The 71,480-nt window shown below is 48.7% G+C and overlaps 1 protein-coding gene across 2 annotated transcripts; it reads right to left on the minus strand.

Annotated features, from left to right (window-relative positions):
• Positions 1-17,732: 17,732 nt before the first annotated feature.
• dag1 (dystroglycan 1) lies at positions 17,733-55,342 on the minus strand. Of its 2 annotated transcripts, none has more exons than XM_012851715.3 (4): positions 54,854-55,342; positions 37,265-37,813; positions 23,681-24,145; positions 17,733-21,894 (listed from the first exon to the last, which is right to left on the minus strand). In XM_012851715.3, exons 2-4 carry the CDS (start codon positions 37,595-37,597, stop codon positions 20,083-20,085), a joined length of 2,610 nt encoding a protein of 869 aa, XP_012707169.2. In that variant the 5' UTR covers positions 37,598-37,813; positions 54,854-55,342; the 3' UTR covers positions 17,733-20,082. The 2 variants fall into 2 exon arrangements, with proteins under 2 accessions (XP_012707169.2, XP_021165808.2); XM_021310133.2 differs by lacking the exon at positions 54,854-55,342 and adding an exon at positions 54,667-54,791.
• Between the last annotated feature and the right edge of the window lie 16,138 nt (positions 55,343-71,480).

The raw sequence follows: 71,480 nt of genomic DNA on the forward strand, positions 1-71,480 counted from the left end.
CAAATTGAATATTAGAGGAAGTATTTGATAGAATGCAATACTGGGATCGTGATGCTTTGGTTTATGTCTAATGAGAAATAGTTGTCCCCGGAGGATTCTGCATCTAGTGAGGTTTGGACCTCCAAAGCATCTGCTTCCAGCACTGGGCCAGCCCAGGAGGGTGGTGCCATAAAGCTCAGTTGGGTTGGGGAATGGTCCAACCACCAGGCGCTGACCTACCAGCCTCCTCCTGACCCTTCAGCAGAACGACGTGTTTGAGGGTAACGTGGTGCTTTGATCTTGTCAGAAGGGTTACTGAATCCCACCTTTGTCTCAAATGAAATGCTTCTGGGAGGTTTTCTAAATATGGAGTTTATGATTTCTGGTATTCCACTTAAAATGTCATTACAATGATACTGCATACTTGCAAGTAGCTCTTCTTCTTTTTCATCTTCAGGAGTTAATCCTACGAAATTGTAAAGCTTTAAATTAAAATAATATGTCTTTTCTCAATGAAAATATCAAACCTGTTTTTGGGAGGTAATTGAAATCCTCAAGACAGGTTGGTGAGAAAGTTTCCTCTCTAAGGAAACCCAGCAGGTTGCATCAAGTCTCTCCAAGCAGCATTCACTCCTCCTGAAAGAGCGTAGAGCCACAGTGGACAGTCGTCTGCATTGCTGATGGCTTTGCAGCAATCCCTCATACTGAGCATGCATGAAGCGACAGTGGAGAGGAAAACTCCCCTTTAACAGGGAGGAGAACCTCCAGCAGAACCAGAACCAGGCTCAGTGTGAACGCTCATCTGCCTCCACCCACTGGGGCTTAGAGAAGACAGAGCAGAGACACAGAAAGCTCAGAAGCTCACATTGACCCAGGAGTACTTTCTATGTTAGAGAGGACAGAGCAGAGACACAGAAAGCACAGAAGCTCACATTGACCCAGGAGTACTTTCTATGGTAGAGAAGACAGAGCAGAAACACAGAAAGCACAGAAGCTCACATTGAGCCAGAAGTACTTTCTATGGTAGATTGTAATGGCAGCAGTAGCCAGGATGGTGTCACAGCTGAACCGATCAAAATGACCACCAAGCTACTTGGTGTGTTCAGTCAGATGTTTCCTGTCAGTGATTTCATCTCCTAAATTCTGTAACACGGCTGGAAAGTTGTCGTTTCTTAGCTTTGGAGCTTTGAGTTCTGCGAGCTTTAACTTCAGGGACTTTTTAAAAAGTTGAACATGTTTCCAGTTGCAGAAAATGTCATCATGCTCTCCCTGAACTTTAAAACTCAGCTGATTGAACACTGGAAATATAATCTGGCAGATCTAAAAGTATAAAAAGCCATTCATCAGTAAACACATCAGCAGGTGGGAATTTCTTTTCAACCAGGAAAGCATGAATTTCATTTACACTCAGAAGTCGTCCTTTTCAAAGCCAGATGTAGTGATATTAGCCAGGAGAGACAAAATCAGATTCTTTTTGAAATGTGAGAATCTACAGACTTCCTCCCCTTGGGAACTGCCCCCATCACAGCGGATGGCCCCACAACGAAGGTGTTCTCGCTTCCTCACGTCTTCCTCTGTGTCTGCAGGCCCTCATGGTTCACACTGAAGAGGCGAGCTACAGTGTCCAAATGCAGTTCAGAGACCCTCCACATATGCCGTCTGATCCAGCGAAGGCAGTTTACCTTTTCCACATTAGAGCATAATCAGCAGACTGCTATGAAACTGGCTGTTTGTAACCTTCATCAGCTGTTGCAGGAAAGTTGAAACCGCGCGGTCTCCTGCAGCTAGGCTGAGCAAAAGATAAAAGCTGATCTGAAGTCGCCCACTGCAACCGGTGCAGGCCCACACAGGAAACCTCAAGACAGCCTCTCCAGGAAGTGGAGGTCCCATGATCCACAGCCGGAGCGCCGACCACCAAAGCCGGGTAGAACGCATCCCAGGCCGGGATTCACGAGGAGTTTCCCCTTTGAGCTAGCTGCTTGCTTGCTGACCCGACCCAGCTTCCCCCGGGTCCAACTGCTTCCAACCGGATGCCCAAAGTGGACCGAACAGACACAGAGGCAGAGGTTTGGCTGTTAAATAAACAGGGAAAGTGTTGAACGAAAGGCTTTTTGTTAAGATAGCGCTGACATCTTAACAACTCATTAACAGCATCTATATTATTCCCTATGATGCTTTAATGATTTGCCCTTCAGTTTTAACTTGAGAATCCCTTGCTGACATTTAAGACACAGTTCCAGAGTCTGAAGATGAGAGCTGGCCATAACAAAGCAAGCTAATGGTTCTCTGTACCAGGTTCTGTTTAACAGTCAACGAAGATGTTCAGGGCTGCTTTCCACAATCATGTCAAACCTTCCCAAGGAGGGATCAGCAGGAAAAGATCAGAACACATACATGGATGCTTGTTTTACTCTGTTTTTAGATTCTTTTCCAGGTTGTAGGATTTCTGGTTCTGAAGCTGTTGTCATGTTGTTTCCTCTCATGCTATGAATGCTGGACTCTGGGTGTTTGCATGACGTGTAACAGCTGCAGACTTCATGTCCTGAGAGTCTGCAGCAGCCGGGCGTCTCTGCTGGTCAGGCTGTGTGAGCCACACTTTAAATGGTGATGTGTTATTTATTTCATCTCTGTTAAAACAGCAGGCTGAACGAGTGATGGAGGTCTACACGTCTACTGGTGTTGGCAGGGAGGCGTATTCATCTGCGTATGGTGCTGCAGCTCCGCCCTCAGTGCAACACACATTTCTCCAGCTTCAGATTATGAGGGACCCTTTGACCTGACCGAGGTCTCTGCGTCTGACAGCTGGAGGAGCGAGGCAGGGAGAGGAGGAACGTTCCTCAGCTGTTGCCTTTAAATACAATAATGCATGTTTTACCCTGAATGAACATGAATAATCTCTGACTAAAGCAAAGATGTGTGCAGTTTTCCCACCTCCTGATTTGCTTTAATGGCTGTAAAGCAGCCAGTAGGTGCTACACTGCAGCAGGACGCAGTGAAAGTGAACGAAAAATGGATTCAGATTGAATTTTTCATCAGATTTCTCCTGATTTTGTTGAGCTATTGAATGTTTGATTTATCCTCATACTTCTCCGATCCTTCGGTTCAGTATTACATTTCCCCTCGTTTTCTTATTTATGGCCTCAGTTGAGTAATTCCTAAACCACAAATCATTTAGGTTTTTCAGTCCGCCCCATGTTTCTGTCCCCTGAGCTCAGAGTTGAGCTCAAATCCACAGATTGTTGCCCCATTTTTACTGTTTTTGCAGCACGTAGCACGTTTGATTTGATCCCATGAGGACGTGTGTTTCCGTGTCTCCGCCCCGCGTCCCTCTTCACCGTCTTTCTGCAGGCCTTAATAAAATGAAAAGCATGTTGGATGATGTGAGAAGCAGCCCGGCCGTCGGTGCTGTGTGGGCACAGAAGGGTCTTAATTAAGAGAGCCATTTATAGTTCCTCATAGTGAAGTGTCAATGATGAAGCTTTGGGATGTGACACGGCTCTTTCTGCATGACTTCCTGTCTCTCTTCACATTATTCTGCAGGCTAGGACTGACCTTATGAGTGCCTGTAATGAGGAAGAGGAAGAGAGGGCCTGGGCTGAATGATGTGCTTTGGCAGAACAAGATTTAGGCGGAGATTTAAATAAGAAAGTCACAAGGCGCTGAAACTAAGTTGGATTGCTGAAAGCGTTGTGTAGGACTTTCATGCTCTGGTTGTGACTTCTCCATCCTTTTGATTCTGTCCTGATGTGTTTTTAGTTTTGCTGCCTGAGAACCTTTGTTCATGTACCAGAGCTGTTCAGGGAACCAGACTCACCTGATTAGGGGTTAGGACCAGACCAGGTAGGCTGGGTTGCAGCAGCTCTCAGAGGCTTTGACACTGTGTCTGTTGGGGCATCTGGGGTTCTGGTTCTGGTTCCCCAGCGTCTGCCTCGGTGCTTTGGGGGTCTTTGGTTTTTTCCTCTTCTGCCTGTTTCTGTGTCCCTAGAACATGGAATAGTCCCAGAATAAAATCTAATAAAGCTTCTTGCAGATATAAACCAAGTGGAGCTCTATGGAGAAAGCAGTAAGGCTCCAAAAAGTAAATACTGTTGGGCTCTTTTTGGTATTAAGACAACAATTCTTAAAGCTACACTGACAGACAGGACGAGTAAAAAAAGGATCCACTGATTCTCCCCCCAGCCGGACGAGCTTGAAGGAAAGGTGTCCAGGAAGTGTCCTGATCAGATGAACCATCTGGTCTCCATTTGATGGAGCAGCAGCAACATAATCCAGTGATAGTACTCTAATTGGGGCAGAGACGTGTCCACAATGCACACAGTCATGCTGAAAAATACCAGTTTATACACTGAGGAGCTCACTAGTCCACATTATGAACCCTTTAACTTGGTGGAGAGATCTCCAATCAACCTGGAGGCTGTGTTGGCTGGTTTTCAGCCCTGATTGAGTCTCCCTCAGGTGAGTGATCAGACTTACGTCCAGGAAGAAGACCTGAGGAAGAGCTTGTTCTCAGCCTCCTGGTGGTGATGAAGAAGCTACAGAAGGTACCTCCATGTCCTGCAGGAGAGGAGTGACGTTGAGGAATGTGTGAACCAGGGGAGACATTCTGGTTCCTGGGTGTGAGTGAATCTGACTGCATGAAGCAAAAAACTGCAGGAACAACACAGGCTTCCTTCAAAATATAACACTGGATAATCCTCTGTTGTGTCCAGCATCACATAGAAAATCTGGAAAGGAAGATGGAGCAGCATCTCACCGTCAACAGATTTTTTATTTTTGTTAAAGATTAAATGTGTCAGCAGGTCACAGGAAGCAGCAGAAGCACGTTGCATTGTTTTATTTAAGTAAATGTTTTTCAGGTCGGCGTCTCCATGGATTTAAGGAGCTGGAGGAATGCAAAATGGAAAACCGAGTCAGTCAGGCATCTCACTCCATATTGGCATCCTCATACTGTTTGCATACAATTCATCATGTGTCACGTTATGATTCATGAGATGCACAAACATCCAGATCTGCCTCAGGCGGTTCTGTGCAGCGTATGTTTTAAAGAGATCCCATAAAGTCGATCAGAAGAATGTGAATAATGCAGTTTGTTGGACATCCTCTGCTGCAGCGTATTCAAAGCTAAATGTGCTTTAGCAGTGATGGAAACAGTGACATGGATAATAAAATATTTCCATCATTGGGTTTTAATAACACGGCGTATGAAATTTAATTATGATGTTGAGATGATTTATATGAGAGCTGAGTATTTGGGAGCAGCTCTATAATATATAAAGATCAGAGCAGCACATTATGATGGTTGAAGCTCTTTTTTCTGTTACTTTGGAAACCTGGTAAATCTCCTGAAGGTCCACAGAAACCATGTCTTTAAATGAAGCTCATAAAACCAATCATCATCACATCCACATATTCACACACCATGAGTATCAGTATTCCACATTTATTTAGCGTTAGCTACCGGGAATCTGGGAAAATTAATTTTAGGAAAGACTTTCTATTCAGCAGGTTCTGGAGAGAACCGTCTGTTCGGGTTCTTGAATTCACCAAAAGAGCCGCTTTTGTCGGGACAACCAACATTATTTCTATTTACCTAGTGTGAGAACAATGAGAAAGAAAATCTGTCAGAGATCTTTTTAAACTTTCTTCAAATTCAGAAGTTTACATACAGTAAGATTTCTGTCTCCACATACGATGATGTCATAGTGTCGGGCCAAACGGGTGACATCACCTGGTCTGATCTACAGGTTTGTTCCTGTGGAAAAGGAGCTGGATCACCTGTAGCCTGGGGTTACTGGGAGCTTCTGGGGACTGGAATCAGTCTGTGTGTGGCCCCTGAGAGGCCCCTGAGAGGCCCCTAAGAGACCCCTGAGAAACCCAACTCTGTCAGTAAGACAAACCTCCTCCTGCAGAATCAGAATCAGCACCACAGACTCACTTTGTTTCACGGCCAGTTCTGTTGTTTGACAGCAAAGCCTAGTTAGACCGAGTAAATTACCCGCCCTCAAACTTCTGGAAGTGTATGTTTGTGTCCTGACGTTCACAGTTTTAGACAGACGACAATAAGACATTTTTCTCACTTGCACAATTGTTTGTCTAGCAGGCAGAAACAAAGAGGAATCCATTATATTGAGCTCCATCCTGATTGCAGTTGGACATTTGGGCTCACAGCGTCCGACCCGACCGATGAAACACTGAGAAGAGAGTGGAGGGGGTTGGGAGTCCTAGAGGTCTACTTACTGCATTTTGTGGACCATAAGGCACACTAAATATTCTTCAAGTGTGTAATATCACTCCTTCACGTCCACAGCTCTATCTGTCTCTGTCGTAGGACAGAGTAGCTGGACTACACTGCCCTGTTTCTAACATAAGACCAAAACATAGACATAAGACCCAAAAACGTAACTTTTATATTGAATTAACTTACTAGGTTTATTGTTGCTAGCGCGTACTCCATGCGAGGGCTGCCTAAAGGCTCCTACATACTCGGGCGTACTGTGTGCATACTGTGAGCTTGGCGGACTCCGCTCTGACTCTGTGTGGACGTTTTACCCGTCATAGTCCAGCGTACTGTTGCCTACATTTCTTGGGGATAATTCCTACAATTCCCAGACTTTCTGCCAGTGGGACGAAGGAGTGGAGCGGATGGTAAAATGTCTGATTAGCTAGCTGAGCACATAGCGCGGTTTCTTTTCCAGCAGCCTCCTCCTGTCAGTAAGAACAGAGAGGGACTGATGCTGCGTCCTGGAGACCGCCTGCTTGGAGCAGCTCAGTGTATCGAGCTCAGTGTCACATATAAAACAGTTTGATGTAACGACTTCTTGCCACGGAGAAGTCGTAACAATTGAGCTGTGCACGGAGCTCCACAGAGTGAAATACACCCGAGTATGTGGGGGTCTTTACATGAATGCACTTCTAGTTTTGACATTACAGTCAGGCAGTTTTGTAGACAGCTCAGGGGTCCTATCAGGTAGCGACACAGTGTACTGTAACTGTACCACATAAAATTAGTCTGTAAGGAAAACTTTAATCATATATAAAGTGCAACATCAACTTTTTAGAAAATTTAAGGATTTTAATTGTGACTTATAGTCTGAAAAATTCAACATAAAATCTGAACTAGTAGCTTAGTTTGTTGCCAAAATAAGAGACCTCCCGGTCAAAACAAGCCCAATAAACTGCAACCTGCGACTCACAAGCCAGATGTTGCTGATAATAAACAGACTTGGTAACATTGTTATTGATGCTAATGGCCTTAGACTGGGATGCCGTAAAGCTGTTCGTCTTACTGAGAACAGAGTCATAAGAATCCGGTTGTGTGTTACTGTGGGTTTGTGAACTGTGGCAGATTGCCCTCACAGCCGTAGTCATTGATAGTGATGGAACGTTATCAGGCAGTTCAGTAGCGCTCTGTTCCAGGTCACAGATGTCACAGAGCGTCTTGTTTACATAGCATCCAGGAGAAATTAAAGTTATCTGCCTTTCAAGGCCGACACGGGGAGGACAGATTCTGATAGCATCATTTGGTTTCGGCAGGCAGACTATTGTTTTTCTGTCTGCCTTAAAGTCCCACTGGTACATCTCAATGGTGATTCCAATACAGCTAAAAGTGTAGTCAATCTGCCAGAGTCCAGCTTCCAGCTTTCTCCAAGATCGTTCCCATCCTGCCAGCAAGTTCAGAAACAGCAGCTGGCCTGCAGTTCTGCTGACACAGCATTTCAGTCTGAATGCTGGTAGGAGACATATTCCTCACATAGTTCAGGCAGCCTTGACATGGGCCGAAACAGCTGCCAACGTTTTAACAATTTCTCAATACTCCAGGTAACCGCCAGCTCCAAAAAGCAGAAATACTGTTATAAATCCAAATATGAACACATTTTCAACACCCTCAACTGACTAAATGGACAGACACACAATCCTCTTCCCACCATGTGTCGAGCTGCACATGTCCTGTCGGGCACAGGGACTCTCCTTCACCCAGTCTTCTAGCTGAGAACATTTTATCAGTTGTGTTGAGAGTCCAGCTGACCAGATCCATAATTTACAATTTGGAGGATGTGTAAAAAGAGGCTTCAAAAAGATTCATAGAAGCAGAAGCAGAGCAGATACGGGGAGCAAGAGGGGAAAGAAAGGCCAAGTGGAGCCCTACTCCAGAATATCTATATTCTCTCATTAACATGTGTCACCTGGGTCTGCTTGTTAAATAACAGCCAGAATCATTTTTAGATGGTTGAACTTTGTTCATTGGTTTTAAGACCCAAACTCCAGCCTCTTCCATTCTGACCAATGAATGGAAGAAATGTTCCCGAAATGTTCCAATGTGATAAAATGATACGTTCAACAAATGCCAACTAATCTAAACCTGTATGGAGGCAAAAACTGAAATCAGTCGTGGCTTTTTGCATAGAACAAGCAACTATTACTGTAATTAGGTTGTCTGGTCTAGTATTTTTGCTCAGTGCTCCTTATTCAGCGTTTCAGTGTCTGAACAACCAAGGACCATCAACTAAACATTTAATGGGATTTTTGGTCATTTCCTGTTGAACAAATGAGTTTGCTGAAGTGTTGAGACCTAACGCTCAGTGAACATCTCCAGTGGTCGGGTCTGATTGGGACCAGACACATGGAGGGCTGCTGTCCGTCCTTTAATTAGTCAAACCAACAAATAGTCAAAGATGCTAGTCTCACAGTGAAGCCGTGTCCTTTAATAGCATCTAATTAAGGCTTTTCTGATAACAACCAGAGTTTTATTAAATCCTGTTAGTTTCCATGGAGAAGCCACTGAGTGACAGTTGTGAAGAGAACTTCTTTTTTCCAGGTTCCAGTCCTCAGCTCCTGGAACAGGGAGGGTGCTGCGAGCGGCTCCAGTGGGTCTTCTGCTTCCAGCTTCCAGCTGCTGCTGCTGAGAAGACAGTCAAGCATGTCTTAATTGACTCGGTCCTAATTGCTCTCCTAATGAAAATGCAGAAGTGCAGCGTGTTAGTGGGGGGGGGGGGGCGTGCTGTCAGGTGTGCTGGCCGCGGCCCGGGACGGAGTTGCAGCAGTTAATGAGTTCAGTGGAGCCCAGCGGAGTCTGGAAGCTCTCCCAGGCCGCTGAGCTTCCATGTGATATTCCCTGTAAACATCTCCTCATCTCAGATGACCTTTAACATCCCACCTGGGCTGAGGAACAATCTGCCAAGTTAGAATCCTCCAGCAGCCAGAATCAGGCACATTCTGCTTCATTTCCAGCACTAATTCTTGGATTAGAACAGTGAAATGAACTTTTTTTGGCTCGTTGAATTGTTAGGTGAGGCCATTATCTCTAACTTGATGCTTCTGCCGTGAGGAGCTGCAGTGACAGACGACACGTTTATCTCATGAGGCCTGTGGGACACCGATGGGTAGTCTGCAACGGTACCATCATAAACCTGACTCTATGTGCAGGAGGATGGCAGGTTTACTTCTCCAGGCTCAACCTCCCTGAACCTGGACTTGGAAACAGGGTGGAGCGCCACCTACAGGTATGTTGTGTTCCTGAGCGAAGGCAGGATGGAGCAGAAAGATCTGATCAGAGCTGAGTAATGAGAGCTTTGCTGCAGTCTGATTAGGAGAAGAAGGAGGTGAGCTGGAAGGTAAAGTTCTGGATCTACGCCGCAGCGTTCACCTACGGTCCTGAGATAGGAGTCATGACTGAAAAAGGGCTGCTGTGTCACATCACAACAACTGAAGTCAAGTTAGTCACAGGTTGTCTCCCCTAGAGGACATGTCCTCCTGGAGGAGGCCTCAGCTGAGGGACTATCATCCATCTAGCATGGGGGCACCTTAGGGTCACCTGTGATGACCTGGAAGGTGTTGCTGGGGTGAAGGACGTCCTGGTTTCCCTTCTGAACCCGTTTCTTAGTGATGGATGGATGTCCCAGAAGGACCGAATAGCTCCTCATGGTCTCTGTCTCTGGTAGAACCATCCCTGGTTCTGATCACTCTGACCAATCAGAACAACATGGGTTAAAAACACGCTGCACATGAAGAATGGACCAGAACCTTTTTAGCTTTTAGAACAGGAAGTGATTGTTCTGTGCAGGAGAAAAGCTCATCTGCAGGGTTTCTCCTTCCACCCCTGAGATGTCACTACGTTGTGGTTCAGTGTCTCTGGTTCTGGTTCTTCTGCTCCAGCTGCTGAAGATCTGGTACCAGGTGAGACTTCAGGCTCTGCAAACTTTGGACCTACTGTAGGTACTTTTCAGTGGAATGATTCATTTCTAGGTTTTAGAGGTTATGGTGCTGCAGTTTTCTGCAGCTAGCAGGTCTGAGCGAGACATCCAGCAGGCGGGTCAGCTCATCAGCTGATTGGATCAGCACCAGCATGGAGCTGGAATCTGGACCTGACTCTGTGGGAGGTGTTGAAGTCAGAATTGGGAGATCTGCTCTGCGTTCATCAGATGACGCTGTTGCAGTCCTTCCCTCAGCCTCTGGGACCAGACGGAGCAAATAAAAGCTGTAAGTCATTTTACACCAGCTGACTTCCCTGATACCTGCAACAGCGAGTGTTAAAGTGACGCACCCCCCCCCCCCCCCCCAGCCATCCGGGGAGAGCCGCAGCGACACACACTCGCAGCTCGGCTGGCTGAGCAGCGTGTTGCTTGGCATTCTGCAAATGTCAGAAGGATAGTGTTCACAAAAACAGCCGGGCACCTGGGAGATTACATTTTATCAACATACAAATGAGCGCTGCTTCACACTGAACTGGGCACCGTGACAGAATACTAAGCACTGCTGAGATGATGGGGGAATGGCTCTGACACTGAATGGTGGCGCCCCTGTGTGCAGGCGTGCACGTGCTCTGCTGCGTGAGCATGAGCAGCGTTAAAGCAGGAGGGCCGCTGTGGATGTCTGTCGCCTGCGGTGCCGCTGAGGCAGACTCTGGAAGAGGAAGACTCTGGACGAGGAAGACTCTGGACGAGGAAGACTCTGGAAGAGGAAGACTGGATTTTACACCTGCAGTCCACAGAGTTCAGCTCCGGCTGCGCTGTTTTGTGAGCAGAGGGGAGATCTGCCACCTTTGCTATGTTTCACAGCTGAAACTGATGAATATAATGAAGCTCGTTAATTATGGGAACAAAGAAAATCACAGATTTCCTTTAAGAAATCAATAAAACTGAACAAACCATAGAGTGAAGGCTGCAGAAAGAACCTCTGAGTCCTGTTCAGGCTCACAATCAGCTGAGCAGCTTGAGGAGCTGCATTCATGAACACGCCTCACTCATGGCATCTTTAACCAGATATTTCATCTCCATCTGAAAATATATCCTCCCTGAGATTCCAACAAAAAGCTAAAGTACCAGTGATGCACCAGCATGTATGTAACCTTTATTTATCCAGGTGGAGCTCACTCAGATCAAAACTCTGACCTGGTCAAGAATGGCACCATGACACAATGGCACCATGTAAATACATTACAGATACAACTTTAGCAGAATACGGTTAAAAATTAGGCAAAACATCTATAAACTGAAACCTTATTGATAAACGGGTTTAAAATGCCATAATCAGTGCGAACCTTATGGACATTTAGTTTCCAGTGCATGGTAATAAAGCTGAAACTAGTGGAATCCAAACTAGAATAAAAACTGTTGTTGCAGTTTTTCGTGTAGAAAGAGACACTCTGGATGAAGAAGGCTGCAACTTTTTAAATTTGTTGTTAAATTCAACCGACGAGAGTCAGAGACTGACTGACTGACATTTTTCTGTTAAAACTTCTGCAGAAAAATTAAGCAAAATGCCTAAAAGTCAGCTAAAAAGCACGATTAATGATCAGATCAGAGGCTAATCAGCAGTTCTCCTTGAACTGGGCAGATCTAAGGTCAAACTGATTACTCTGAAAGCGGATCTGTTCCTCTCCACCAGCAAAGAGTTGGTGCTGCAGCAGAACCGGTTTCATTTCTGAGCAACGATGGATCTCAGGGCAGCGCTGGGCCCAGCTGGGTGGAACCTCTGAAGAACGGGTTCTGGATCTGAGGTGTTCTTCCTGAGATTATGCTCGGTGTTTTTCCACAGGTGTGTGATTTATTCCTCTCTGTCACACAGTTCAAATATCTCTCTGAGAGCACGCGTTGTTTGTGTGGCCTATTTATTTTCCCATCAATATGCAAAGTATCCCAGCTGCACATTAAGCCCGGGAGTGGTTGGGCTGCAGAGAAGATCAGCAGAACCCACGGTGTGAGATGAAGGAATGCAGCAGAGACGAGTCCCACATCTTTCATCTTTAATCCCCGTTCTGTATGGATGAAGGTGTTCAGTGTGTGTATGATCACAGGACTCCATCAACACATTCACTACAGCGCTGGCTGCTGCCTTTAATGGTGGGCGGAGGAATGAAAGCAATGAGAAGATGAGACGGCAGATCAGAAGACACGAGCTCAGCTGGACCCACACTCCTTTTGTTTTACATGTTGGACGTCTCAGCGATGAGTCCGCCTGTGCTGCTGGCTTTTCATCAGTGGAGTCATGCAAACCACTGGGATGTTTTGTTAATCTGTAAAACAATTAAGCTGAAAACAACTTGAATTAGACAGAAGCAGGCCAAACGTAACTCTATCCGCAGGCATCGGCTCCAGAATACAGATTCAAAAGGAATGTGAAGAGCGGCGCAGTCTGAGGCGGGGGGGCTTGAAGAGGACTTATCAACAGCTGAAGCATTTTAAACGGAACAAAGAAGAAAGAGCGACATGAGAGCGTTTTAAAGACAAGAACTCATTATGTGGTTTACAGGAGGAATAAATGGGAGGCTGAGAGGAAGGAGAGAGGAAGAGGAGGGAGCAGGAGAGTGAGGATAGAGAGGATGCCGAGGGGGAGTCTATTCACACCCCTCAGCTGGGAGACACAAGGTCAACAACACTCAGAGTGACAAGATGAGCGATGGGAGAGGAGTGCCATTAAAAAGCCTGGGAATCAGACAAGTGTGGCGCCTTGCAGTGTCCGCCGGTGGCAGAAAGACGGACAGAACCGGATCGGTTTACACAAACGGATTCAGCCAGATAATAACGGGGAACGGACGGTTTTCACAGCGCTACGGGCTGCAGAACAGACACAAGATTTATTATATGTAATATCAGAACTTTTTATGGTTCTCTTACATTTACAGTTTAGTAAATGTCCTCATGAGGAACAGCAGGAAAACACCAGCAGGAAGTCAAAGCTTGGGGTCCTTAAGCATTCCTGCAAATTAGTTAGAAAGTGGCTTAATAACAACAAAGGCAAAGTTCTGGAGAGTTCTGGAGAAAGTACTGATCTCAGTCCAGAGCTGAAGAGGTGTGGATGAACAAGGTGGCTACTAACCAGACCCGGTTACCCTGGTTCTGACCGGAGGAATGGACCAAACTCCCTCTAATCTATGGATCTCAGAGATGCCAGTGGAGTTGGGCTCTGAACGGGTTCACTGCGGCAGAGAAGTGGGTCGTCCTCCTGAGAAACCCGGCGGGCCTCCAGCCTGTTTCCTCACAGCTTGATGCTCGATTTGGTTCCACTTTCAGGTCCTGATGGGTGAGTTTGCAGCAGAACCCGGCCAACACGCTCCACACACACCTTCTTCCCGTCTGAAACAGAAACCTGAGCACCGTTTGCTCCGTGTGTGTGTGCGCTCTGACGGCTTTAATCAGACCTGGAGGAACGAAGCTCCGGTCAGCACAGCTTTTCCTCCAACAACCGACAAACGGCCCAATCTGCTGCCTTTCATGGCTTTGTTCAATTACTGAAAAAACTGATTCAGTCAGCTGAAATTACATCTCATAAAGCCTGTCGCCACTCCAGAGAGAACTAACAATCTATCAGAGGGCTGACTCAACCGAAAATGGACTTTTTTCTCTCTCCTTCATTATGAAGCAGCTTTTAAGCGCCGCTTCAGACCTGCACCCAGGTCCATAAACTAAGAACTTAATGGAGGTTAAAACTGGGACTGGTGCTGTTGGTGCAGCGGGTCGGGTCCAAGTCCTGTTGAGAGATGAAACGGTTGATCAGCTGGCTCTCTTTTGCCCCCCCCCCCCCCCCCTTACACTTACAGCTCTGTGTCTGCTGGGGGAACCTTCATTTTTCTGGGATCCACTACATCCCAGGACCAGGAACAGAAACGGGTTTTTCCCACAAGCCATCACTCTAACGAGCAGATCACTGACTCCTGTGGAATAACCCAGAGATTCTGCCTCTGTTCTGCTGCCTGTTTATCCATTTATCAATTATTCTCTGTTTCAATGCCATTCACCTTGGGATGTTGTATAAACTGGACACCAAATCCACCTTCCTCCTGTGTTCACAGATTATAAAACTCATTTATCCCACTATTCTCTGCCCTCGTCACACTGTTTCCTATAAACATCAGTGTGATCATTAGTGGGTCCCGGTTCTGGACGGACGTCTCTACTTATAGACATTCAATCTTAAAAATAAAGCAGAGTTGCTCACTAACTCAAATATAGAACATATTATTTTGACTCAGGTTTGGCTTAATCAAAATATGTAAATAAATATGATGCATATAGTGCATTTATATTCAGCAAATGATTAAAGTATCCAACAGAATTACAGAAACATGAACTAATGTGGTAGTTTTTAATAAATGAGGTAAAAACAGATTGGCCACTAACTGGATTATCAGACCATAAAAATATATTGTGTTAAACAACTTTTTATAAAGCATTTTATTTCTAAAGCAGCGACTCTGATAAAATCGCCCACAAGTCAAAGGTTCTGCAGTATAAATGGACCTGACCGATATTGACCGGAAACATCCAAATTTATATTCTGTTATCCCATGATTGATGCCACTATGAACTTAGAACATATCCAGTAGATTTAAATTAAAACGATTGTTGTGGGTAAATAATGAAATTCAGACGCTTCATTCAGATTGACCTTAAACGTGTTATTAACATAAAACGTGATGCAAAATAATTAATAATAATTAATCTACAAATGTCTAAATATTCAAACCTTCATAATGTACAGAACTGAAAAATGCCCAAGGTAATAACTTCTATTTAACAACACAACTAATTAACAGAAGCAAATATAAAGTGTGTCTGGAAGCATTGAAATCTTTATGATGGAATAAAGCAGAATACACATTTAGTGGATTCTTGTCTAAAACAGTGAATCTGGAACATCTAAAAATATAAAGTATAAGAAGTAACTTAATGTAAGTTTGAGGCTGATTGATGACACACAGCTTAAATGTTAAAACTAGTTTCATTTTGACAGAAAGTGTACAGAAATGTTAAATTCCATCACAGGTTGTTGCATATTTCTCACTTTGGGAAATCAAAACCAAAAAAAGCCAAATCATTGGGATCACTGTCAGAATTTAAATCAGCTTTAAGAATTTGAGACGAATATTTAAACAGTTTAATTCCAGAAGCTGTTTTCCTGTAAATCCACTATGATGATAAGGGAGGAACCAGGATCATGGAAAACGTTAACATCAGACATCCAGTTCCTGCTGTCCACCACATTACCCACAGAAAACGTTTAAGATGTTACCAGATGTATTCGTCTGACAATTTACATATTTAATAAAGTAGAATATGGGTTCTAATGAGGATTAAATTTGCCTTTGTAAAATTACCTTTTAAGTGTTAAACACACTTTTCTCACATTTCTGTACTACAAATGTTTTAATTGGATTGATGAAATATTCAAATTAGATTTCATTATATGTAAGAAAAAAACAATTGACATAATTAATGGCGTTAAGAGTCTGTAATTAATCTATTAATTTATCTAGTCAATTGGATTAATGAAACAAATTTACGTTTCGATATTCTAATTTAATGAATAGGACTACGCATACATGTTAGGATAGAACACGGTTCTTGCTGCATGAGTCGAGAACAGGTTGAGACGCAGCGCCACAGATCCTCCACCGGGCAAATCAACCGTTTGACCCACTTCCACCAGGGAAACCATTCAGAAAGTTTAAATAAAGAAATAACAGACTTAAAATCAGCTTCTTTCCCAGAGCTGTGAGGACTATCGCCCCCTGCTGGAAACGCTACAAACCCACGACTGATGCTGCCTGTTTGCACACCAGTTATTCCTGTAAATTAAATGTTATGATCACTGCAGAGATTTTGCTGCGGGCATGAAAGCACCATCCTGGGAACGTTGAGGCAATAATTCATGCAACACAGTAAATCACGTCGTTCACATAGGGACTGATAGCAGACCTTTTGGACTCTGGTACGGGTCTAATCAGAACCTAAAGACTATTTGCACGCTGTGACCCGCTTTACATCCTGACTAAAAAAATTTTAAAAAAATCAGCGGTAACACATGGTGACAATAAAGATTCTTATATCACGTTTTATTCTAGAATGTATTTCTATGTGGTTGTACATGTGAATATTGTGTAGATTATGGAAAAAAAAACTTTGTAGTGGCATTCCATGTATGGGAATATATGACATTGTTCCTATAAAAATGAAACTATCCAGTTGTTGACTGAACAGCTGCTTTTCTCTGCGCTCCAAACACACAGAGGGAGAAAATCTGCAGGAAATCCATCGCCCACTCAGACGTAAAGACGCACTGCTGGTTGATTCCTAGCAGAATTACTTCTTAGCTTCATGCACTGATAAAAACATCCTGACAAAACATTTATCTATTACTGTATTTGTTGCTTTGATCACAGCTTAGCCCCGAGATGGAGATCTAAACTAAAACTGTAGGGCGCTGTGCTTTTATGTCTTGTAAGATAGAATCACCTTAAAAGGCCTTGGATTACATGCCGTAATGGACCATTTGAAGGCAGATGGTAGAACGGGCTCCTCTGGTGCATTCTGAGGAAGAACCAGCGCTTTTACCGTCTGAACCCGTTCACATTTCCTGACATAGTTCATGCTGAAACTCTCCGACTTTCATTCTGAGGAAAGCAGCTGATATTCACACGTCTGTGGTTTTTAAAGACCTAAATCTGTCCATCATGGCGGGTCGTACAGAGAGCCGCTGTTTTGTGAACCCGTCAGGCTGCAGGAGGATGAACGCCTCCTGGAACAAGTCATTTATCTCTGTGGTAGACAGAACATGTAGAAAAATGTAGGCTCCGTCCCTTAGAGCACAGTGAAACAGTTTTAATGCTCTCTGCTTGAATTGGAGCTAATTTACGGGTGATTGTAGCCAGAGAGGCTCTGATTGACCCAACATCACCAGTTAAGCATGTCGCTGATTCATGCCGACAGCTGAGAGTCACCTGGCACTTCGCCTCCATCCAACCCGCATCAATCCTTCATCAATCTCCATCATCCCTGAGGTCCGCTTCTCCAGCCCGGTATCTGGAGACGTCTCAGGAATTCATCCATCATGGCTTCTCCAGCCTCCAAATTAAACTCTGTCATCAAGCATCACCGACTGTTCACATCCAACCAATCTGATCAATATCCCTGTAACTCCCGTTCATTCGGTTTGAGAGGCGGATTTTGTTGGGATCTCAGAGTTAATTGTTTAACCAGACAAAGGCCTCTGAACAAGATGGACACCAGCGTCTCGCCTCCAGACAGCATGAAGCTCGTCCAGGTGGGAAAACCTCCGGAGGATTCAGAACAGGACAGTTCATCAATCCAAGGATAAGTGGGCGGAGTGGGCGGAGAACGAGACAGAAACGTTTCGGCGCAGACATCCGTCAGGTTTGGTGGAGCAACATGACGAGACATCTTCACGGTCAGGCAGCTCCCAGCAGACCCTGCAAGGACGAGGTGACCCAGAAACAATAAAGACAAGCAGGCCAGCGCTGTGATTAAGGTACCAGTTGGTTTTATTATTACAATGCACACTCCATAAGCAAAAAAGTCTTGGCATCCTGCAATAACCAACGTCATGACAGCATGAGTCGGTGGCGTGAGGCTGCATGGAGCAGTCGCTGCACAACGCCCAACGCCATTATTGCAAAGGGTCACTTTCAAATGGACCTCAGACAGAAGGATGGAGAACTGAAACAAACCACACGGCTCCTTCCATCGCTGTGTTAGGGGTACATTAGAGATGCAAACACAGCAAAACAATCCGACAGGAAATGTGACCCATGACAAGAAAAAAAAGTGTAAATAACTGAATCATGAACTAAGCTAAAAGAAATCAAAGAAGACTAATCATTAATTGTGATCATTTTAATAAACTATTTGAGGCTGTATCAAAAAGTAATTAAAAAAATGTTTCATTGCTTTTTCTTGGAGGAACTGGCTGGAAACTCAATGTTTTTTTCTTTTCCTGAATCTCAGCAACAATTATCTCCGTTGCGTCCGGAAACAAATCTGAAATAAATGCTTCAGTTCTGGGAGAGTCCCAATGGCACGTAGAAAAATAACTATCCCTGGTTTACAGTACATTTCTGGGCTGTAGTCCCGCCGTACCGCAGAGGAAAGGCCAACCTGCGCCGACGCTAAGCCGTGAACACCCGTTAAAACCCGGATGGGTTTAACACTGACCGGGTCCATGCAGTCCACTGATGGACCGGACCCAGAGGAACCGACGGGTCCACAACCAACACCAGCGGGCATCAGAGGTGGACGGATGAATGGAGCAGTAGGGCTGCAGGCGGTCACCAGAACCTTACAGGATGGAGGCCTACCAGGGTCACATTGAGCTGGTCCAGTGATCTGGAACATCAGAACCAGAACCACGCAGACACCGGGCTCTGCTTTGTAACAGGGGTACCCAGCCCACTGCTCAACATGACCCTCCAGAACTTCATCAGGTTCTGCCCTCAGTGTGAATCACTGTGGGGCGCTGCAGTCACTGCCTGTAACGCCGTCACATCTCAACTTTTACGTAACGCAGACCGAATTCTGGACCGACTGGATTATTCTTTCTGGGCCGGGGAGTGTGTTACAGATCAGATTCACTCATTTAGAGACGGAACAAGGAAGCGTTTCAGGATTAGATACCTGTTAACGGCCCACATAACAGAACCGCTTTTCTATCATTTAAAACCATCCTCAGCGGCTGAGATACCACCAGAACCCAATCGGATGTTTCTAACTCTGAAAACTGTCTCCTCTCCAACGGTTAGATCGGGACCCTGGTTATTTATTAGTTAGTAAACCTCATAGTTTATGAAACCAAAAGTACAGATTGTGCCAAGACCGGCTTTATCTCACGTATTAGAGCAAACTGCCGTCCTGATCAGCGATGGTCGGATCAGAGATGACTAAGGCATTATTCCAGGATTTCATGGTTGCTATGTTGTTCTGCCCGCTGAGCCCCCCCCCCCCCCCCCCACCCAGTTCTTCTCATCTGTCGTTTCAGAATCAGCTGAAGGGACAAAATGTTGTGGCTGATTTGTCTTGTAGAAATACGGGAATAAAAAAATTCACCCCCAAGGATTCAGGAAGATAATCCTGTCTCGATTCTTTCCACCCAAAATAAAACCGTCTTCCATAAATGCAGTGAACTTAAAAACAGAACAAATGGTTACTCATCTCTACGGCGTTTTAGGCTACCTTGTTATTCTCAGCTTTGCTAGAAATTGTGAATAAGGATAGAAACAGATAAATAGAGTTAAAAGGCAAACCGCTATGAATCCGAATCAACACACACACTCGTTCACACGCGCACATCTGGGCCTCCGCTTGGTCTGCGTCGCCTGCGGTGGCGAGTTGAGATCCTCAGACCTGGAGGAGAATCTGACGCCAGCAGAGGTGCGCTGACACGTTATTCTGCTCTGGTGTCGTTTAAAAGCGGGACACAACAAAGGCTGTTAGGCAACACTTCAGTCCAGTGAGAAAGAAAACCAGTTCCTGGGAAAAAGAAGAACGTAAAATAGAATCCAGTATTCAAATCTAAGAAAATAAAATCAGACGCTGAGGAGGGAGAGTGGCTCTCCCAGGTGTTTCTTCTGAGCAGCTGGGTGGAACCATAAGCCCACTGGGATGAGACTTGTCCAGGCCATCGCAGGACCTGGGCTACCACAGAACCAGTAGTCCCTCAAAGCAGGTCCGACATCCCAAACCCACCCAGACCATAGTCTCCTGTTGTTTTGGAACTTTAGCACCTCTTGACATCTCTTCCTGTAAAAGTCCAGACAGAAACCAGCACAGTTCCTGGAGCTTCCCTCCACCCTCTCAGGGGAGGGGCCAACAAGTCTTAGGGGGGCACGTAGGGGGGTGGGGATCTGTAGGGAGTCATGTTCTTTGGACGAGAGCCCTTGCCCTCCATGGGAGCGGTGAAGGGAGGTGGGGGCTGGTAAGGGGGAGCGTTGGGGTCCTCGTCTCGCAGAGCCGTGTACTCCCCCAGCAGCTCCTGGTTGAGGGGAGTGGTCTCCGGACTGGCCATGTTGGGGTATTCAGGGGGGGGCAGAGGGGGCTTCTCTTCCTGGAGGATCAGGGGCATACTGGAGGAGGGAGGAGGCTTGGAGTCATCCAGCTCATCTGCGAAGATGATAGGCACCCCCTTTTTGATGAAGGTGGCCTGATCCTCAATGGTGAGCTTGCCCCGCCGCTTCTTCCTGTAGCAGATCATCGCAAAGATTCCTGCGATCAGCAAGATGGCCGCCACCACCACAGCAGGGATGACTGTGTGAAGGTAGACATCATCTGTGCTGTGCCGGCTCGATCCCAGACCTGGAGTAACCGCTGAAGGTTCTGGGATCTCGATCTCTGCGGGCGGGATGAAGGAGTATGTCCGGCAGCTTGCTTTGCCCCGCACCTTCACCTCCAACGGACTGAACTCAGGCCCCATATAGTTCCTGAACCTCTGTGAGGGTCTTCCATCTGCATCTCCAAGCGTCCTGCTCATATTTCTGAGTTGTTCTTTTGGACATGGGTGCTGGGGGAGGCTGGTGTTTGTCCATTCTACCACAATCGACCCTTTGCTGATGTTCCTTAAACTCACTGTGCTGCTGTTGCGGTCCCCCAGTACGTACGCCAGCTTCTTGACCAGCAGGATCTTCTTGTGGATGTCGTTAGTGACCGACCGGGGGTCTCCTTCAAAGCGGGCTGTGAACAGGACCGGAGTTTTGTCGTTGGCAGGCCAGCGGTTCACTCTCACTTCAAAGGCGTCGATGGCATCCAGTCCACCTTTGTCGGTCGCCTGCATGAAGTACTCGTGTTTCCCAATGTGGCGGACGTCAGGCAGGCCGTACAGCAGCTGGCTGGTGGTGTTGAACTGGATCCAGGATTCGTCTCCAACCCCTTCATTGTACTTCTGTTTCAGGGTGAGACGCAGCTTGTCCGTTGGTCCGTCCTCTTTATCAAAGAACGTATCAGAAGGGATTTTAACCTCGAAATAGGTGCCCACCAGTGCGTTGACCTGGTCAATGGGGTTCCTCAGGATGGGCGCTTCATTGGATGGATCATGGATGACACCAGGTGATGGGGAACTGACCGTGGGCGCGCTGGATGTGGAGGTCATTGGAGTGGTGATGGGCTTCCTAGGTTTCTTGGAGGGCTTTTTGGGTGGAATGGGCGGTATGGCGGTGGGTACCACATAGGTGGGCCTGGCCACGGTTGGCTGAATGGAAATGGTGCTGGTGGTCTCAATTACTCTTGTTGGTTGAGGTGGCCCCAGGGTTGGGGTGTGGGCAATGGGGTCACGGATTCTGATTGTGGGCTTTCCTGGAAGGGGCACGGGTCCTCGTACAGGAGGGGCAGAACTTTCTGTAGGTGCAGCAATAGAAGGAGAGGAGAGGGTTGGGACGATCCTCACTGGAGGTTCCACTGCTGTCGTCGGAGGAAGCACAGCCAGAATGGGCGTCGGAGTGTTGTTCAGCTGTCTTCTCACACGCTTTGGGACGTGCGGCTTCTTGTTAGCAATGTGCCATCCCACCACAGGGTACCCCAGCTTGGCAGACATTGCACCTTCTTTAGCTGGACCCTGGACACTGTCGATATCTGGAACAGTGGTCTGGTCCAATGAGCAGCCGAGCTTCCAGGACAGAAGAGCCCCGTTCTCCACCACCTGAAAAAACAAACACTAGTGATGAAGTCATTGGGTTTCAGAGAGGGGCAAAAAAGCTGAATATGCTGCAACGGTACAACTTATTCATTTTCTTAAAGAGCGTAGGAACCTTTCATCGCTCTGACAGCTGATTGGGAGAGTTTATTTTTCTGAATAAATTGCTGCAGAACCTGTATCAGGTTAGGAAGCTCCTAAAACCTTTCAAAGGCTCAACAACTGCATAAAATATCATGCTGGGTTTAAGACCTGCTGAGGGCTACAGGTCTTTTATGGCCAGAAAGGTAAATCTTTAAACTGAAGAGGTTTTACTCACTTTTCCCTGACTGTACACTCAGTAAAATATTGTGTTTTGCAGATATAGCAGCTTTTGTCTTTGTGGTGACAAATCACATTTGGCATCATCATGTGGAGAGAACAGATGGATATAAATTATTTACAAAGATGTTCAGAAAGTAAAGAAGCAGTGATCAGCACTGGTGAAGCTGTGAAAGAGTCTGGCTGAAACAGCCCATCAGTGCAATCTATGCAGCAGAAAGACGGCTGTGAAACAGAAGCTGATGTGCTGAAGTCATTGTGTTCCCCTGTCAGCATCTCCTCTTAGCATCCCCTGTTAGCCTCCATTGTTAGCATCGCCCGTTGGCATCGCCCATTGGCATCTCCTTATATAGCAGCCCCTATTAAAATCCCCTGTTAGCATCTCCTCTTAGCCTCCCTTTCAGCATCAGCATCCCCTGTTAGCATCAACTGTTAGCATCTCCTCTTAGCATCCACTGTTAGCCTCCATTGTTACCATCTCCTGTTAGCATCGACTACTAGCATTGCCCGTTAGCATCGCCGTAACGTCGCCTGTTAGCCTCCCCTGTTAGCATCGCCTGCAAGCATCCCCTGTTAGCATCGCCCGTTAGCATCAGCCGTTAGCATCGCCGTTAACGTCGCCTGTTAGCCTCCCTTGTTAGCATCGCCCGTTAGCATCAGCCGTTAGCATCGCCTGTTAGCATCAACTGTTAGCCTCCCCTGTTAGCATCGCCTGCTAGCATCTCATGCTGAGAATTTTGCATCTGAAAGAAGAGTTTTCCAGATGGTCTGGACCTTTAAGTTGAGAGGTCAATCTGCAGAGAAGGCCAGTAATCAAACATGTTGCCGCCAGGGCAGAGCTTGCCCAGCATCGGCACCAGATGGGCCTGACTGCATCTCCTTGCAAAGTGAGATGAAGATTCCTGGACATGAAAGGCAGCAAGGGAGCAAAGAAAACCCTCAATTACAGATCGAATCTGTGCAGAAGTACCAGGATGGACAGAAGATGACTGTCAGAGGGCTGTTTTATCTTCTGATTGCTGGGAACATCTGGAGTAGAAAGGCTGAGAGCTACCAGTAGTCCTGTGTGGTGCAACCATCAAGTATCCCTATCTGATGAGTGGCTGCTCCTCCCGTTCCTGTCCAAGAACTCTGCCTTATATAAAGAACAGGATCAAAATGTCCTCCAAGACCAGCGGACAGTTTGGAGAGGATCTGTGGTTTAATCTGTGGGGACAGATCAGAACCCCACCAGCAAACTGGGATCAGTTCCCAGCATTAAGGAAGAGAACGGATCGATGTCGGTCAGGATTTGGTCCAGCAACCAGAGCATCAAGAGAAGTTCAGAAGTTAAGAATAACCAGTAAGAATATTTATCTTCTATAGAAATCAGAAGAAATGATTAAAGCTTTTAAATTAGTGACAGTTAGCCCAGAAAGCTGGAAAAAAAAAACTAACAGTGTTGAAACTGGAAACGTGTTGATCCACCGACCTTTTTGGCGTTGCCTGGACCTGCCATGAACGCAGACATGTCAAACAGCCTGTTGTTGACCACGGGCAGCATCTTCATGAACTGCAGCTCCACTCCAGAGAAGCTCCTCATGTTGTCCAGGAGCTCCACCCTCTGCTCCGAGCTCATCTTTGTTAGATCAGCGTCCAGAATCACCGTCAGGACCGTGACGGGCTCCTCGTCGCTGCACATGAACGGCTGCAGGTGAGCCTCGACGGCTGCCTGGTTGGACAGCGGCGGAGACGAGTCTGCGTCAAAGTGGTCCTCAGGGTGCACCTCGATGGAGAACACCTCTGAGGAGGAGGAGGGGGGCTTGGTGTGGTTGGAGATGGTCACAGAGATGTAGTGGACTCCTTTATCCTCCTCCAGAGGGAGCCCCCGCAGGATTCGGCTGCTGACATCCCAGTGCAGCCAGGCGGGCAGGGACTCCTTCCCCACCTCGGTCACCTGGAAGACAAACCAGACGCAGGGAATAAACAGACGTTCCAAAACACAAAGGCTTTTACAGGAGATACATTTGGGAATCACTGCTTGGGACTGACGTTGGGCACCTAGAAAACAGAGAAGAAACCTTCTAGGATGAGTTTTAGTGGACAGGCCGTCACCTCTAAGAGACCCCAGACACGTTTCTGTGACGCAGAGAGAGGCTGGCTTTCCTCAGCGCCACCTTAACCAGGAGGCAGCAGTAAATCACAGTATCCGTTCCAGGTACCTGCCGTAGCCAGACAATAAATCCACATCAACCCCCCCCACCCTACACCACCACACATGCAAACACAAGTGGAGCTCTGAATTGTGATTTAAGCCAGGCTAAAATTAAAATAAGTCTTCCAATTACGAGGCTGGTAGGGGGCTGATGGGGAGAAATGGATCACGGGGGAGTGACAATGCAGCCACACAAATAAATTCAAAAACAAGAGTGGAAGCCCCCCACCCCTTCAACAAATTAATTCTGCGGCTAATAAATCCTGGTTAATAAATTATGCAGGGACGCTGCTCCCAGGATGCATCATTACGGCTCTAACCAGCTCAGGAGCAGCAAACACAAGCAGACGGAGCTCAACGTTTGGTTTCAGTCAGGTGTTCTCATCTTTTACAGTCTGTCCTGGAGACGGATCGTCCCCGGACCCCTGATAAGACAGCGGTTAGGCCTCCTCATCAGAGAACAGACACAGGACCAGACGATCAGCCTCGCCTCCTCTCCTTCCCTTTGAAGCCAGGCTGAGGTTTTCTAAAAGAGGTTCCACACCTTTCTGGGAGATAAAAGCCAACAAATCCCATTCTGAGGGAGAACCAGAGCTGATGAGGAGCTTCCATCACAGCTTCTACAGACAGAGGGGACCAAAGCAGTGATATCTGACCATGATGCACAGAGCCATGGATGGAGAAAACCAAACAGCATCAGCCCAGAGGCTATGAAGCACATCATCTCCTGCCAGGCTGGAGTCAGCAGGGATGATGGTGTGGTCTGATGTGCAGCTGCAGAAGCTGGACGCCCTGCAGTCACTGAACGTACCCGGTTCACCAGAATGTTCTGGTGTCAAACAAGAGTCCGTCTGTCCTACAGCTGAAGCTTGGTTCATCAACAGGGGCGGGTCGGGAGGATTCCCCACCGGCTGGTCTGTTTCAGGCTGGACCGGCTGGTGGTCGTAATAAAATATAAAACATGAAGAGCGGGCAGCATGGCTGCAGCAGGTCACCAAACACTTCCTACACGGCCCTCTCCTGACCTGAAACACAGCCAGGTAGGTAACAGGTGTTTGCACTAAATTAGATTAAACCTCTTCAGAGCCGAGGACGTTTTGGCATCTTAGAAGCTAGACCTGAAATGAACCAGGTCGCTATAAGTCAGGATATAGCTTTAAAGGTATACTATGCAACCGGGGTTGATTTTCCAGCGAGGCTCCCCCAAGAGGGCGAAAGTAAAAGTGCACTGTCATAAAGATGCTCAGCTGTTCTGGTTTCTCCATCAAGCCAGGCGCGGTTGTTTTGAGCTTAGCAGACAGGCGAACGCAACGAAAAGTAAAAAAAACGGCAGTACAAACAATGACTAACACAGTGAAGGTATGAACATCAAGCTTCTTGCAGCGCTATCTTGGCGAGGCGACCGCCGCCGCCTCGCCAGTTTTATTATTATTATTATTTTTTTTTTTTTTATGTTGGCGAGACGCTACCGCCACTGCCTCTCCAAGCCGCAGCCGCCGCGGTAGCGTCTCGCCAACATAAAAAAAGATTATTATAATAATAATAATAATAATAATAATAATAATAATAATAATAATAATAAAACTCGATATGCTTGCATGTTTATTTGACCGGCTGAGCGGAGCGGGGGGGGGGGGGAGACAAACTTTGCACCGCTGACCGGCTGAGCGGAGCGGCGCGCATATCGAGTTAGTTTTATTTTTTTGTTATTATTTTTTTGGAATGTCGGCGAGGCGGTAGCGTGAGGGAAACTCTACAATGTTACTAACAATCGCATCAGCAGAAACGCGAGGTCCGCGTCAGCCTTGCAGCCTTCTATGTTCACCCGTGTACGACTCCTCTCTCTGTCCAGAGCCCTTTTCCTCTTTCTTGCCTGCTCCAACATGGGCTTTCGCTGTTTTCTCGCTGGTTCCGCCATGATAACTGCACAAATATCGCCACTGCGCTACCAACGAGCACGCCGTTCACTGCGGGCGTGTAGCAGTTCTCTCCGTAAAGCAAGACCGACTCTCGTGATGCACACGAGACTACTGAGCCTGTGTGTGCGGGCCGACTGCTCCTGCAATTGCAAGTGCGGTATTTCCCCCACAGACCACCAGGGCAGCCGAGAAAACCTTAGTTCAACCTGAAATGACTCATTTAATCATCCAAAACGGTATGGAACATATTAATTAACTGAAAAATGTTGCATAGTATGCCTTTAAGCTTTTAGTACATTTTTATAAACTGAAAATTGTTTTTATTTCTATCATTAAATTAAATAGGTTAAAAATGTGTTTTTATACTGCAAATAAAGTATTCCTCTCAAAATTATGGTTCCACTATCATCCATAGTGCCATCGGATGAATTTACACCCCAGAAGGAAAAAGGTTCCCATCCTTAAACCTGCCTTTGTGTAAATATCAGGATATCAGAAAAAAAATAAAAATAAAAATACTTTATGCAAAAGAGAAGAACCTGAAATTAGTACCAGGTACCACTGATTAGTAAACAGCTAATCAGTGACAAACAGGCGGTCACAAGTAAACGTGTAACTAGTAGTAAACAGGTAACCAGTGGTAAACAGGTAACCGATAGTAACCAGGTAACCAATAGTAACCAGGTAACCAGTAGTAAATGGGTAACCAGTAGTAACCAGGTAACTAGTAATAAACAGGTAACCAGTGGTAAACAGGTAACCAGTGGTAAACAGGTAACTAGTAGTAACCAGGTAACCAGTAGTAAATGGGTAACCAGAAGTAACCAGGTAACTAGTAGTAAACAGGCAACCAGGAGTAAACAGGTAACTAGTAATAAACAGGTAGCCAGTGGTAAACGGGTAACTAGTAATAAACAGGTAACCAGTGGTAAACGGGTAACTAGTAGTAACCAGGTAACCAGTGGTAAACAGGTAACCAATAGTAACCAGGTAACCAGTGGTAAACAGGTAACCAGTAGTAAATGGGTAACCAGTAGTAACCAGGTAACTAGTAGTAAACAGGTAACCAGTGCTAAACAGGTAACCAATAGTAACCAGGTAACCGGGTAACCAGTAGTGAAAAGGTAACTATTAATAAACAGGTAACCAGTGGTAAACAGGTAACTAGTAATAAACAGGTAACCAGTGGTAAACAGGTAACCAGTAGTAACCAGGTAACCAGTAGTAAATGGGTAACCAGTAGTAAATGGGTAACCAGTAGTAAACAGGTAACCAGTGCTAAACAGGTAACCAATAGTAACCAGGTAACCGGGTAACCAGTAGTAACCGGGTAACCAGTAGTGAAAAGGTAACTAGTAATAAACAGGTAACCAGTGGTAAACGGGTAACTAGTAATAAACAGGTAACCAGTGGTAAACAGGTAACCAATAGTAACCAGGTAACCGGGTAACCAGTAGTAACCGGGTAACCAGTAGTGAAAAGGTAACTAGTAATAAACAGGTAACCAGTGGTAAACGGGTAACTAGTAATAAACAGGTAACCAGTGGTAAACAGGTAACCGGGTAACCAGTATTAACCAGTAGTCACCGGGTAACCTGTAGTAAATGGGTAACCAGTAATAAACAGGTAACCAGTGGTAACCAGGTAACCAATAGTAACCAGTAGTAACCAGTAGTAACAGTCCAGACTCGGGGATCAAATTAACAGAACTCCCTCCTCGTGTTTCCCTTCCAGCCATCATGACTCAATGTTTATGGAAATGAGTGAAAGCTGCAGATCTGGTAAACCAGGAGTGAAACTATTGCTGAAATCAGCAATACCCCTCAGTAACCCAGCAGACTCTCTCTGCTTTCATTCCTGAACATTGATGAACAGAATTCATCAATGTTCTACAGAGTTTCTCAGCACAAAGCTGGTCGTCCTGCAGCCGAGGCCTGAGCCTGCGCCTGAGCCTGCGCCTGCGCCGGCTCCAGGACGGGAGGAAACCCTGCAGGACGTAGCAGGACGTAGCAGGACCAAACGGGACAGAACTACTTTGTAGAAGCCGTTAAGGTGGCGGCAAGGACAGCTAAGGACGGAGACGATCAGGAGAGAAGCAACAAGCAGAGTTAATTTATTCCGAGCAGAGCGATAACCTCTGAGAGCTGCAGTTAAACGCCTCGTTCAGGAACTTCACTGCAGGGAAACCACTCCAACTGCCGGCTCTGAGCAGGAAGAGGTTTTCAGCATAATAGATGTTAATGTTGAGTCTGAAGAATGAACGGCAGCCTGAGTGCCGCAGCGAGCCACATCTGTTTGGCCCCGACTTAAGAAGACTAATTAAAAGGAAACGAGTTCTAATCTCATCAGAGCCGGAGCTTCTTTCATCAGCTTCTCCTCAGCGCGTCAGCCGCAGAGCCACCATGACTATCGGCTCAGAAAGCTGCGCCGCCAGCCGCCGCCGTGCCACAACCGCCGCTCAGAACGCACGTGATGCGTCTGTGAGTGACAGGCGTGAAACACTGGCAGACATTATCACACATCAGTGGCATCAGCCGCATCGCGCTCTGCATGGCTGCTCCCACCCCCGCTGCCTCCTCAGCTGCTCTGTTCAGGCCGCGGCGGGGGGGTGGGGGGGGGGGGTGGGGCGCAGCAGGTCCGGTTGGCAGGGGGGGACCCGGTGGTGCTGATGGGCCGGGGTTAGAAGGGAGAGCTACTGCAGCGGTGGCAGAACTTAACCTGGAGGTTTATATGAAGGTATAAATCATCAGAGGGTCTGTGAGGAACGCTCTGATGGGACGTCAGCATCACCACATCCTGCACGCTTTAGTTTCTGACTAAACGCTCCGTCCTGTCAGCCAGGGACAGAAACCAGTGCTGACCGGCCATCACCTGGTTAAACCCTGAGAATTAAGCAGGTGATGGTTTTTCTGAAGAATCAACGTGTTTACTGCGGGGGTGGGGTGGGTGGGTTGCTGATGTCTCCACCCAGTGGCGGGTTCTGATACTGGCAACTTGTGCTGGGCAGAATTTGAAGGTGGGTGCATGAGTACCAAAACAAACTGAAGAGTTTTCAGTTGTTCCCTGGATGAGTTCGGTATGAGGGATTGCTGCAAAGCCATCAGCAATGCAGACGACTGTCCACTGTGGCTCTGCTCTGTGTTCTCTAACATAGAAAGTACTCCTGGGTCAATGTGAGCTTCTGAGCTTTCTGTGTCTCTGCTCTGTCTTCTCTAACATAGAAAGTACTCCTGGGTCAATGTGAGCTTCTGAGCTTTCTGTGTCTCTGCTCTGTCTTCTCTAACATAGAAAGTACTCCTGGGTCAATGTGAGCTTCTGTGCTTTCTGTGTCTCTGCTCTGTCTTCTCTAACATAGAAAGTACTCCTGGGTCAATGTGAGCTTCTGTGCTTTCTGTGTCTCTGCTCTGTCTTCTCTAACATAGAAAGTACTCCTGGGTCAATGTGAGCTTCTGTGCTTTCTGTGTCTCTGCTCTGTCTTCTCTAACATAGAAAGTACTCCTGGGTCAATGTGAGCTTCTGTGCTTTCTGTGTCTCTGCTCTGTCTTCTCTAACATAGAAAGTACTCCTGGGTCAATGTGAGCTTCTGTGCTTTCTGTGTCTCTGCTCTGTCTTCTCTAACATAGAAAGTACTCCTGGGTCAATGTGAGCTTCTGTGCTTTCTGTGTCTCTGCTCTGTCTTCTCTAACATAGAAAGTACTCCTGGGTCAATGTGAGCTTCTGAGCTTTCTGTGTCTCTGCTCTGTCTTCTCTAACATAGAAAGTACTCCTGGGTCAATGTGAGCTTCTGTGCTTTCTGTGTCTCTGCTCTGTCTTCTCTAAGCCCCAGTGGGTGGAGGCAGATGAGCGTTCACACTGAGCCTGGTTCTGGTTCTGCTGGAGGTTCTCCTCCCTGTTAAAGGGGAGTTTTCCTCTCCACTGTCGCTTCATGCATGCTCAGTATGAGGGATTGCTGCAAAGCCATCAACAATGCAGACGACTGTCCACTGTGGCTCTACGCTCTTTCAGGAGGAGTGAATGCTGCTTGGAGAGACTTGATGCAACCTGCTGGGTTTCCTTAGAGAGGAAACTTTCTCACCAACCTGGAGGATCTGATGGAGTCTGACTTTGGAAAGAGCCTTGAGATGAGATGACGTGTTTCATGAATTGGTGCTATATGAACAAAACTGAATTGAATAAATCCAGACTATGCTTCTACACAGGTTCTGGTGCGAGTCGTCATGCTTTACTGCAGGAAGTGTGGTCCTGGCAGAGACCGTCTATGTTCTGGTTGACCTTTTATCGGGTCTTCATGCAGGATGAAGAGGTCCACAGAGAGGACCTTCTCTCTGTGGACATATCAGCCGCTCACTGGAGCGTTCCTGCTACCACCAGAAACTCTGAGACACACAGCCTCCATTTTTCTGCCCTCAAAGCTTCATGTTGGCTGGAAGGAAAACAGCCATCTCTGCTGGTTCTGATGGACCGAGTCCAGATGGGCCCGGACGCTGAAGATGCTTCTAGCCGTCTCCTCTGTAGAGCCCAGCGTCTTCCTGGTCCTCCTGGTCATTTTAGCTCCGCTCGTTCTCTCCTCACAGCAGGGGACTTCATGTTTGTTTGCAGACCCAAACATTGGCTGTTTGGATGTGAGCAGCGCAGCTGGAACCGGCTTCTGTTGGCGCTGACCCGCTGCCTGCTGAACGGGCCGGCTGTGGACGCGCTGCAGGCTGCGGGTCTGATTTCCAGCGCTGGGCGCGCTCCATCGTCACATTTTAATGGCAGAGCAACGTTTAGAATAACACACATGTGCAGATGCTTATTTAGAGACATCAAGGTTCTGATCCGCAGCCGTAATGTCTTCCTCATGTACCGCCGCTCCTAAAATAGAACCATTAATAGTAACGGTGCATTTTTCCTGGAACCTGCTGCGGCTCTGGGAATCCACTTTCCCAGCCGGCTCCAGAATATTTCAACCCAAACACAGCAGCTCAGGCAGCGCCGCTCTTTGGCTGCTTGGACCCAGACGTCCTACAGCCATAAGTTCTGGTTCTGTTTTCTGACCTTTAACACTTTATTATGTTTATCTGCTCAGTGTCAGTCAAACTGAAATGATGGCAGGTTGCCTGGTTTCTGTCTGAACAGAACCGAGCTGTTTGTGAACTAAAGCCACAGCTGTGCCCTGATTGGCCCGTTTAGGTGGTTATTCCCTAAATAAAGTCCATCTTCTCCTGCTAACCGGGGACTTTAAGTTCTCCGCGCCTCGTATCGTCCTGTTCCTGGACGGAGTGGAGAAACCAGACGTTTCCTCTGGTAAACACCCAGCTGGCTTCAGCCCACCGGTGGTTCTTCAGCTCCTCCACCTATCCATCCATACCTTCCCTTTACTCACATTTTCCACTGGACTTTCCTCTTTATTCCCAATCCCCTCTCTCCATTCCAGCCCTGCTCCTCTTCATCCTCCTCGTCCTTCCTCCTAAATATGAGGCTTATCTGCTGAGCCGGTCCTGCCGACAATGGCCTCCTTTCTTCATGCTCTCCTCTCGCTCCTCCAACAATGAGCTGCTTTCTTCCTCCGCCGGCAGCCTCCACGCCTCCTCGTAATATCTCTTCAGGAGATATCGTTCTCATTTTCCTCCTCCTTCTTCGTGCTTCTCTTCTCCTTCTCCTCTCCGTCCCTCGCTCTCCCCCACAGTGGCTACGCCTCAGCTTTCCACTCAGATACAGTCGTGCGTTTGGACTGTGGACGGCGGTCAGAGAACATCAAACCAGGATTTGAACCCAAGACCTTAAAGCTGCGGGGCAACGGCGCCACCAACAGAATCACCATTCAGCCGTTTCAGGTCATCAAATGAGTTTCACTGATTGGTTGTCTTGTCTGATCTGGAGTCTCCACCTCCATGAGGATAAAGCCGTTACCGTCTACGGGAACTATTAGGCAAACTTTTTAAAAACTGTAGACTTCCTCTGGAGAGAAATCAGTTTTCAGGGTCAAGTTTAGAAATTTTCCTGAGCGTGTCGGAGGAGGAGAGATGATCCAGAAAGAGAACAATGAGCAGCAGAAACCCTGCAGACAGTAAATCTGCTGCAGTGCTTTGGTAACTCCTTCACCTGGATGCTGCGCCAAACTTAACGATGTTCTGAGCAGCGACTAGACGCCATGGAGTCAGAACAAAGAACGCTGATTAATGCTGACTCAGCATTAAAGACGGCGATCCGGGTCAACTCAGAACAACCGCAGTAACGTAACCAGAGAGAAATCAGTCCCCATCATCTCTGCTGAGACTCAAAGGCTCAGCTCCTCGTCTTCTCCCTCAGCGTTGCCTTGCAGGCTCCAGCAGGACCCTCGGCTGTTGTCATGTGAATAAAACATCAGCTATCTTTATGCAGCTAACGAGCTACAACAACGACACACACCATTAAATCTTCAACACGCTGATGGGACATGATGAGAGACATGATGCTGAAGATGCCGTCAGCCGGAGGACGAGGCCAGGACGCTGATTTGTCTTCAGGATCAGAGCAGACGGTCTCGCTCGGCTCCACTCTGAGCTCAGCTGCTTTCTGTCACTGCAAAGCTCCACCGCAGAGGCTGCTCCGATTAAAGTTCAGAACCGAACAGAACCAAGGAAGGAGAAGGGTTCCCCGACAAGCACGGCGGTGGAAGGCTGATGGTCTGGGCCCCTAACCATCACTGAGAGGACCCTGGTGTCCAGTAGTCCAACATGAGGCCATCTTGGGCCGACCCGGTTCATTAAAACAACAATAATCTCAAGCACAGCGGCTGATCTACACCAGAACGGCTGCAGGAGGGGAGAATCAAGGTTCTGCAGCGGCCTAGTCAAAGTCCAGTCCTTCTTCGGTTGGCTGAGAGAGCTGAGCAGAACCTAGAGAACTGAAGATGGTTGGATCCACTGCAGGTCCATGTTTTCTCCTGTTCTGGTTGTGGGGATTAAAATATTCCCTGAATGCAGCTGATGTGCGTATCGTTTGTCGGTGCCTGGTGGTCCGGCTTCTATAAATAAACCAGTGGAAGCACCAAACATGGTTCTCTGCGCTCTCTGGGCTCTCTGGGCCGTGGAACCGATGACAGCAGCTCTGGGCCCGCGGCGCCGCCTCCCCTCTGGAGAAGAACCAAACATGCAGGAGCATCCCTGCCCTCTAACGCTGTGGTTCCAGACGGAGACGCCCACCCCCCCCTGGGCCGGATCAGAACCAACGGTTGCTGCGAGGACGACGTGCGCTCAACGTTAACCCTGCAGTGCTGCCACAAACCCGCCAGAGACCAGGAAGAGAATCCACACCTCCAGCTGAAGGAGGGAATAATCTGTGGAAGCGTCTAATCTGGAACACATGACGCTCTGCCTGCTGGACTTTTAATCACATAGCAACACGGCCGCCGTCGCTGCGGTGCCAGGAACCTCATCGCAGCGCCCGGCTCGGCTGACTCATATGTTCTGCTGGGTTTTTATCTGCGGGCCGCCTCCTCCCTCCTCTGCTCCCTTTATACCAGTTTTCCACTGCCGTCCTGCCAGCTAGCGGCTCCTGGTCCGCTGTGGAAAAACACGGCAGCTTAAGATGCAGAGCAGCAGAGGGAGCGGAGCGGATGATTAAAGAGGGCGGCCCGGAGGGGGGGGGGGGGGGGGCGCTTCTGAAGGCTGAGGGGCCAGGAGGACGGTGGGAAGCAGCAGGAACATCAGCTCAAGGAGAAATGTTTGGCTCAAAGGTGGAAGTCAGATGTTTCTACTGAATAAAACTGTTAATGTTGGAAAGAGAAAAAGAAAAATGGGGATGAAGTGAAGAAGAAACAGGCGGATGTGGAGATCCTGAGCTTTGGACCACTGGACCTCAGGCCTGTTTCAGACGCTCCTCTGCTCCAGCACACCTTCACATGATGGCCTGACAGCTTTAAATTCAGCCTCCTACTGGGCCTGGACAGCTCAGATCAATGACACCCCGCCCCCCACCTGTTTCTGACGTTCAGCAGCTGCCAGAAACAGGTGGGGGGGGGGGCACCAGGAGAGTGTCGCCAGCTTTTTAAAAGGTGACATTACATTAAAACCACGACTACAAGCTGCAGAGTTATTCTGCGGGTAAAATAAACCTTCCTTCAGGACAGATGAGCAGAAAGTCAGACTTCTTAAAATAAATGTTAAATTAAGACCTAATCAATGTGTCAGCTGAACTCTCCTAAAACATGTGATATAAAACACTAACATGGAACCGCCAGCGCTGGTCGTCCCTGATCCAACGTCAGCAGAACCCCAGATTACAGCATAGCTGAGGCAGGAGCATCTTAGCAGCAGCAGAAGTGTGTGATTTATTTCTCTTTTCACTAAACTCCGTCAGACTCTGCTCAGGACAGCAGGTTATGTTTGCAGTCAGAATGACGCAGCAGCCCGTTCTAAACGCTCCACATGGACCCAGCGTAGAACCCTGACCCTGAAGAAGGCTGCCTGGACCTGGAGGTACGCCGGCACCGGTTAGCGCTGCTGGGCTCAGCGGCAGCTTTGGTGCCTTAAACTCAACAGAAGTTGTTCTACAGCTGGACGATAATTCAATAACGATTTACATCCATCAATATATAAGGGTCAATAAAAAGATCAACAGAATAACAGTTTTCTTTCCTTATGCATTCTAGCATGTAGGTTAATATTACATCATTACATCCTCCCAACCAATCACAACGCAGACCCAGGAACCAAGCTCCGCCCCCTTCAGAGAGTTCAATGAGCACGCGTTATTTTTCATTTTTTAAAAGCATGTAGTTTTGGTAAAAAGTTGGTTCAATAAAGGTTTGAGTTTGAATTCAATTCTTTGTGTTCTGTATCTAAATATCGGTTGCTGAGCAACAGCATAAAATGGCCAGGGCTTAAAATCTATGTTTTGAATTTGTTGATAATTATCAATATTGATCAATATAATTTATATTTTATCAATATGTTTTTTTTTCTACATCGTCCAGCCCTAAGTTGATCTTCAGAGGTCAGCAAAGCGCCAGAATCTGAACATCCGAAGAACGATAAAGTTCTGATGGAGCTTTGACATGAACGGCTCTCTGGGATCTCTGTGGCAGTTTTCAATTCAATTCAATTAAATTTCATTTATATAGCATCACTTCACATAACAACATCATCAAGTCTCTTTCCAAAGTCAGACTCCATCAGATCCTCCAGGTTGGTGAGAAAGTTTCCTCTCTAAGGAAACCCAGCAGGTTGCATCAAGTCTCTCCAAGCAGCATTCACTCCTCCTGAAAGAGCGTAGAGCCACAGTGGACAGTCGTCTGCATTGTTGATGGCTTTGCAGCAATCCCTCATACTGAGCATGCATGAAGCGACAGTGGAGAGGAAAACTCCCCTTTAACAGGGAGGAGAACCTCCAGCAGAACCAGAACCAGGCTCAGTGTGAACGCTCATCTGCCTCCACCCACTGGGGCTTAGAGAAGACAGAGCAGAGACACAGAAAGCTCAGAAGCTCACATTGACCTAGGAGTACTTTCTATGTTAGAGAAGACAGAGCAGAGACACAGAAAGCTCAGAAGCTCACATTGACCCAGGAGTACTTTCTATGGTAGAGAAGACAGAGCAGAGACACAGTGGACAGTCGTCTGCACTGCTGGTGGCTTTGCAGCAATTCCTCATTTTCTGCAGACACAATCAGAGCCTGATGAACGGAACCAGGAGGCAAAGAATGATTGAGAGAGGCTGCCCATCAGCCAATCAGCTAATTAGTCTGTAATGAGTCTGTGAAGAGCTCTCATCTCATCTGTTGGCCCACATCAGCAGACTTCCAGCAGAGGACGATGCGACCCGCTCCCTGCAGCAGAACCGGACCGCCTGCTTCAGAGATCCTGCACTGTAGGTGTGTTCTACCTGCAGGCTGAGCTCCACGCTGCATGAATGGATAGGGGGGGGGGGGAGGGAGGGGGGGGGCAGAGACGCTCCAACAGCAGCAGATTTTCATAAGAAAGGACGGTCAGTGTGAGCGGAGAAATTGATTTGGCCTTTTGCTCTGAAACCTTCAGCAGCGCCGACCTTCCACAATAAAAGGGGGGGGGGGCACATGTGGAAGGACGGAGATGCATGGGACAGCGTGCAGATTTATAATAGAGGAGGAGGAGGAGGAGCAGCAGGAGGAGGAGGAGGAGGAGGTGAAAGGAGAAAATGAAGAGCAAGCTAATCCCAGCTCTCTTGAACAGGATGGGGAATCTAACCTGCGACCTTTCATTAGACAACAGAACCACACAGACCCTCCTGGGCTCCTAAAGCACCTCCACCCCCCCCCCCCCCCCCCCACAACCACCAGAACGAAGGATGAGTGGCAGGATAACAAAGCGCTGAGAAGAAAGGAGGCAGAAAACTGAGAGTCCTGCAGCTCCTGATGTAACGTTTGTGTCTGCTGGGACAAAACAGTTTCCCTGTGTGTGTGTGTGTGTGTGTGTGTGTGTGTGTGTGTGTTACTGTGTGTGTGTGTGTGTGTGTGTGTGTGTGTGTGTGTGTGTGTGTGTGTGTGTGTGTTACTGTGTGTGTGTGTGTGTGTGCTGAGCTTGGTTAGAGCAGTTAGAGGACGAGCTGCTGCTCATCGGGGGGGAAACATGGCGGTGATCTGATGGATGTGATGGAGATGGTGGAGGTGGATCCAGAAAGCTCTCCTCAAACCACCTCCACCATCTGAAGCATTTGTCCAACGGGCCGTGAACTCATCATCTCATTAAATCTTTCATTTAACATCATTTTAATTTGTAAACTTCTAAGCTCCGCCCCCACAGACACCTGGTCCAGGCAGCCATGGAGGCGGACCTACAGGCTGAGGAGGTGAAGGTCAGATCAGCTCCAGCCTCAGAGCAGCGCTGAGGACCAAGCTGTCCGCCGCACTGCAGGAACATTTAGAGACGTGAAGCTGGAGATCTTCTCCCTCCTTCACGTTCAGCTGCAGCTTTAATCTCAGTAAAAACGTGGCACCAACTCACCTTGACCACGTCGCCCAGGTCACCGTCCTCCATCTTGTTGGGCACCTTGATCTGGAAAACGCGGCCCACCACCGCCGAGGAGTCTGGGAAGGCCGTGGGCGCCGCCGTCTCCTGGAGGCTCTCCGTCGCCTCCTGGAAGTCACGAAGCAGCGCCGAGTGCATGGAGGCCTCCAGCTCTCCCTCCGCCTCCAGCAGCACCGTCCCCCCCGCCACGTCCACCTCCACCTGGGCGCGGGCCGGCGGCGCCATCAGACCCACGGCGGCCAACGCCAGAGCCAGCAGCCAGGCTGTAGTCCTGGTCCCGCTCTGCCCCACACTCCTTTCAGCGCACATTCTCGGCCTTTGTCTGCGTGTCAGTGATCCAGAAACCAGCAAAAAGGAGGATGTTCAGTGGAGGGGGTGGGGGGGGGGTGGACCCCCAAATCCCTCCTTTCAAAGCCCCTCTCTCCTGCCTGGCGCCTACGTCGCCCCGCCTCCTCCCTGCTTCAGTCCTCGGCTCCTGAGCGTCCCTCAGAGCGAGGGAGTCCCTCTGGGCCGGGCCGTGCCGATCTGTTAGGAGACAAACGAGAGGAAGACAGAGGTGAGAAGAGGAAGATGTGCAGATGAAGAACCTGGCGCTCCATCATCACTGCTGATCAAACTCCACCCTAACGGCAGCGCTGAGGCAGGAACCTGCTTAGCTCTGGTCCCGGCTCACCTCTGCTCCGGTTTGGGCCAGAAAAGCAAAAGGAGGGGGGGGGGTGGTGTGGGGGGGGGGGAGTGCAGCAACAATGGCTCAGCAGCCAGGCCTTTCTGGCATTCCTAATGAATGCATGCCTTCTCCTTTGTGGGAGAGGTCAGGCTGAGTGTGGAGGTGTGATTCGGGCCAGAACCCAGATCCCCTCCCGGCTCAAAGCGCCTCGGAACAAAAGGCCTCAGAAAGGCGGTGAAAGGAGGCGAGGAAAGGAGGCGAGCCCCGCTGAGAACCCACTCTGCCCCGTCAGGGAAAGCAGAATCTCTGCAGGAGTCTCCAGCGACAACAACGCCGCCTCCCAGGTAGCTTTGGGCCGAGCCTGCTGGACCCAGCGCCGCTGATCTGCTGCAGAACCGGCCTGACTCCCTCTGACGTTCTTTAACATCCAGCCTGCTCTCTTCTCCTCATTCCTCCACAGCTTCTCTCCTACGTTCCTCACTTCCTCCAGAGGCTTCAGCTCCTCCCTGTCGGATCCACGAAGCCTCCGAGGCCGTTTCAGTTTCCTCCCTCCGCTCCTCCAGCCGCCAGGAACTCAGCTGGTGGCCGGGGAGCACGGCTCAGCTCAGAGGCAGGCGGACAGGTAGCAGGAGGCCACAGGTGGAGTAACGGTCAGTTCAGACAGCTGCTCAGTGAGAAAGCAGCTCTATAGGTCAGAGGTCAGCCCGGGTCACACAGGGAACCCGGGAAAAGTCCGATACTTCAGCACCAGCCGCCTCCGTAGAGACGGCGGCCGTCAGGAGGCGTTCACACCTGGAGATTAACTAACGCTGCTGCTGGAACCAAAGCAGCTTCAGATCGGAGGTTAGCATGCTAACACCTGCTGGGCCGGGTTCTGCAGACGCACCGCCTCTGTGCGTGGACACATTAATCAGCCAGAGTTAGTTTTAGTGCTAAAGAGTGGAGAGATGACCTTAGAGGTGGTCGCTCCGGGCCTCTGCTGCTGGGCGGTACTCAGACAGAAGCAACGGGCCGGGGGGGGGGGGGGGGGGGGGGCGGGTCGGCTCCAGAACACTATGTGAAAACTGCTCAGTGGGTCTAAAGATAGAAAGCTGCATGCATTTCCTTTCTGGTGTGAATAGCAGGGCAGCTGCAGCGCGGCGCCGGATCAAAGACAAACCCAGAGCGGTTCTATGCAAACCGACACCAGCATGAAAGCAACAAAATATTATTGCTGCATGACGGCGTTGGTCATCATTTCTGTCATCACAGCTCCGCCATTTAAACCCCCGCTGCTAAAAGCTCAGGGAGCTGGTTTAGCTCCAAAAACGTCTCCTTTCCCCTAAGTTTGGGTTTAAAGCTCCATGAGCCCATGAGCAAGGTGCACCGCTTAGAACAGCAGCAGACTTCTTAGGCTTAAATCATTCAAAGATCATAGTTCAGCGGCCTGAATATAAAAGACCTGGACAGAAAATGCGCTGATGTCAAAGAGTGAAAGAACTTCAGGAGGTCTGCAGGTGTTCTGCTTGGGATCTGGAGCATCGTTAAGTTAAAACTGATGAACCCGTCTGTCACTAGCTGCCTCAGCCCTAACCTGAAGAGCTGAGAGCCTCCCAGCTGAGGAACGGGGACTCCCACCGACCCATACCCGGTGATGGGGTTGGTCCCAGGACCGCACCCCCCCCTCAGTCGGTCCAAGGACCAAAGCAGATCAGTGTCAGGGGACAAAGGCGAGGCCACTCCTTCAATTGTTTCACCCAAGCAGGAAAAAGAGAAAACACGTTCCTGCTCTGTGAGCTGGAATCATCAAAAGGACAAGAAATATAATATAATGTCCCAGTCTATAAAAGTAGAATGGGAGGTAGATCCTTTAGCAACTCCCAGTTAAGTCTGTGAGGCAGACACCCCGTCTACTTTTAAGACTAAACTTAAAGCTTCTAGTTACCCTGAGCTACCTCTGTAGTTATGCTGCTGTAGGCCTGAAACATTTCAGCCTGTCTGTAATCAGTCAGTAATATATGACCCCCCCCCCCACCCCACTGCTCACACATCTCAGCATATCAGAGCATAACCTTGAAGCTAGCTTTAGCCCTGACGCTTCTGGTTCTGACGCAGTCATCTCTGACATGCAAGGTCGCATTCACAGCTCTGGGAGTTTGCCTGGAGATGTTTGAGCAATACTTCAACATGACAACCCGGCCTGGATCCAGGGTCCAGTAGCTGAACGGTTCTGTCTGGACCTGGAACACCACCCTGCTGCTGAAGCCTCCCTCAGCAGCCAATCAGGAGCAGCGGAACGTCACTCAGGGGCCAATTATAGTGGCGGCATTCCCGCACGGATCGAATCAGCCAGACGGGCTCCTCACCAACACCAGAGCCGTGAAGTTCTGCCGGGTCAGCCCCCCCCCCCCCACCAACAGGTCATGGCAGCTGACGCGTCTATTATTGGCAGGCAGAGGAGACGTTTCTGCAGGCGCTGACCTTCCCGGACAGCCGGGCGCCTCGCAGCGCTGCTTAGCCGAGGCGTTCCCTCTGCCGCCGCCATGGGGAGCAGGATTACACCGTGTTTACCTTTACAATAAGATTTAGATGTTTAGCACAGAGATTAGACACATTTGAGGTATTTAGCCGGCTCTCTCTCTCTCGCAGGCAGCTTTACTGTAAACAGATTATTCCTTCGGCTGCAGCACAGAAGTCCTCATTGTTCTGTCGCTGCATCGGGAAGGAGTCGGCATCTACGGCTCCTTCCGACCTCATTATCGGCTGCTTATGGACGAATTTCCAAAGCCCTGACCTCTGCCAGTTTACAATCTGTGCTACCTCCAGAAATCTTTCACAGCCATTCAGATTAATCTGCATTCCCGCTCTTAATTACTCCTGTAATTAGCTGGGCTGCGGGATGATCCCGGCCCAGAGAAGCAATCAATCACGGTGCAAATCCAGCGTCCAGTCTGCGGCGGCACGCGGCTAGCTGCTGCTACGGCGAGCTAACGGGCCATATGTGTGAGCATAAGGCGGCGGGCGGCGCCAGCGCCATGCCGGCGCTGAAACGCTTCCAGTGAATTAGAAAGCGTGTTCAGAGAGGAGGAGGGAAACCAACTGGGCTGTTTTCATAGCAGCCAACCGTTTGTTTCCTAAACCCAAAGACAGGATTACTGGATAAACTTAACTCCGTGGCGCAGGTCCGTTTAAACCCGGTTTCAGACACATTTAAGCACAAATGAGTCATGGCGGGTTCTGAGAACCAAAGTGGGTCAAACATGGAGACACTACTGGACTTCAGGAACAACTCAGGAGTTTACATGCCAGAAAAAAATATGCAGGAAAAACAACTGAGAAACAAAATCTGTCACAGAACCGAACAGAACCAAACGGGTCCAGAACCCATCAGAACGGATAATGGTCTTCAGCTGAGAAACATACTAACACAGAGACATCATGGTCTATGTTTACATGATGACAAAGAATACAGCAGAACCAGGTCAGCAGAACCAGGCGTGCAGAACCAGGCCTGCAGAACCAGGCCAGCAGAACCAGGCCTGCAGAACCAGGCCTGCAGAACCAGGCCTGCAGAACCAGGCCTGTAGAACCAGGCCAGCAGAACCAGGCCAGCAGAACCAGGCCTGCAGAACCAGGCCAGCAGAACCAGGCTTGTAGACAGTTCATCATCCCCTCTCAGGGTGCGATGGAAAAAGTCTAAAAAGCTTTTTGTTCTCATGACCAAAGTGAGGGGAATGGCAATATTTATAGTATTTAACACGTATTCAGAAGTATTTAGCAGTAATTTAGCAGTATTTAGCAGTATTTATAGTATTTAACACATATTCAGAAGTATTTAGCAGTATTTAGCAGTATTTAGCAATATTTATAGCATTTAACACATATTCAGAAGTATTTAGCAGTATTTGCAGTATTTGCAGTATTTAGCAGTATTTAGCAGTATTTATAGTATTTAACACATATTCAGAAGTATTTAGCAGTATTTGCAGTATTTGCAGTATTTAGCAGTATTTATAGTATTTAACACATATTCAGAAGTATTTAGCAGTATTTGCAGTATTTGCAGTATTTAGCAGTATTTATAGTATTTAACACATATTCAGAAGTATTTAGCAGTATTTGCAGTATTTGCAGTATTTAGCAGTATTTAGCAGTATTTATAGTATTTAACACTTATTCAGAAGTATTTAGCAGTATTTGCAGCATTTAGCAGTAACAGGGACTTACAGTATTTTGTTGTATTTATGGTGATGTTGGAAAAAGTCTAAAAATTAAATCCTGTGAAAAATATTTGTTTTCCATAATTTTTTTTGCTACATCATAAACATTTAAGGCTCCAAATGTGAAGGAGCCGTTAAACGGGTCGCTTCATCGGGTGCATCAGGCAGTGCTGCTCAACGGCACGCCGTAAATGTGTTAATTATTTTAGATGTTTTTACTGATTGATGCTCTGATGGAATTGAGGTAAAAACTGTTTAAACCAGCGTCCTGTCAGTAAGCTCGGTTCACTTGAACCCTAACTCTGATCCAAACGATAACCAAACGATAAATTAGCAGAGAAACGTTTCTGTGCGGTGGGCGGTTCCCTTATGGTGCCGCTTCCATCAGAACCCTGGGAGAAGCTCACTTCCACCCCAGCGATGGAAACATCAGAGAAAAGTGACTTTAGAGCAACATCTGCTGCCTTGAAGACCGTCTGAGGATGCTTCACCAACCTGACTGAGGAAGAGGAGCGGACGGCTACTGGACCGGCCCACAGTCCTGAAACAATGTTAATGTAGAATACTGGAGAACGTAGGAACCAGAACCTGGAGGAACACCTGAGTGTTTGCAGTGAGAATGAGACCAAAGACCTGAAGCTGTGATGCAGGGACTTCTTCCCCGACCGTCGTGGACGACTGGACTGACAGCAGGTCTGGTTCTGAAGAACAAAGGAACTAAACATTGGACCTCTAGGCGGTTCCATTTTTCCTCGTGTCAGGAAGGAACCCATGATTTAATCCACCGGGTCTGATTTAAACAGAGAAACTACAAACTGAACCAAATCTTTACGCGTTTGGTTCTCAGACGAGAGCCGGGCCGAGCGGAGGCGGTCCGTTATCAGAACCGTCACCAGAACCCTGTGAAAAACAAGAGCTGCAGCTCCAGCTGACAGGAAAACATGTGTAGGCGGGCGTTTCCGGGCCGCTCCTCAGCCACAGGGTTCTGGACCTGGTGATGGTCGGCTGGAGGCCGATGTGGACCGGGCCCAGAAAACAAAGGTTCTGGGAGCGCCAGGAGGAGGTGGTGGAAGGTCAGCCTGACCCCCCCCCCCCTCACACTGACTCTGAGCCTTAGATGTCCAGAAGCCCGGGGGGGGGGGGGGGGGTCTGGACCTTCAGAGGAACCAGCGTCCCGTTCCTGGAGCCGCTACCATCAGACGGCCGTGGAAGCTGAGATCAGCAGGCAGAGAGGCGACACGCTGCAGAACCAGCAGCTTCTCAGGAACACTGAGCAGAGATTAGAGATCCGGGGTTACACAAGCAGACACCCTGCAGCGTCCAGAACGTCGTTTATTATCTCCATAAAGAAAGATAAACAAGATCTTTATCAGACCAATAATCCTTCCCTGGAAAACAGGATCCACCCCCCCCCCAGACACCGAGGCTCTGCCGCTCCACCTGGGCTTCAGAGTCAACGTCCAGTCCAAGTGTGACCTTCAGCGGCCCACATCCTGCACCCCCCCCCCCCCCACCACCCAGAGAGCTTCTCCTAAACGAGGGTTTAAAATGAGGCGAGGCCTGAACAAATAAAGAGCAGTTAGGCTGAAAGCAGCAGGGAGGAATCATGGGAATCAGTTGTTCTGTAAAGGCAGACAAACATGCGTCCACTTTCATCAGTGTGGGGGGGGGGGGGGGGTTAAAGCACTGCATCCGCTGCAGAAATGACACACAGAGTCCTGCAGGGCGGCGGTAGAGAGCGCCCTGACGGTGGAGAACATAAATACTGCTGGTTAGATTCCTCAGGTTCTCCTGCTGTTGATCTGCTGAGGAGCTCAGCAATGTCTCCTTTTCCCCTGATGTTCACCTGGTTACTGCGTCTTTAAAACAACCCCCCCCCCCTTCTTCAGTCTGCAGACAGGTCTGCTCACCTGGTCCCTGCTCAGAAACCCCCCCCCCCCCCCCCAACGCTCCTAAACCGTGTTCAGCCGAGTCCGGCTTGGATCTGCAGGTTCTGGTTGGTTTTAAGGTCCTCAGACCTGAGGCTCTGGGAGCAAAGACTGAAGATTATCTCATTTAAAATCAGTTTTAGTCATTTATTTTTGTTTATATCTGCCTTTTTAATGGTATTTTTTATCCATTATTGTAAGTTCTCCTTTTTTCTAACGGCCTATGAATTAATTAAATGTTGAAGTTCATTCAGACATTCAGAGCAGATCCTCCAGACGTCGTTCCTCAGGTTAAATTTCCCTCAAAGCAGATCCCAGAGGGGATTGGTTTATCCTGCCCCGCCCCAACCTGTTGCTGCGAGCCGTTAGACCAGCACTTTCTCCAGATGGAGAAAATTAAAAGATCACGGCCTGAGGCCACTTCAACGCAGAAGGTGGAGGAAAGCTGCTCTGTCATTAACTCTGAGGTGGAAAACAAAGAGCCGACTGGCAGCTCCAACCGGAACCAGAACCAGAACCAGAACCAGAACCAGAACCAGTACAGCAGGAGGATGACCCGCTTTAAATTCATGAGGGTTTCTGGCTACTGTTTGAATCACAGCTTCGTCTTTAATGAATCCTGCTAAAGAGCAGATTATTTTTGCATTAAATCTCTGTACCTGACACTTTCTGAAGCCGTTTAGTTTGCAGTAAAGCTGTGAAAGGGCAGGATTTTAGCTCCACACCATCAGAACGAGCGTCCTGCTCTTCCCTGACCTCCAGTCCATTCGTCCCTGCAGATGTTCCAGGTGTGCCGGCCATGAGGCGACATGAAGCCTCAGATGAAGCCCTGCAGCTTTTAAATAAAGTTCTGGTGAAAGCAGGCGGACAGCAGGATGTAACGCTGGTGATGTCTGTGGAGGAAGACCTTCTAACCAAGCCTCACAGTAACTGGTGTTTGAGCAGCTGATGGTAAACGGGAATGAAAAGAGGCGTTTTTAAGGCGATTAGAGCGTTCGCCACATTTAACTGGATGGAAGTTATGAATATTCAGAAACTTCTCACAGCATCAATAATTCAGACGTTTGCCTTGAAGACAAACAAGCCAGTGGTTGGCAGTAATGAGCCGCTGTGATTTCCTCTGAGCTGCTAAATAAACGGGTCTATCACCTGAGGAGGAGCCGCTCAGGTGTTCTAAAGCTGCCGTTACATTTAAACCGGTTTGGGTCTTTATAAGAGTTAAAGTTCCTTCAGCGAAAGGCAAACCCTGCAGGTTCTCCAGCGTGTGTGTGGTCCAACTGGACCACCAGCTGAGACGTGACCGACGCCGACAGCTGGTGCCGACAGCCCCCCCCCCAGTTTGAGCTGGGCCTGCTCAGACCTGCTGCCGGCTTTCATTTCATCACTTTAACCCAACCCGGGTCGTACGGTTCTGCCGTCCTCAGACAGAACCGGACCTTTAAAGCGGCGCTGGACTCTGGCGTGACGGTACCAGCAGCTCGGCTGACGCACAACCAGCCGGTTACGTCGCTGCGTTTCATAACGCTGCCTCTGTTTGCATCAGCGTGGCGTCTGTTCGATCGCTCGGCGGGCGCAGGGCTTATTTTTACCCATGAGTCACTGGGAGGGAGGAGGTGTGAGGGAGGCTGTTTACAACCGGCCGTCCCGTTTTAGACTCACAGCTTTGACTCCGTGGCACAGATTCCTCTGCAGAGGCGTTGATGTGCAGCTGTAACCCAGAACCGCCACAGCCACCGTCCTCTTTACGGGACGCTGTGACGGCGCCGCAGAGAGGCGGCAGAATCTGCCCTGGTTCCCAGGACCCAACCTGCCTGAGAACCAGCAGCTGAGCGCCGCCGGGTCCGACTCCTCATCCAGCCGGCAGGACGGGTCCGCCTGGGTCGCTGTGAGGCCAACAGACCTGGAGCGGCGTGGAGTCCTGTCCGTTTCCTGATGCAGGTCATCCATCGTCAGTCCGTCCTCCCTCTGCAGGCAGGAAGCTCAGCGCAGCAGGAAAGCTGCAGACGGCCTCCACAGGGATCCGCTGTCGTTTTCCAGCAGCGCATCAAGCCGTTAATCCCCCCCCCCCATCGTTAACGCTCGTCTCTGACCGAAACATCAGGTTTTTAACTGGGTCCCTGATCTGCAACCAGACACTAGTCCACTGGTAGAACCGAGCCATTGAGCAGTTTATGGAACATTATACTGGATCCTGCAGCAAACTCTCCTCTCGTCTCTTCGCTCAGAGTCAAACGGCGTCCCTCAGCCAGGCGCTCAGACTTTCCCTGCGCTGATGATTCATGGCGGACAGCCGGTCGCACCCTTCCTCCTCCTGCTGCTCGCCACAGAAGCCCCGGCTCCAAGGCTCCATCCTTTATCGGGGGGGTAATGGCGGCCCTCGGCCTTCCACGCTGAGCGCAGTGACCTCCAAACACTCCGCAGGTCCGACGCTCTCACCGAGCCTCTGCTGGATTTATCGGAGCTAAACGGGCCGAACGATGCTCGTCTGTAGAGATGTGACCCGGAACACATCCCGACGGCTGGAGATCCACACAGGTTGAAAATATGAGGGCTGTAGAGACAGAACCTTACAGGAGGTAATACATATTACATAGTTCTGATCGGCCTGCATCTGGTCTAACTTCCACTGAGGACGGCCTGATCAAGATCCACAGATTCCTCTTTAAGGGCCGATGACCCAAGCCCACCTCCATGGGAGACGGCAGCTCAGCTGTCATTCACAACAAATGAGCAAATATTTGTTGCAAGAGTCCATAAATAAAAGCAGAAGATAAACATCATGACTATGAGGATCTGTAGCTGGGTTTTAGTCAGGAGCTTAAAAGCTTCCTGCCAATTCTGTTATTCTCCAACAAGAGGATTTTCTAATGTTCTGCTTCATCAGGTGTTCCATGCAGCTTCAGCCTGAACAGGTTCTGGTCCAGGAGGATCGGCTGGTTTACCAGACTCAGCTGGATCGGTAGAAGAACCACAGCAGAACCCTAACCATCTCTGAGGAGCAACGCGCTGACAGCAGGAGGAAGCTGAGGGGATCTGGACCATCAGGATGCTTCCTGCAGGACTCGTTACGGACGATGGAAGCCAGCGAGCCGGACATCAGACCTGTCGGGTCAGAACACCTGGTCCACGGCACCGGCTAGGAGAGCGTCTGGGTAGAGGTGGGGTTGGAAGTGAGGATGGATGGACGCCAACCAACAAGACTCAGCGGGTTAGGAGCGTTCCTGCGTCCACGGAACAAGGAACCAGCCGTCCCAGCAGCTAACGCGCTCTGCACCATGTCACCTGTACAGGTAAATGATGTCACCTGTACAGGTAAATGATGTCACCTGTACAGGTAAATGATGTCACCTGTACAGGTAAATGATGTCACCTGTACAGGTAAATGATGTATGCGTGAAACCCCACCTGGACAGAGTTAGAGATGCCTGGTTTAGATGTGAGGGTTGAGTTTCCTGCACTGGAACGTTTGACCTTTAACCCTTCAGTGAATATCTGTAGATCAGTGATCCGTTCTCTGTATGATCTGCAGCTCATGACTCCAGCTGGGCTGAAACATTCCAGCCGTTATGAAAGTCACTGAGGAATCCTCCCTCATGCCAGGAATAGACCTGAAAGCCATTTTTCTCCAGCCTTCTGGCTCTCTGCTGCCTGCAGATGATGATGATGATGATGATGATGCTGCAGGCTTTCTAAACAACGGACTCATTTCCTGAGTGTTAAGCTGTGGAAACATGCAGCTGCAGAGATGTGGATGTGCTCTTTGAAGGCGCTGTGTTGCTAACAGCGGGGATCTGGGTGTGGGATCTGCTCGCCCTTCAGCTCTCCGCCTTATCAAAGTCTAATGCTGTGCGCCGTGTAAACAGCTCCCACACCCTCTCCTCTGAGGTCACCCTGAGCGCAGCCAGGACGGTCAGCAGCAACAGACCTCCTCATCCTGCAGTCTTCTTCTCACCCACGTGTCCCACAGCACCCCCCCATCCCTCATTTCCTCCACCCATCTCACTCCCTGGCTTTCTATTAACCCCGTTTTCTCCCAGCCTGAGCACCTCTGCAGCCTGCGGCCCACTAAATCAGCCCGTCACATCCCCGTAGCTGTCATCAGGCCCAGAGCCCGCCGCGTACGCTCCGTCTGCGGCGCTGAATCGTGGCTGCACGCCGCCACACGGCTGCCCGTCATGAAAGGCTGACTGACGGATGAAAGGAGGGCTGAATGGACGACTTGATGAACGAGTGGATGGATGGGTTAGAGGGGGAACGAGGGGCTGAATGCACGACTCACGACTTCCTGATCCGTTACACAAATCTGCAAATAGGACTGGAGAGGAGCGTCGGTGCCGGGTGTTTACTTCCTGAGGCATTAGCGGCGCTCTGAAGTGGCTCTTCAGCCCAGAGCAGGAAGTTTCAGGATTATTTTGCCACGCCCCGAGAACCGGGGTGTGCAGTCAGAAAACACTCAGAGGTACTGGAACAACCACGGCGGGTCAGAAATGATCATCGGTTAACGGCGGTTCTGGAAATCCATGGATCTGCAGGAGAATCAGCAGCTGGAGCAAACAGACCAACATCTGCATCCAGCATCAACAGATGTGACGCTGGTTTGTTGCTAAGCGATACAGACGCACACAGAAACTCCACTTCCACGTCCTGGAAGGAAAACTCTCTGATGGAGAAGCCGGGTTCTGTTCTGGGACGATGAAGGACAACCCTGAGCCTCGTCTTCATCAGACGGCCGTACAACAACAGAGCGTCTTCAGTCAGAGGTTCTCCAGAACCTCCTCAGCAGAACCTTCCTGCCTGCAGCCGTCTACAGCAACTCAGCAAGAACTCCACTTACAGCGTTTCATTAATAAAGTATTTCTGAGTTAAATTATGGAAAATAAATCTCTGGAAATGTGCTTTAAACTGTAATTACATTTTATTCTGTTCTAACACATTTAAAGGCATTTAGGTTTGTAATAAAATGATCAGATCTGCACCGATCCGACTGGAACCGGGCCGATATTTACAACCTGCATCTCCACATTGGTGCCGTTTTATTATTAATTTCTATTGTTTTTATGGTTAGTATAAACTTGCTGTCATTGTGTGTTTTTTGTTTTCATGGATTGTGACAGCCATAATTAGTATGATTACATCACTATGGAGAAAGAATGAAAAATAACAACAAACGTATCAAAAGGTCAGGAAATATAATTTATATAAATAGATATCGATGGTCGACCGTAACAGCAATATTAATATTACTATCCATATCAGGCCAAACATTCATATCGTTGAACCTCTGGACATCACAACAATGGATAAAAAATAAATGTTATCTGCTCTGAAGCTGTGAAATGATCTGCAGCTGATCGTTGAAGTTAAACAGTTATTCTAATTTTTATGGAGATCCTCCAGACTGAAATATCCACCGTCTAATCTGCAGATGTCCCAGCTTGGCTCTTTTAATCTTTAATTTCTCTCTGATGACAATATTAGTTCAGGTTTCAGGTTATGGTGCAATTATTGCAGCTATGCTCAGTCATAGGTTTATTATAAAAGGCCTGATTGAATATGATTTAGTGAACTAGTTAAGACGTTATGAATGGACTGAACTCAGGAGGGGAACCTGAGAAAATAGATAAACTACATTAACAGTAACTAAGGCGGACCCCAAGGATCCATCGGAGGCCCCGTTTCATTTTCTAGTGTTATGAATGAGCTGATGCAGGAATTAAATACATTTATCTGCTTGTTGGGCTGCAGGATGTTATCTGTGATCGTTTTGATAAATACCACAGTAACAATGGGATGATGTGTGTTTGTCTTTCTTTGTCGGGTTTGTAGAAAAATAAACCAGCTAAAGAGTTGTTAATACAGCTGCTGGAAAATAAAACAGCTGGATGTTTCCAGCAGGTTTGATAGAACGACGCGTTTCTCTGAAGGTTTTAATGACTTTTTCACCTCTTTACCTTCCAACACGTCTCTGCTGCATTGAACAACTCGTGTCTCCACTGATGTCACTGAGCACCTGAACGCATCACGGGTCCAGCAGATAAATAAAGTACATAAAGGCAGCAGGATAAAGCAGCATGCAGTAAGAGTGGACACTTCAGGTGTTTCAGGATTCTCTGCCTCTCTCTGGGACTTCCTGCCGTCAGCAAACACACAGAGGGCACCGCTGACCCTGGATCTGTGACACGCTGTTGCTATTTTAGAAAGCTGCTGACTTGTTCACACCTGCAGCGTTGGAGCAACCTGAGGCTTTTCTCCCGTCGCTGTTGTTGGCAGCGCACACACAGCTGGGCCGGCGTGAAGCGGTCCGGCTGTTGTTTGACTGTCAGATTTAACATGTCGGCTCCTCTCAGCTCTCATTTCCTGCGCCAGCTGTGTTGGTCTCCCGCTGACGGCTCCATGTTTGTCCCAGTCATCACACACACACACACACACACACACACACACACACACACACACACACACACTTTAAAATGGCTGCATACCGAGCGCTGCAGGTTCCCGATAACAACCACCGGGTCAGAGGTCAGCTGACAACCAGAGGTTTTAGGAAATGAGTCGACCGATAAGATCAATTAACGTTGGATTAATTGATAGCTGACATCCCTCATAATAACACTTTTTATTAGAGTTATCTACTGTTTCACCTAACAGAGACACTTAATTGTTCCATGTTGCTGGTTCTGCTCACATTAAGTAAGTTAAGTTTAGGGTTAGTTTGTCTTGATCCATGTTTTTGCTCTTAACCAGGAAGAACTCTGTGCCTTTTAGAAAACGCAGCAGCATCCAGAACAGTATGGAGCATTTTACTTTGTCTCTGTGTGGAGTTTTCATTTTATTAACAGGACGACCTGACTCAGGTAAACGCAGCGATGAGTGGACCAGACAGCTGGACTCTGGCTGGATTCTGTTTTATTTTGGCTTTTTAGGTTAAATTCCTGGTTTCCTGCATCTCTGCAGCTTCTTTAACAGGAGCTGCAGGTTTGAGGAACCATCTCAGTTCTCTGGGTTTCCAACAGGACGCCCAACCATCCAGTCTGGCATTGCAGGCAGGTCTCCTAGGTTACCCCCCCCCCCCCCCCCCCCGCCTGTTGAGGTTAATGGTGAAGACAAATTCCTTCACAGCAAACCAAGCAACCCTCCTCCACATGTGGCTCCGTCTCCACAAACAGAACAGGCCCGGTTCTGGAGCCGCTGTGGGTTCTGTGCTGCCTTTCTGCGTCTTTAATCAGCGGAAGCAGCTGGAGGTCCTGCTGATGAAGAGCGTAAATCTTCCTGCTGCAGAGAAGGCGTCACAACGAGCAAACATCCTGCGTGTGTGACTGAACGGCCCGGTTCTCGGGTCAGAACCAACACGGGTCCCGGTGAGAACCTCCCGTCCTGCTGGGGTCACATGGGGTCCGGTGCGGCCCATTAGAGGCCGGCGGCCCAGAGAGGGGATGCCTTCATGGCTGACCAGGTAAGCGTTTGGCTCCGCGTCCCAGAAGCTAACCAGCCAGAGCCGACCGGCTAATAAAAGCGCTTAATGTCCCAGAACTAATCACCCCCCCCCCCCCCCCACCGGCCCGTTTGTCCTGACTCAGGCGACGACACTCCCACACAATCGGATCGGCTCTGAGGCCCGGACAGCGCAGGCAGGAGAAACGTGTCTCACTGAGGTTCAAACACTGAAAAGTCTGATTTTTTTACAGCACACTGAATGCATCACGCCTGAAAACTCCTGTTTCCAGCCTGAAAGATTTCGTTTTTAATGAGGACGGCTCACCGTCACCCAGCACCAGGATGAGGCTTCCAGACACGCCGGCAGGACGTGAGGAAAGCGGACCTGCAGAACCGGAGCTGAGCGTCCCGGTTCTGATGGAGGTAAACGACTGCAGAGCCGTACCGTCAGACAGCGAGCAGCGATCCAGCCACTGCCTCGTTTTATCTGTAAACGAGCTGAAAGTTATTCAGAGAACGTTGTTTTTCCACCGGCTGTCCAATCAGAGCCCGGTTCCACCATCAGCACCAGAACCGGCCGGATCTCCTGTCCTGAACCAGCAGACCCTTCCTGCCTGTAGGGCCTCATGTCCTCTGCAGGCCGAGGAGCACCGAGCCAGAGACCCGACTCAGCGCCCCGGAGCCACCAAGCTGCGGTACCGACCCGACCCAGTCCTGTTCTGGAGGAATCTGGGTCCTGACACGACGAGCAGCCTGGACCGAAGAGACGAAGGAGAGGAGGAGAAGTGAAGAAGAGGAACGCCATCGACTCCAATCTGCCTTTTAAGATTAAATCCTGTTTAAAACGGACCAGAACCAAAGCTGCTGTCACACATCCAGAACATGATTTGGTCCAGAAATGAAGCCTGATTCAGAGACTGGACTTCCTGATTTATCAGCTGATGGTGGGAGGGAAAACGGTCCAAATGAAGTGACATGAGTGTAAAGAACCTGCACAGGTTACTGTCAGAACCAGCAGGAGGAGGAGCAGACGTAGCTCCACCCTGCAGCAGCAAACGTCCCACCTGGTCCACCATCAGGGACAGGTCTGCGTTTAGGACGCCTCTGATTGGAGCATTTCTCCCTCAGGAACCGCAGCATCTCCCCAAGCTGCAGCTAAAACCTTTAGAACCTTCTTTGGCCTGAAAACAGAACCAGAATGAAAGGAGAAAGGAATTTATTTATTCAGTGGTCCAAACCTGGAGTTCTAAATGCATCAGTGGAACCAGGTCAGATGATCAGAACTGAAAAGAGAACAGCAGAACCGAAGGTCTGAGTGGGTTCTTTAAACCGTGGTGACTCAACTGGGCTTCCTCCAGGTTCTGGAGTCAGGTTCTGGTACACAGAGCTTTGGGTTCTACAGAACTCAGCCCAACTAGCTTCATGTCCAAGGTTCTGGCTTCATAGACCAAACTGTGGAAACTGTGGAAGTTAAAACTGAAAACTGCTCTGATGTGTCTACAGGAGAACGCTGAGATTTCCAAGCATCATAGGTGTCATTGAAAGCACCAACAGGTCCATTGCTCTCAGTAACGGTTGGTTCTGGTCAAACGGACCCAGGATTACGGGTTTAACTGTGTTTCTGACTGTGGGACAAAGGCTAGCAGCAGAAAACCACTACCTGGCTCCGCCTACAGGGGGCGCTGCACACAAAGACGGCTCAACTTCAGGGAAAGTTTATTCCAGCAGGAGAAGAAGAAGATTTCTGCAACCAAATCTTCCAGAGTTCAGTGATTATTGCTGAGTCATTGTTTTATTAATACTATTGGTGCCAGAGCAGAACCCGGTTTACCGATACAGAGAAAAATGTTTGGTACCAAACACTGAACGTTCTCACTGTGGCCCACGTTGTTCTGAAACACGTCTCTAATTGGGTTTTTGCAGTGGGGGTTCTAGACCAAATTTAGCGGGGGGGGGGGGGGGGGGGGGGGGGGCAGGGTGGGGCCAGTGTTTTTTCACAGGGGCACAGAACAAAAGATGGAGGGGTGGGGAGACTTAACAGGTCAACATTTTATCTGTTATATTAAGTAAGCCAAAGAGCCAATTGTGGCTCTGGAACTGCAGATTTCTCAATACAGCGGGAGCTTAATGTGAAATAGCTTAATTATTGTTATTTTTTATTTTTTTATTATTTTGTTATTTTATTATTGGGTAAAAACATAAACGAAAAAAATACAACTGATCAAAATGACCAGTCAATCACGGTATCTTTGTCAGCATTTATCATCCTAAGAAATGTAATATCATGTTTTTAGTACAGGGGCCATAACAGGGGCCAGGAACAGTTCTACAGGGGCACAGGCCCCTGTTGGCCCCTGTCTAGAACCACCCCTGGGTTTTTGGTTCCATGCAATAAATATAAAGTACAAAATACCAACATCCGCCCAACTGGACCCAGCAGGAACCAACCATCTGGAACCGACTGGACCCAGCAGTTGGGTCGGTCCTGTAATCACAAACTTTTCCCACACCATGTAAACCCAAACAGAGTGCAAAACAAACAGAGCAGCTGAACAGAACCAGAACCACTGGAAGCTGCTGCTGTCCTCCAGGAACCACACACACACAGCTGCGGGTCAGGGATCTAGAACAGAACCACCGTGATGTACTGAGGAGTCCTGAGGGAGGGGGCAGCAGACGGGCGGCCCTTATGGGTCCCTGGAGCCTCCATGCTGCTCTCTGCACACCCTGATTAATTATTTAAGCCTTTCAGGCCCGACCCAAAGGTCAGCAGCTAAAAACAACACCAGAACCGGCTCCAGTAAAACCTGAGAGGCCCATAAACCGGCCAAGGACACATTCAGGTCCCCTGGGCCAGAGCAGACTGACACCAGAACCTGTTACCGGACCAGAACCCCGTTTGGACCTCCGGGTGTCTGGAACCATTCCCGGGCCCCCTGGCCCCAGCAGCCGGACCGCTCCTGTCTGACGTCTCCATGGCCAAGGCACCGTGAGGGGAACCAGGGGCGGCCCGTTAACCCCGGTACCGGCCGGGGTTCGGCTGAGGATCAGTGAGGTCACCGAGCTCTGCTGCCTTCAGGAACCCAAAAATAACTCCGTAAATCACAGCCCAGGAGGCCCAGCGCGGCCGCTCCCGCATTTTTCACGCACCTGTTCGGCGAGCAAGCGCGCGAGCGGTCCGAGCGCGTGACAGCGGGGGTAGCACCGCAGCCAGAGTCCCGGTAAACCCACCGGAACCGGAGCGCGGCGCCGCGGCGCGCCTGGCTGGCCGCTCTCCAGGCTCGGCGGGCTGAGCGCGGAGAGGCGACCGCTGACCGGAGGAAGGAGGGACACTGACCGTGAGGAGCCTCCGGGAAACGCTGCCCTCCCCGCGGCGGCGGTCCGTCCGTCTGCCCGCTGCCCGCAGCGCTCCGGCGGACAGACGTGGCTCTGTGCTCGGCGGCGGATCCGCGGCTCCTCCCGCTGCTGACGGGCTGCTCCAAACTTAGCAGCAGCAGCAGCAGCGCGTCTCAATCAATCCAGGAGTCCCATAGAACCAGAACCGGGACCGGAACGCCGACAAAGCAGCAGAATCTTTCAGCGGAACCGGAAGGCGGCGGTCTGCTGCGTGTGGCAGAATCTGAGGAGAAGGAAAGAAAAGGAGGGTTTTTATCCGGCGATCAGCGCCGATGTGGAGCTCAGCAGCTCCGCGGCAGCAGGAGTCCCGAACCCCGGCGGTGCTCCACGCAAATGTCCGCTCCGGAGCCCGGAGACGCGTTTCCACCCGGAGGAGGAGCGCAGAGGAGGCAGAGCCAGCGTTCTCCCCGTTACTCCTCCCACCGCCTGCTCCTCCTCCTCTTTCTCCTCCTCTTCCTCCTGCTCCTCCTCCTCCTCCTCCTCTTCCTCCTCCTCCTCCTCAGCGCTTCTGTTCGGGCCCAGATTCTCCTCTGACACTCAGGGCGATTCCGGTCCACTGTGGCCTGTTTCGGAACCAGCTCCTCCTCTCCCTGCAGGTTCTGGCTATTCTGGGACTTTGGTTCCCATAGTTAGAAGCTGGGTTCTGCTGAGGAACCTTTAGCGGACCGGTACCGTCCTCACTGCAGAACCTGCTGTAGTTTAACGCCTCTTTAGTTTTAGCAGCGCTCCAAATGAAGCTTAATTAGATATAAAAGCTCATATAAAACCTAAAGAGTTCATAAAATCTGTCTTTATGAGCTGCGTCAGCACCAAGCACTGGACTGTCACCAGAACCGCACGTTCAGCTCTACGGGCTCATAGAACCTTGGACCGGGTCAGAGAACCACCTCTGCTAGGAGGTGAGGGAGAACGCCTTTCATCTCTAGAAGGTTCTGGTTCTGGTTCTGGTCCGTTAGCTGCATCTGGATGAAGAAGCCTTCTGTTTGATGCTCTGCAGCATGTTTGGAGAAAAAAACCCAAACGGTGCTTCAGAACCAGAACCTCCACTGCTAAGCACGGTGGTGGAGGGGGCATGATTGGGTTTGATTGACCCGGAACGTTTCCGTTTAACCAAAGCATTAAAGGTAAATGTGAGTAACTCTGTCCAGCACCGGTCCAAACGGGTTCTTCAACAGGCCCGTCATCCTAAACCCAGCAGCAGGTCTACAGCAGGGAGATGCAGAACCTCAGGAACCCTTCAAGAACCAAAGTCCCTCCATATGAGTTCTGACTCTGTCCTGATGGTCCATTCATCCGGACCAGTTTGGTTCTGTTCAGCTAACAGACAACAGTTATGTTTCCATGCTCAACATTTTACTAACAAATTAAAATGTGTTTGAATTAAAAAATAATCAGATTGTAGCGTTTATATCATGATGAATTAATGTGTGTTTCTATCTGCCTGGTTTTATTCAGAATAGAACCTCTCTGACATGCGCTGTTATCACATGTCCCTAAAAAACCACAGAAGAAGAACTTCCATCTCTGCTGAACAATAAAATGTAAACTCAGCAGTTTTCTAGCAGTTTGTCTTCCCAGGCTGGACTTGAAGCTTCTTGATTTGTTTGGATGACGATACGATATTTAATGATATTAAATGTCTGTTAGCATTTCCTATTGATATGATGCGACATCATCTGACACTATTATTTACATCAACTAACATAAAACAACAAATATGACCATTTGATTTCTTAGCCCTTACAGGTATTTAAATAAAAAAGCATTCTTTTACTTTTATAATAATATAAATAATAATAGATCCCCAGTTCACTTTAGTCTCAAGCCTAAATTTCAAAATAAAGGCGTATCTTTAAATAACAATATTGCTTAATGTATTCATTTTGCATCAACTGGATCATTAATCATTGGATCGATGAGGATCAATGAGTTCTTACCTAATGAAAACAGGCGTATAAGTGCTGCGAGCTTTCTGTGCAATATTCATGGCAGAAATCTGGAATTTGAACAGTGAGAACCGGACTGATCCGGTCGGCAGCAGATCCTCAGAGGAACAATGTTTCCATGCTGGGAGGTGAGGAGGAGAAGGGACCCTGACTGGACTCCAGGTGTGCTGCAGGTGTTTCCAGCCTCTCAGCCTCTCAGCGTTAGAATCAGGCCCTAAATGGAGCCGGCGCTGCTGGAAACATCTGCAGGCTGCTGCTCCCCTCGCCTCCAGCAGGATGATGGACGTGTCCTGAAGGGGAAGGTCACAAAAGGTTCTCAATTCTTTAACTGAAACAAATGAAGCGCTCTGAGTCCTTTTCCTCATTCCCTGACAGAATGTCACCAAACTAAGACTTTTCAGAATCTCTGGCTGGATGCCGGTCCGCTTCACGCCTCGACCACCAGGTGTGTTCAGCTGGTCCTGATGGAAAGTCTCCACCTGCTGCTGATGGGAGGAGCTTCTGAAGGATGAGGAGGGTGGACCCTCCACAGCCCGCAGCATGATGCTACCCCCGCCGAGCTGGACAGGAAAGTTACTCGTTTCCTGTCGTCTGAGCTGCAGACGGGTCAAACTTGGACGTAGCTGGTTTTTGCAGCAGATAATGATTCCAGTTGGACACAGAAGGCCAACGTTGAGCCTCTGGAGGCTCTGACCTCCACCCTGATTAAAATGTCCCCAGGAGACGCGTTAATTATAATGAAGCCGGCCAGGAAGGCTTCAGGGAATCTGTGATCCCCAGTTTGTCCCAGGAGACAGTGGAACACAGGATATTAAAAACAACGAGTTATTTAGGTGGTCAGAAGTTCAGGTGCTACATGCTAACATTTATCTAAACATTAGTGGGGGAGTATGAATATATCTGAGCCTGTTTGTGAAACTTTGTGTTAATTAGGAAAGAAAATGTACGTGGTGAAAAGCTAAAGGAGTGTGGTGCAGATAAAGCTGCAGTGAGAGAAGCAGGCAGCAGGAGAGCCCAGCAGGGACTGAAGTCAGTGTTGCATTAAACTAACAGATGCAGACAAACACAGATGCGCTGGGGGACAACCCCCCCCCCCATGCAGGGAATGCACCAGGCCAGCCTCGTCCAGGCCACCGCATCTAATGCAAAGTGGCAGCTCCTCTCCAGCAGAGCCCCCCCCCCCCCCCCTCTAATGAGGACTCCCTCATTGTTGAGAGCATGCTGCTAATGCGGCCTTATTGCACTGGAAGCATGTTAATTACCCTGAGGAGCGGGCAAAGACGCGGCAGAAAGGGCTCCTAGGCGTGTGATAACCTGGTAAACTGTGAGTTTGGGGGGAACGTGTGGGCGCGGCGGCGCAGGAAGGCTGTGACAGAGTCATTTAGGAGATAGCAGGTAAATTGATTATTGAAAGGCAGGTATTCAGAGCGTGGCGGATTATCTGATGAGCGTGTGATGGAAAAACTTCACACTGTACTCCATCAATCCAGCACCAAGATAAACGGCCGGCTCGCCGTCTTCACCAGTCGATGAAGTGAAATAGCTTCCATGGAGACGTGTCGGGCGGCGTGCCGTGCATCAGGGCCTCTGATTGGCTCTGAGGTAACAGCAGACGCTGCTGCTCTAGTTTTCCTCTCTGCGCTGCTGAGGATGAGTGGCAGCAGCGATCCAAACCCACGTCCACAGACTCTCTGCTGCTGAGGCAGAGCGTCGAGGAGCTGAGGACTACTGTATGTGGGTTAGGGTGTCGCCCCCCCCCCCCGTTAATATTTCATCTCAGCCCTGGCAGAAAGAAATGGGGCAGAGGACCACACAAGGCTGAACATGACACACACACCATCACGTGCTTCCTGGTTTTTCCTCAGGCTCCATCCTTCATCTCCATGGATGGCAGACCCTGGGGACCCGCCGGTAGGGCTGCCTCCCTGGCTGCCTCCCTGGCTGCCTCCCTGGCTGCCTCCCTGCTGCCTCCCTGGCTGCCTCCCTGCTGCCTCCCTGGCTGCCTCCCTGCTGCCTCCCTGCTGCCTCCCTGCTGCCTCCCTGCTGCCTCCCTGCTGCCTCCCTGCTGCCTCCCTGGCTGCCTACCTGGCTGCCTCCCTGGCTGCCTACCTGGCTGCCCCCCTGGCTGCCCCCCTGGCTGCCTCCCTGGCTGCCTCCCTGGCTGCCTACCTGGCTGCCTACCTGGCTGCCCCCCTGGCTGCCCCCCTGGCTGCCCCCCTGGCTGCCCCCCTGGCTGCCTCCCTGGCTGCCTCCCTGGCTGCCTACCTGGCTGCCTCCCTGGCTGCCTACCTGGCTGCCCCCCTGGCTGCCTCCCTGGCTGCCTACCTGGCTGCCTCCCTGCTGCCCCCCTGGCTGCCTCCCTGGCTGCCTACCTGGCTGCCTCCCTGGCTGCCCCCCTGGCTGCCTCCCTGGCTGCCTCCCTGGCTGCCTACCTGGCTGCCTACCTGGCTGCCTCCCTGGCTGCCCCCCTGGCTGCCTCCCTGGCTGCCTCCCTGGCTGCCTACCTGGCTGCCTACCTGGCTGCCTCCCTGGCTGCCTACCTGGCTGCCTACCTGGCTGCCTACCTGGCTGCCTCCCTGGCTGCCTACCTGGCTGCCTACCTGGCTGCCTCCCTGCTGCCTCCCTGGCTGCCTACCTGGCTGCCTACCTGGCTCTGTGTGCAGGAGCTGCAGCCGGGGATTCTGTCACCGTTAATGTTTGCCTCGTCTGGGCTTCAGTGGTCAGCAGGTAAGGACCCCCACTGTGGCCTTCAGGACCCAACGTCCTCCATGATTCAGGCGTCTCCCTGCTGCCTTAAGGTTCTCTGGCCTCCACCAACCTGAGGAGGATATGCAGTCAGGTCCATCAGCTGCTGGAGCGGGACGGACCTGCAGCCCACCGGGCCTGAGCGCCACAGTCTGAGCCCAGAACCGGGTCTATGAAACCATTCTGGGAAGACGGAACCACAATGTGAACTCGTTCAATCAGGAGCCTCCTCCTAATAACACCAAAGAGAAACAAGCTGAATGGGATTAATGACAGAATTATTCTGTAAAACAAGTTTAAACCGTTAAAAGCTTCCATAAGCTCAGCGCCTTCTCAGGACCCGATGCGTTTTTTAGGAAAATGGTCTGGATTTGTCGTTCCAAAGGGAGAACAGCAGGAGAACTGTGAGGTTCTCCATGCAGACGGGACACAGAGGTCCGTTTGTCTCCAGCCACTCATCAGGGGTCCGGTAGGATTTCTGTCACTACACTGAGCTGCGTGATAAACCCTGTTAGCAGCTTGGTTTACAGCCACTGCAGGTAGAAGTTATGTTCCAGTCCAGTTCCAGTCCCAGCTTGTCCAGCTGCTGCTGGTAGAACCTGCCGAGGCTTTAAGGAAAGATCAGCCAACCTAGGTACTTCTGGGGTCCAGTGGGATGATATTCTGGGTAAAAACTGGAACAAAAATAAACCTGGATTTACTGCAGCTTATCTGCCACTGAGGAGAGGAACCATGGAGACAGTGACCAAACCCAAAGCAGCTGGGTCAGGCGCCAGCAGGAAGCAGAACCCGGAACAAACAGAAGAAAAACCTTTCAAAATAAAAGAGGGAAAACAAGCCCAAGAAAACCAAGAAGTATCGAAGAACCACCCAAAGCCAGAGCCCCACGTTAAAGGACTAAATCTAACCTGCTAGTCCCAAAATGCAGCAGAAAAGTGATTAAATGTAAAAAAAAAAGATGCAGTTTAATGATTTTAGGGTTGCAGGGGAGACGTTCCTGTTAAAGCAGGAGAACAAAGAAGAAAAGGTTTTTACATGTCAGAACCCAAAGCAGGGACGTTGACACAGAACCTTCTGTTGCTGCTGCAGGCGTCACATCTGGCCTCAGAACTTTATTTACAAACGGACGGCGAACAGCCGACAGAGAAGCTGCCGTTTGTACCACAGCTTAGCTAAAGCTAATTCACGTCTGCGGTTCTCAGTAGAACGTTTGGATTTGGATCTGACTCTGTTCCTCATACCTGAACCCCCCACCCCCACCTGTAGCTGGTGCCGTTTGCTACGGTCAGAGCAAACATGGCTACAGCATCGTCTCCAGCAGGCCAGAGGATGAAGGGCCTCTGCTGACAGGCCACTGTGACCAGGAGCAGAGCGTCCCGCTAAATGACTGAGCTCTGAGGATTATCCAGCTCTTTAAAGTGAAATATGGGGAATTAAGCTGCAGATAAGAGCATTTCAGAGCCAGCAGAAGAAGAGATATGAGCGAGGAGTTCAGATTCAGAGCGGGGGAGGCGACAGGGACACTACTGGCAGAGATGAGCGCTCAGCCTCTGGCAGAAGATAACGGTGATGTTCAGAGGAGCCCCAGGGCTCTGATGTGCATCTCCCAATGCCAGCTAAGAACCAGAACCAACGGGACATTATCCTGGAGGTTAAACCTGGAAGTTAAACCTGGAAGTTAAACCTGGAGGTTAAACTTCCAGGTTTAACTTCCAGGTTTAAACCCTGGAGGTTAAACTCAGGCCTTGTGTTTTTCCCTTCATCCCCACTGACTGACGCTAGGTGACAAAGTTCAGTCGTCCTGCAGCCATCCAGACAGACCTGATCCAGATCTCTGGATCATCGGTGAAGGTTGGAACATTGATGGAGTCAGAGGCTCCAGAGACCAGAAAACTCAGATATTGAGCAGAGATTTAGTTTTTGAAGAAAACAAAATGAGGAAACTCAGAAAATCATAAAGTATAACCAGAGCTGGAGCGGACCAACACATTAACTAGATGTTAAAATGATATAAACAGAGGAGTCAGCAGAAAAATACCCATAATGCTCCGAGTGAAACCCACATGGTGCTTTTTTAACATAAAGATAAAATCTTCTTTTTTCTACAGTAAAACAACACGGACCTCCATGAAGGTGTCCTCCAGTTAAAACAGCCCCACTCTGAGTCTGCAGACCACCGCTCGACCTGAAGAAGACATGAAGAAGGCCTGAAGAAGGCCTGAAGAAGACCTGAAGAAGGCCTGAAGAAAACCTGAAGAAGACCTGAAGAAGGCCTGAAGAAGACCTGAAGAAGACCTGAAGAAGACCTGAAGAAGAATTCAAGAAGACCTGAAGAAGACCTGAAGAAGGCCTGAAGAAGACCTGAAGAAGACCTGAAGAAGACCTGAAGAAGGCCTGAAGAAGACCTGAAGAAGACCTGAAGAAGGCCTGAAGAAGACCTGAAGAAGACCTGAAGAAGAATTCAAGAAGACCTGAAGAAGACCTGAAGAAGGCCTGAAGAAGACCTGAAGAAGACCTGAAGAAGACCTGAAGAAGGCCTGAAGAAGACATGAAGAAGACCTGAAGAAGGCCTGAAGAAGACCTGAAGAAGGCCTGAAGAAGACCTGAAGAAGAATTCAAGAAGGCCTGAAGAAGACCTGAAGAAGACCTGAAGAAGACCTGAAGAAGACCTGAAGAAGGCCTGAAGAAGACCTGAAGAAGACCTGAAGAAGGCCTGAAGAAGACCTGAAGAAGGCCTGAAGAAGACCTGAAGAAGGCCTGAAGAAGGCCTGAAGAAGACCTGAAGAAGGCCTGAAGAAGACCTGAAGAAGACCTGAAGAAGGCCCGAAGAAGACCTGAAGAAGGCCTGAAGAAGGCCTGAAGAAGACCTGAAGGAGGCCTGAAGAAGACCTGAAGAAGAATTCAAGAAGAATTCAAGAAGACCTGAAAAAGACCTGAAGAAGGCCTGAAGAAGGCCTGAAGAAGACCTGAATAAGACCTGAAGAAGACCTGAAGAAGGCCTGAAGAAGACCTGAAGAAGACCTGAAGAAGGCCTGAAGAAGACCTGAAGAAGACCTGAAGAAGGCCTGAAGAAGACCTGATGAAGAATTCAAGAAGACCTGAAGAAGAATTCAAGAAGACCTGAAGAAGACCTGAAGAAGACCTGAAGAAGACCTGAAGAAGACCTGAAGAAGGCCTGAAGAAGACCTGAAGAAGACCTGAAGAAGACCTGAAGAAGACCTGAAGAAGGCCTGAAGAAGACCTGAAGAAGACCTGAAGAAGGCCTGAAGAAGGCCTGAAGAAGGCCTGAAGAAGACCTAAAGAAGACCTGAAGAAGGCCTGAAGAAGACCTGAAGAAGACATGAAGAAGACCTGAAGAAGACCTGAAGAAGGCCTGAAGAAGACCTGAAGAAGGCCTGAAGAAGACCTAAAGAAGACCTGAAGAAGGCCTGAAGAAGACCTGAAGAAGACATGAAGAAGACCTGAAGAAGACCTGAAGAAGGCCCGCTGGGCGTGTAGCACAGCATCCAGTTAGAGGATTATGTTGTGAACAGGATCAGGGTCTGGATGTGGGCTTTGGAAACCAACAGGGGTCTCACAGACTCAGAGATCCGCCGTGTTTGATGACCGTCTGATCCTCCTACAGTATCACTGAAGATCAGGCAGCAATACCTGAGGGAATGTTCAGAAAAGAGTTTTTTACAGTTTCTGCATCAGGATGTGGTTTCTTTGAGTCCCAAAAGCTGCAGGTGGACAAAGGTAGGTGTGATTCAGATTATTTGATCGTTTAGCAGAACTCTGCTTCTGTCATTTCTGTAAAGCTGTCTGAAGGTCCCACCGCCTCCTTTGAACCAGGCTAAGGTCTGGACTTTGACTGGACCATTGCATCAGCTAATAGAAAGTGACCTGGCAGGTGTTTCAGCTCAGGTGTGGTCCAACCTCTCTGCTCTGGTCTCCTCTGAGGACATTGTCCCAGAGGTCTTGTCCTTCATGCAGATGCAGCTTTGTGAAGGTCCTGCTTTCATCTTGTTTTCAGGGGAAAGAGGCTTTCTCCTTCCACCCCCGGGCAGTCCTTCTGTAATTGTCTTGTTAGGACCTTTAACCTTCGACCTGCTGACTGAGGCTGCAGAGGTGGAGCTCCTGCTGGTGGTGAGTGCTGCTGCTGTTTGCTGTAGATCGGTGGATTTAATAACGCGTTCTTGTTTCCTCCTGCAGAGACGTCTCTGAGCACACAGCAGCAAAGCGAAGCTTCACGGAGTCGGCGTCGCTGCGGCGTGTTCACAGCGAGGTAAACAGGAGGGTTTCTCCTGGCAGCGATGCACTCACCTCTTCAGCAACTGTTGCATGATCAATAACCATTTGGAGATGCAGGAGGCTCCCAGATCCCCAATCTAATTACACAGAGCGCTCTGCTCTCTTCTTGGTGTGTCTGTTTACACCCTCCTTACCTCCGTGTTTGTGTAGTTCTGTTTTCAGGGTACGAGTGGAGACACGCGTAATCAAAGCGCTGCAGCAGCTCTCTGCCTTTTGTCTCCTCGTTCTGTCCTCAGGCCACAGAAGCAGGTCACTAAAGTATTCAGTGCACCGCTGAGCAACATGTGGAGCCACGCCATTGATCCTGTGGTCCTGGAGAGCAGGGCCCGATCTGAAATCCCCCCCCCCAGGCTGCAGGAATGTGAAAACAGAGGAGGTCTGCATTGTTCCCTCCGGGCCCACATTGTTCACTCAGAGCGGCGGTTCTGTGGGAAAACAACACTCACATAATTGATCTTAACTCGCTGTGTGCCATTAAGTGTTGCCGTTATTGAGGTGGGCTTCTGGATGGGGTGTGGCGGTCCCTGAGAGGGAACCATCCCTCCCCGCATTCCTCCAGGTCAACCTTTCAGCTCTGATTTTGTCCGCGTTTAGAAGCACTTTGATTTTCTCCTCTGGTGGTGAAGAGAGAAGAAAAGTGTGAACACAAAATAATTTACTACTCCTGAAAATACAGTCAGTAACTAAAATCACTGCAGTTTAATGCATGGAATAAAACCAACTGGATCTCTCTCCATATATATGACCTCTAAAAAGGCTGCAGAGACACAATTTACCTGATCTCTACTCTTTTTGCAGGTAAGAGTAAAGGACACCTTGATTTAACTGATTCATGTCCAACTTCTGCAGAGCATCATCTACAGAAGGTCCGTCCATCCGTCCCTTTGTCCATCCCTCTTTCACAGCTGCTTTTCTGATTACCTGATGTTGGGCTGTAAAGGAAATCCAGACATTTCTCCCCAAAGTGGAGAAATAAGCGAAAGTGTATTTAATGTATCAGACTGCATCAGTTGGACAGAGCGTCTCCTTTGGATGTTTCCAGTTTCCAGAATGCAGCGGTCAGGAAGAGAGCCTAGCTATGTGTTGTTTCAGAGCTGACCTGCCTTCAGGTTAAAGCTACGGTGCGTTGTAGTGACGGCGTTGCAGGCTCTTACCGTAGCTACATCCAATGACCTGCTGATTGTGGCTGATCCAAAGTTCTGTTCAGGGCCAAAAAGGACAAAGTAAACTCTATCAGGACGAACGTTCGGCGTAGATTGTTTACTTTGGCGATTAATTTTTTAGCTTTCTTTTTATAATCAAAACGTGACGAGGCTCCTTTAAGTTAAAGCTCATATATTTATTTTTTTGGTGGTAGAAAGACAGAGGATGGATTTTCCCGCACAGGGGGTCCTGGTGGCCCCACGGTGCTGCGCTTTAACGTTGAAAACATAAACTCGGGCCCCTGTTTATGTGAATTTCTCCAATGTGAGATCAATAAAGCCTATCTTATCTTATCTTATCTTATCTTATCTGTTTGTCACAGCCTAGACATTGCTGCTCTGATAGGAGACATTTTTCATGTAGATATCTCCTGAGCCATGAAAATACAGCTGCCTTGATTCAATGACATGTTCTCTTGTCTTTCCTGTTTGGAAGAGCGTTCAACAGAACTTGGTCTCCTTTCATATCTGTTCCCCAGAAAAAAGGAATGGATCACACTGAATTACTTTGGTATTTTGTTGGCCGTTTTGGCTTTTTATGCTTTTTATTTTCATCTTGGGTGCATTTTGAATCATGCATGTGACGACTAGAGGGAGAAAAATGAGTGTGGGACAGCAGATTCTGAAATCTGCCTGAGTGTCTTGGTGCAGTTTAAAGCAGAGGTTTCATGTAGAAACTAATAACTGGTGACCCGGATACAATGAAGACAGACAATAATAAAGTCTGCTGGGAAACGCTGCGCTGCAGGCGCAAAAGGACTTGTGGTAAAGTTAGATAAGAATAACCTGTGACAGCAGAGAGAGGGGGGGGTGATTTTTATCATTCAGTAAACTCAGTCCAGCTTTAATAAATACTTACGACGAACATTTAATATTAAAGCATTCAGTCACCTGTTGTCAGGGAGTCTGACAGCAGAAAGCCTTTTTTGGGGAGGAACAAATCTCCGGAGCGTTTCCGGCTGAAGCAGAAGCTGAATAACGAGTCTCTGCTGTCTCCCAGCATTAATGTAATTACTGTTTGCATTAAACACACTGGCATCGCAGCCCAAGAACAGCACTTTAATGACTAAAAACTATTCAATTTAATGCACCACAGAACTGAACGCAGGAGAAGATCATTTGCAGAGGAGCTGTGAGTGTGTCCTGCGCTCCATCAGGGACTTTCCTGCAGCTGCAGCAGGGAGGGAGCCAAAGCATCCGCTCTTTCCCACGGGAAGTAAGCGGGAGTGTCTTCATGATACAACCTGTCCTAACCTGGGCTGAACGTGGAACTCACACGCAACCTGCAGATGCCTTTACCTTTACGTAAACTGGTCGTTATGAAGGAAGAATGCACAGTGGACATGGGGGGGGACTGACAATTTCACAAAGAAAGACCAGAATGGGTGATTAGATTTTTGTTTGGTCACAAACAAACCAGCCCTGCAGGGTGAATCACATGCACACAACTCCACGGCTGTAATTTTACCGGCCGTGCTGTGACATGCTTGAAGCAACACGCTCAGAGACGCTGGACCTGACAGGAAGTCAGACTCAGGAACAGGACAGGAAATAAAGACAATTTCCCCTGGGCTGAATCATTCTCATGTAAACATGAGGAGTTTTCACAGGCTGGGCTGATTTCCTGAGTTTTTAATGAAATTAGAAATGTTTTAATGAAAGTCTAACAGCTCTCGGTGGAGGACTTCCTGTTTAGCTGCGTTCAGCGGGTTGCTCTGTGGCCGTGTGCGTCTCCACCGGCCTCAGGTTTCCTGTTCAGCTGACCCACGGTCCAGACCTCCATCCCAACACCATCAGCTCTGAGAATGCTTGTTGCTTACAGGACTGCTGGAGCTCTGGGAGGAAATCCCCTGGATGATGATGTACGCAGATGACACTGTGAATTCAGGGATAAGGAGGGAACCAGAGGAACTCAGGTGGAGGTAATATGTTCAGCTGGAACGGTGAAGCTGCAAAGTGAGCAGGAGCTTAAGCCCCAGGTCTAACGGCAAAGCAAGTAGCCCCTAAATAATTAAATAAGAGGTAAAAATATTACATCTGAATCTCTTCTGATTGTTGAATGCATCATACTGAGGTTCTGAAGATAAAGATGGAAAGGCTGGAGGACAGTACCATGATCTAACAGAAATTCTGCAGACCTAACGGATCTCTGGAGGAGTCCAGGACAAATCATTAGCCACCAGAGTCTTAAACTGCTGGGATGTTTTAAAATATGTTGTAAAAATGTGAATAATTTCTTCTGCAGCACCAATTTAACTGTAATTTTCACACCTAATCGGTGAAGGTTCCTGCAAAGGGAAGACATGATGTTTAATACTGTGAGGAGGATAATGAGTCCTCATGAGTCCCTGATGGCTGCAGGTGTTAATGACGACCATGACGCTTGTTTTACCACAGTTCATTGTTTACACGCCTTTAAAGATGCTTTCCATTTACACACACCCAGGAATAAAAGCTCTGGGTTTTAGCAGAGCTCAAAAATCGATGTGTAAACATTTCAGGAGAAAACCTGGACGGAAGATGAGAAGCTTCAGAGAGCCTCATCTGCTCTCACATCACTTTCTGCTTCACAACCTCCATTTACAAAGAGAAGAAAGCACATTTATCCATTCATCCATTTATTCACAGAGGCATTCATTTCGCCATTTTTACCCCCCCCCCCCACCATCATCGACGCATGAACAGATCCAATTATTCAGCAAAACCAAACATTCATCTTCACTCTGAGAAAACAAGGTTAACTGTGCAATAATGGCTTTAACAAGGTACATGGATCCATCGCCCTCTGCTTGTTTTTCATGCTGTGTTTGTTTAAAGTGAAGAAGGTGTGCTGTGATGCTGTGATGCTGCTCAGAGCTAAAAATCAATGAATACTGGATGAAAACACGGCAGCAGAGCTGAATCATTCTCTAAATGAAGCCGTCACGTCGGTCGCCATGTTTCCCTGCAGCTACGGATCATAACGGCTCCATCAAACGCTCCGTCTCCTTTAACCCTTCCAGTGATTTCCTTCATGGAGATCTCCAGATGTGCAGAGCTTGTCCAGCTTTACTGCCGTCAATGCTTCTCCAGGCCTGTCAGTCCAGATGTTGCACAGGCTCTGACCGACCCAGAGAGCGCCACAGGTTCTGCCAGCAGTACCACCATGGGTACCACCAGAGCTGGATGTGGGCACTGCAGTCTTTGTTTCACAGAGCAGAGCCGTGTCTTTGTTCTGAGGGTCAAAGGTCAAACCAGCTGGACTGTGGTCCTGTTGGTGGAGCTCACAGAAAGGAGGTGCAGCCATGGAGAGGAGCTGGTTTAGGAAGTCAGGGTCTAATAATTTTAGTACATGATGTGGTTCTGTCAGGAAAATGACAAGATAGATGATTATTATCATCTGCCATTCCATCTAACATAGAAAGTACTCCTGGTCTGTGGTGTTTAACTTGAACGTTGCTGTTAATCAATAATTGAGCATTTTCTGATGCTTTAGAACTTTAAATGAGCTTATTATTCATCACTGATGTAGTGAGAAACTTCCACCGTGTGTTGTTGCTGCTGTTTCCCCACGGTGGGACAATAAAGCAATTTCTTGTTTCTTAAATTGAAAGTTCTCCACTTATTGATTCAGCCATCCAAGCTTCACCTGTGGCCCTGAGACCTAATTAGCAGCTAAAGTGAATTCCTCTGTAGGCTGGCTGGGATGAAGCTTAGAGATCAGGAGATGAGCTCCAACATTTCAGAGGAGTTCAGATGGAAGCTGCTGTTCTTCTGCATCTAAAGGAAACATGAGTAACAACCTTCTGAAGACCTTTTCCTCCAGATGTTCCAGGTTTGTCCTGCTTGGAGGTGAAGCCTGGCACCAGAGCTCCCTGGAGGGACTTTAGCTGCCGCCTGGCTGGAGGAGGTCTCAGGAATTATCTCCAGAGAGCTTCAGTCCTCAAATAATCTACAGACTGTCTAACATTAAGCCAGGCTATGGATGTGTGAGTCCTACAGAGAAATAAATAAGTCCTCTGTGCTGTAAACTCACCATTTTAGTCTGAATATAAACACTACCGTAGTTTAGATAAGAGACGTCTGAGTTTAATTTGAACGCAGGAATTTATCGGAGCGGACCTGCGTTCCAAACTCTCTGCTTCTTCAGACAGACGATGGTCTGGTTTCACCTCTGATGCGTCCTGAAAAGTCGCCTCCAGCAGCATCGCTCCGCTGTCTGATGAATCCTCTCCACACCTGCAGGTGGAGCCGACATTACCTTGAAATTCAACACGGGGCGCTGAAAGGAGGGCGTCACTGACGGTGAACACCCAGCATTCTTCTCTGGAAGATATTTGAGAGTCACGTAGACAAAGAGTTGTTTCTGTGGAGGGCTTGTTGCTGCAGAGACCTTGAGAGCAGATAACACACAGGAACTGGCTTTCAGCTGACAGAATGAGTCAGAAAACAAAGAAACGAGTTAACGCTGGCAGGAGAGACAGGACTGTAATGCAGGAAGTACAGGAACCACGGACAGTCTTTACTGCACAAATGATCAATATTTAAAATATGCAAATAAGAGGCCAAAGACCAGAGCTTAATTTATGCTAAATAAATAGTTGTGAATATCATAAAAACACAGAAATACCAAAAGTAGAATATAAATGAGTGGAAAAATCTATGTTGCTCAGTGACTTGCTCCCAGGTGGACCAGTCCAGTAAACTGACCTCAAACAACTAAACGTTCCCAACGACCCGTCAACTGGTTCCTGTCAGCCACAAAACGTGCTTCTACAGCACATGTGTCGCTGGTTTGGATACATTTATTTCATTTAATAAATTAAATTTTCACATTAAATGTTTTTTGTAATTTTTCAGGTTACCTTTGTCTGATGTTTGAATAAAATGATCCACATATAATGGCATTGGATCAACAGCAATGCAATCAAACGAGGAACCGTCACCAGGTTGGTCAGAAAGTTTCCTCTCTAAGGAAACCCAGCAGGTTGTTGATGGCTTTGCAGCAATCCCTCATACTGAGCATGCATGAAGCGACAGTGGAGAGGAAAACTCCCCTTTAACAGGGAGGAGAACCTCCAGCAGAACCAGAACCAGGCTCAGTGTGAACGCCTCCACCCACTGGGGCTTAGAGAAGACAGAGCAGAGACACAGAAAGCTCAGAAGCTCACATTGACCCAGGAGTACTTTCTATGGTAGAGAAGACAGAGCAGAGACACAGAAAGCACAGAAGCTCACATTGACCCAGGAGTACTTTCTATGTTAGAGAAGACAGAGCAGAGACACAGAAAGCACAGAAGCTCACATTGACCCAGGAGTACTTTCTATGTTAGAGAAGACAGAGCAGAGACACAGAAAGCTCAGAAGCTCACATTGACCCAGGAGTACTTTCTATGTTAGAGAAGACAGAGCAGAGACAGAGAAAGCTCAGAAGCTCACATTGACCCAGGAGTACTTTCTATGTTAGAGAAGACAGAGCAGAGACACAGAAAGCACAGAAGCTCACATTGACCCAGGAGTACTTTCTATGTTAGAGAAGACAGAGCAGAGACACAGAAAGCTCAGAAGCTCACATTGACCCAGGAGTACTTTCTATGGTAGAGAAGACAGAGCAGAGACACAGAAAGCACAGAAGCTCACATTGACCCAGGAGTACTTTCTATGTTAGATGGTAATAGAGGATGATCTGCCTCCCCTGATGATGTCACAGCTAACAGAACGCCAGACCAGGTGTACCTTCTATGAAGAGAAAAATGACAGAACAAAAAGTTAAAAGTTGAAATAACAACACATAATGCATAATTGAAGAACAGTGGAAATCAGCAGAGAGAGAGAAATAGACCCTGATGTCCTCCAGCAGCCTAAGCCTATAGCAGCATAACTATAGAGGTAGCTCAGGGTAACATGAGCCACTCTGACTAGAAGCTTTGTCACAAAGGAAAGTTTTAAGATTAGTCTTAAAAGTAGACGGGGTGTCTGCCTCACGGACCAAAACTGGGAGTTGGTTCCACAGGAGAGGAGCCTGATAGCTAAAGGATCTGCCTCCCATTCTACTTTTAGAGACTCTAGGAAAGAGTCACAGAAAGCACAGAAGCTCACATTGACCCAGGAGTACTTTCTATGGTAGATGGTGATGGCGGACCAGCTCCATCAGAGGCTTCATTTAGGAGAGAAACACAGATCAGAGTTTCCTCATACAAGTAATTTGACTTCGGTTCCACTTTTGTCTCAATGAAAACGGCCAAACAGAAGTTATCAGGTAAATGCAGGTGAGTCTGAGCTGCTCTCAGGTAAATCATTAAGGCCTGATGACTGAGGCCCTTTATTCTGGGCTTCTGCCTTTTCCAGTGTCAGTATCAGCTCCAACTGACACACACACCCGGATCAATCCACACACACACAC

This window comes from Fundulus heteroclitus, chromosome 20 (genome assembly GCF_011125445.2).
Source record: "Fundulus heteroclitus isolate FHET01 chromosome 20, MU-UCD_Fhet_4.1, whole genome shotgun sequence".
Classification (NCBI taxonomy): Eukaryota; Metazoa; Chordata; class Actinopteri; order Cyprinodontiformes; family Fundulidae; genus Fundulus; species Fundulus heteroclitus.

What these genes read in the sequence shown, in the direction of transcription:
- dag1 (XM_012851715.3), bottom strand. Translation starts at nt 37,597, where the DNA reads ATGTGCGCTGAAAGGAGTGTGGGGCAGAGCGGGACCAGGACTACAGCC. An exon ending in ACCTGGGCGACGTGGTCAAG is followed by an intron (nt 24,146 to 37,264) that starts GTGAGTTGGTGC and finishes TTTGTCTTCCAG; the next exon opens with GTGACCGAGGTGGGGAAGGA. An exon ending in GTCCAGGCAACGCCAAAAAG is followed by an intron (nt 21,895 to 23,680) that starts GTCGGTGGATCA and finishes TTGTTTTTTCAG; the next exon opens with GTGGTGGAGAACGGGGCTCT.